Here is a 69,323-nt window from a genome sequence, read left to right as displayed (position 1 = left end):
CTCTCCTCCGACCCCACAACTTGCACATGACACTCCTCCTAATATTTCCAGGAACAAGATTTCTTTGTAAAGGAGCATCACTCCGACTCACTTAGCTGTGATTCACTATGAACCCAAATCCTTTCCCGCAGTACTGCTTGCCTAGGCAGTCATTTCTCTTTTTTTTTTTTTAATCAAATGTTTCCTCCCTAAAGGTAATGTTTGTATGAATTTCATTTTATTGATTTCTAACCGTTCCTTCGGTCTAGATCATTTTGAACTCAAAGCCTGCTCTACAGACTGCTTGTAAACTCGCCCCCAATGGCATCGTCCTCAGGCGCTGTAAGATATCTTTTCCTGTACGAGCCAAGGTATTAATGGAGAACTGTACCACCCAGTGCGGAGAGCTTGTAGGATTAAGGGGGGGGGGGCTAAAAAAAAAAAATAAAAATCACTCTTTGACAGTAAGCCAAGGACAACTATTCTTTGATAAAGGTTCTTCCAATAAGTGTGATCCCACTTTCAAAGCAAATTCAGTTTGTGCTGCTGTTACAGTGGTGTCCTCAAGGATAACACCAACAACTGCAGTCAACGTGCATGGCACTGACTGCGCCATCACACACCCACCCAGCAGCAACCCAGCCCAGAAAGAAGATTCCCCTCGCATGATCCACACCCAAAAGGAACCAGCTCAGAGCGCTTTCTTGTCCCATCCAAATCATCATAGCTTGATCCTTCCTATCTGGCAGTTCAAAAGTCTTCAGAATCCCAATGGCACGGACCTTTCCACGCCCAAAGCCCCACATACGAACCCAGACAAAACTCTGCTTTTTTTTTTTTTTTTTTTTAAATTTCAAAACCATCTGATAGCAACGCCGGAGTGCCAACACAGCAACCACTGACCAGCTGACACATCTCTACGATACAGGGCAGGACAGCTCAGACGGAGCTAACACGTGCTCCGCAATATGTTCACTGCTGTTTTAAAACAGGAGATTACACCAATGCCCTATTCAGAAGATGTCAGGCTGCGTCGGCACATGGTCACAATGTGCTGTTACATGGTAATTTTCCCCTCAGCCCAAATATCACTAGCTAAGGTTCTGGCCGGCCCCTGCAAGGTAATCCCAGGCAGAAAGAAAATCCAAAATTCTTTCCCTATCAAGTCTGTGTACAACATAAGACAGGTATTTTCCCCCTTGAGTTTCAGCTTTTTACTTGGCTGTAAGGAGACAGGGGTTTAAGAAGAATACATTAAAAAAAAATGCTTTCTTAACACTAGCTGCAAATTCACCTGTCTCCTTGATGTCGATACATTTTCCTTCAGAAGTTTGCATCCTTTGGCATCTTTGCAGTCCCTCCATGTTCCTGCTGCTGTTTCTCAGCAATAGATAAGAAAACTTCAAAACCTTGCTCTGCACTGGCAATAACGAGATTCAAAAGAAAAGATTTTTTTTCCAATCTTTCTACATTAAAAAAAAAAAGGCCTGAATCAGAGCCCAGCAGTGCACAAATATTACTCATGTCATTGACACTAAGAAAAGGGGAGCTGTGAATAAAAAATGTTAAAAATGAACACAAGGAGCATTGTTTGCATATCAGAAAAATTAATCTACATAGAGAAGTGTAAGAGCCTGCAATTCAGAAAGCAAAGAATTAGGACAGCCCAGCTGAGAATAATTTTCTAGCCAGTTAATTTAATTGCATAAATCATTCCTTTGTTAGCAATAAAGAGATATAATTAAAATGAGATTGCTTCTCATTTCTATTCTCTGGAAACTAAAGGAATTGATTTTGGGGAAAGCATTCTTCCAAATACGAGATCGGCAAATTACATTTACCTTTTTAGAAAGGCTAAATTATTTTGCGCTAATATCATGGAGGGTTTAATTAATTATAGATCTGCCATATGATCTTAAAGAAATAATTTACTTAATGCCTACAGAACAGAAGTTTGTAAGTGCGCGTATCCCTCTGATAGATGGTGTGCAGATTTTTACAAACAGGTCAGAAGTTGAACAGGTTGCTGTCAGGAGAAATATCAGGAAATATAATAAGTGTTTAAAGATGGGGGATGGTTCGTTGAGAGATATTAAAGTACTGCTTCCTATTTATTGGCACGTACCTGGATTACTGTTCTTTGAACCCCTCTGAACTGGTTTTCCTCTAATATTGTAATGGTGGTTCTTTGCTACCCACAAATCTTCAGGGCTCAATAAGCATTAACAGGTTAATAACAGAACAACAATCAGAGTGAAAAAAAAAACACGTGAAAGCCCACCTATTAAAACAGAATATTGCTTTTGCTGAGTATTGCAGGGGTTGGCCGCGGTCTGGCCCTTAACAAGGCCGTAACACAATACATCTAAATACAGATGTCCTATGTCATGCCGTACATCATACTCTGTAGGCTCTGCCTTCCCCTCAGAGCCACAGAGTCACTGAACCAGGGAGATCCCACAGGCTATTGGACTCCCTCTGCTGCGCCTATGGCCAGCCAGGGCAACAGAAGAAACCAAAAATAGCCTACACGACACATACCACACGCCACAGCTCTTCACCCGATGTCCTGAAGTCCTGCAGTAAAAAGAAAGGCCGTAGCACGAGACAAAGCATCACCAACACACCAACAGCTTTCACCAACACAAATGCAGGAAAGGTAAGTAGAAGTGTCCCCAGAAACAGGTACAGGTCTCCCCAGATCTTCATATGCCCTGCTAGAAAGGGGTAAAACAACAGTGTCATTGTCATCTGATGGGAACTCTGAAGTTTAGTGATCCGATTTAGTTGCGCTGAGTCTGCAAGCAGGATGTACCAAAGGTCTGTATTAATACCCTGCCTGTATCATGCTAGTTCCTGTGGGTTCTGGAAGAAGACCTCAGCAGCTTAGCTAATGGGTAAAGTCGGCAGGGTGGAAAGGGACTCTTTTCTACCTGCAAGGAATGACCAGGAGAAAACCTCCATCACAGAACTCATGGTATGAGCAGCAGCACAAGTTCCTTCTAAGCCTCTCCTCCCCGGGCTGAGTTTCCTTTTAGAAGAGTCTCCTCTTCAGCTGTAATATTCTTTCCATGGTTTATCCAAGTGCCTTCACCAGGCAGCTTGCAAGCTGGTTTCCAAATTTCTCTCCTTTGAAGGTTAAGAACTTTTCCATCCCAAACGCATTTATAAAAGTATATACACAGTGTACATACAGCATCATTCTGGAGGACCTGTCTTCTCTCACCGTGCTCTCCTGACCAGTTACCATGCAGCAGACCTCAGATGCAATAGGGAGATGGTGGGGAGAAAAAAAACCAAAACCACCCAACACACACACACACTTTTCCATCTTCCACTAACAGCCAAAGAGGCTGAAAAGCAGGAGGAACACAAGGAAAAGAGCTAAATGACCTGAACAGTTAAATCAGCTGCACTTGGCTTCTGCTGATGCAGCCCCAGGCACTCTCCCTGGCCAGGCAAGCATCACAGCATCGTGAATATTCCAGAGGGAGTTACAAACACCCCATCGGAGGGGGGCAAAGCAGACGGTTCCAAAGACAGCGGTCAGTCGTTGCAGGACATCCCCAGAGCCATCAGGATTGTGACCGTGGCAAGGAGCCGCGACCTCCAGGACACCCACCCTCCTCCAACAGAAGCCCATCTTGCAAAGCTCGCTCTGCCCTGCCTGCCAGGGGCTGCACCACGGGCAAGAAGGAGGATGGAGCAAAGGGTGTTACTGCTACGGGCAGAAAGCTGGGCACAGAATCCATTTCCTCAATGTTGTACCAGAAGTGGGTCTTTCACACCCACTCAGGGTTTCTCTCCACAAGAGAGGAAGAGCAGACCCTCCCTTCTATACTTTTGAGACCATCAGTAATTTCGTGTGCTTTTTTCATGCTGTTCACTCTCAGTTGTCCTTTTTAGCAGGTAAAAACCACCACCCTTCCACCTCCCTCCACAAGAAGCTTCCCCTGCCACCAAGGATTCCCAAATCTGAGGTTCTCCACACAAAATATATACTGCCAGGTACAAATTTAAGTCAAGCTACTGTGATGAACTCCCTAGACGTCCACAGGAAGTATTCCACAAGTCTCAGGCACTAAGCTGCATCATTTCCAAGGAGGACACATGCTCATACAGTAAACCCTGCAGGCTATGGAACATCTCAGCAACGTACTTGTCCGGCAACGCTGCTCTCGGTACCAGCTTAGCCCACCCTCGTTGGGACCTGCAGGAAACAGAAGCTTCTCAAGATCAGCGCAGACGGTAATTCCTCCGTACAGCCCCTCGTACATGCACTGCCCCGGCTTCATAGGCTTTTCCTTTTCTACGTGCTTTGGAACAGGGGGAACAGAAAAGGAACAGCCTGTCCCAGGAACACCACCTCCCACACAGACCACCACTGCATACTGCCAGTACACCCCTCCCCGGAGAGGATGCTGTGAAGGACGGCAGGTAAGTTGAGAAAGGAGGCGGCTTTGCATGCAAGAGTTAAGTAGCAGATAGATTAGATCTCATCATTTGAGATTTCCAGGAAAAGTATTGTGTTGCTATGGAAACCTCAACATAACCCAGGTTTTCCCTCCTTTTGTTTGTTCATTTTCTACAAACACTGGCCTCTCCCAACCCCCTCCAGCAGGGCTTGCAGCTTGCAAAACCAATTCTTTTTTTTTTTCCTTTTTTAATTTATTTTCCTAATGTCCACTTCTCTTTGCGAATATATTTTTCGGTACGTAGCCTTTCACAGTATCACTGCCACAGCTTCTAAACTCTTCTTTTGCAATAAGTGCTGTATAATTTGTTACCCATTAGGAAACTCAGCTTCTAGACACCTTGCTCTCTGCTTGGGGGGCTGGGAGGGAAGGGAGAAAAGCCTCATAGTAATAAAACTGAGCCTTCTCCGGCTTCATTCAGGGAGAAGCCACATCTGCAACCTCCCTTCTCCTGGAGTCAGCAACATGCACCTCTAGTGATCGTGTTTTAGTACTTGTAAGGACCTGTCTCGCTCTATGCATTGCAGGTGTTTACTCCCAAATTGCCCACGACTTCCCATGCAGAAAATGAGACCAAACCAAAAAGCAACCTGAAACCCCTAGAAGTGAACTTTGTATTTGCCGTAGGGTCAGACAGCCACGTTCAAACAAGGAACGTATCGAGGAACAAAGCAAGGTCCTGTGGATTCTTCTGCCTCAGATAGCCCAGGCCTCATCGGTAACTATCCGCGTACAACTTAACGAGAATGAGAAACTAGCAGTACTACTACAACGGGCAAAGAATCACATATAGGCAGTGACATTGGTGACACCCTGGAAGGGTTGTTTCAGTTTACCTGTCACACTGTCTCTTTGAGATTGTCAGCACCGTAGGACAGAGACCATCGGGGAGTGCTACACAATACACGGCCCAGCAAGAGCCAAACCTGATTCTGGCCCCTTGGCGCCACAAAAGCCAGAAATGACACAAGGCGAGAAAGAACGAGAGGAACAAATCCGATCCAATCCCCATCAAATCATGCCCGCACACAAAATAAGAGCTTGGTCTCTACCCTGCAAGACACCAGTGCAGTTTTTAAGAACTGCTACTGAGTTTTGCCACTCTAGAGTCCCCCTGCTGTTACTGAGCAATGGGCTGCAAAACAGCACTTTTTAGGGTGAAGAAACAGAAGCGTATTGCAGTAGTGCCAATACATACCCACTATTTATTTTCTTGCATCCGCTGCCATCAAGAAAAGCCAGCACGATCAACATTCTGCAAACGTTTTCATAGAAGCATTAGCACTAAAAATACCACAAATAAATAGGGTCCCTTGAATGCCATGGAAGGGACCACCTGAGGGTTAAATACTACGGAATTTCATCATGTCGCTTACAGATCTGTCCCCATTTAGAAGGTCTCCCCATTTAGAAGATCTCAACAGATCACTACCTTTTTAGCTTTGGAAAACAAAGCATTTCACAGGCAAGGAGAATCCGCATATTTGGCGGCTCAAAGTTTTCCTTGTTTTTATTCCCAGGTATCTAGCCATTTATTTCACTCTCTCTGTAAGCTTTGGAGAATCAGTGGCAGCTAAAGGCGGCTTCAGTGCCTGAGCAAGTTTCACTAAAGGTGAAAGGGCACTTCACAGCTGAGTCCCACTACTGTATGATGCAACGTGATTTCATAGCTACCAGCAGCCTCAAACACCCTGCACATCCTCCAGTCAGAAGACACCACCAGCAAGGACACAGCAGCGTTCTGCAGTTGTTTGGACAGTCTTCACACAAAACTGACCGTCAATCGTCTGAAATACTTATATATAAAAGAAGTTTTAATTTTTAGTTTACCTGGTCTTGGCTGATCCTAGAATATACGAGCGTCAAGCTGCAAAGTTGTCATTCTGGGGCTGCGGATTCAGCAAGTTTCCTTTGGCTTCCTCAGCAAAGCCGTGGCAGACACGAAAAGTGAATTCAGCGGCACTATCTGTGCCAACAGCCCCACCAAGTGGCCAAACGCACCTGCATCTCCTCTCCCAGCTCATCCTACATCAAAGCAGAACGGTCTCGCTGTTGAAAAACGCAAAACTTGCTCACCTAACCCAGCCCTATTCACTTCGCCCAACGCCTAACAGAAAAAGGGCTTCCAAACCAAACTTCTGAAGATCTTCTTTCTGGCAATACTTTTTGAGTAAAAGAGAGGAGTGAAGAGTCTGCCTTCCTTCACAAGGAAAGAAGCAGCAAGACACACCAGCAGGGGAAGAGCTATCATGGAGCCTCTTAAAGTTTCGTTCATGCTCACATACTGTGCCAAGCCATATTTTAAGTCTGCTACCCGTTTCTCATCTTACCCATTACTATTTTTTCTACTTGCAAAGATACCAAAGTTGGTTTAAATTCTTCAAATTGCACTAATGTCCTCCCTCTGAGACAACACGTCCTCACGGGCAGGAGACACTTACCTTCCTTTTTAGTAGTTTATGGCATGGAGTCTGTGCAAAGGAAGGACACTCACAAATACCAGGAAGTTCAAGCTGTGCTGTCCATACATATATTCTGGATGTTCGTGTGTCTGAGCTTGTAAGAGGAAGTATTTTCATCTCGCTGTTAACGTACAGCACTCTCTCAGCTCTAAAGGAAGGAGGTTTGGGGACAGGCCATGGACAAGCTGAGGGACAATCCATCTTAAACTTCCTGCTCCTGGAAAGCGACCTTCTGAATGATAACCTATATTCATACCGACCTGGGTGATCTAAGCTATTGCCTCATCTGTGCAGGTTTCCCGAAGAAAAGCTCTAGTAAGACCCAGACCGTGCTAAATGAGAGCGCAAAGCAAGTGCCTGGGCTCTGCTCTATATCAATCTGAACTGGCATCCGAGTTACCCGGTTACTCAAGCACACAAGCAGAGGTGTAGAGCCAAGTTTACAGGATATTTATACAAAGACGGAGCAGACATTAAACCTCCCACATATGTTAGCATGCCCAGATCAGGGCTAAGTCCTGCCCTGTTTCCCCAAAGATCACCTAACTTAAATGCAGCCCACGCAGTACAAAGCAAATTTGCTACAAGCATTATGTAGTACATGAAATACTGAGGTACACGCACAAAAAAAAAAAAAAAGAAAAAATCAAACACATTTAAACAGTGTTATGCTAAGCCACATAGCAGCTACTGATACTCAATTATTCTCCCAGGGAAAGCTGTGAAGGTCTCATTCCACGAAGTCTAGCCTGGCCATTCCCTTCTATCAGCTTCATGACAGATGCCCGTCTATAACTTGCTATTTCACACCAGTGGCTCAAAATAAAAGAGTTCTGCAGTTTTCTTTGATTTAGGCCTTGGCAGAAGGCTCTCCGCATCTAGAGGGGGGCCCTAATAAAAAACCCAAACAATACAGTTTTGAGTAACACTGCCCTCTTGAGGGAAATGGAGCTGTACCGCCTTAGCAAAGCCATCCTGCCTTCACTGCTATTCAGATAACACTAAAATTGCCACCCACTGCCTTGCCGTACGGTTCAAGATCAGTAGAAGTTCTTGAAAAGCAGCAGTGGACTCACACCTAGGAATCAATTATCTCTAGATAAAAATATAGTTTTGGTTATGTATTATTTTATAAGTGTTTTAGGTGCAAACAAATAAGACAGGCCACACTGAAGGCACAAGAGCCTTCAGGTAAATACATAAACCTGTCCCTGGAAATCAGAAGTTTTGTTTCTTCATGAATTGCAGCCTTTTATTTTACCCAACAGCTGGTATTGCAAAACCCAAGAGCAGAACCCAGAATCTAGCATTTTCTTTGTCCTGCTAATTCCTTATCACTGGGCTACATAAGCGCCATCTCTCTAGCCTAAGAATCTTGATCTTTATATGCAGTTTCCTGAAGGACAGTAAGCTTATCACATCAAAATCATCTGCTGGCTGGAGTAATGCCTTGCAGTATTTATTGGAAGCTCTTGGGAATCTTTTCTGAGAGCTGCTGTAACACCCAGGCTGTAGAACACAGCCTCCAACCAGTCTTTATGAGAAAGCAGATACTACTGTTATAGAATACCAAGTCACATAATTTTACTTTGAATATCTATAGCATCACCAAAAAAAAAAATAAGCCACACCCCAAAATTCTCAGAGAAGTTAAAAGAAGGAACCCTTGGCTTCCTGTGTTTTGTCAGGATGGGAGATAAGCTAGTCAGACATGAGGAGTGGGGATATCTCAAGAAAGCTCAGGGAAAACTCTACACAAGCCTTGCCATCTCTCCCAGAATTTCATAGTATTTTAAGTCTGAGAATACCTAAAAACTATCACATAGTTTTGCACCAACATCAATTTCATTAGCAAGTACTGCCAATGAGAAGCAACATCTTCCCATAGGTAGTATCTGTTCACACTAGAATCCATGTTATGGCAAAGGGAGCGGAACACACCTGCACGTGAACACCACAGTGCTTTAATACAAAGCACAAAAGGAGAGACTCATTAGAAAACTCACTTCCAAAGCACAATATCCAAAACATCACTAATTATTACACCTGTGGCCTAGCACATGAAATCCATAAAGAGTTTTTCTGTGCCTTACATGTACTTTAGCTCTTAGGGGAAGGAAAAAAAAAATCCACCACTTTAGCGGTTAGACTTTTGCTAGTCTCTACACCAGGTGCTGCTGCACGACATTGCAGGACTGATGGGATGGAGTACACTCACCTGAAAACACAAAGTTACACACACCCATCACAGACTATTTGGTAGAAATTGGAAAACTGTATGAGCAGCTTTGTACTAGGTTAAGATTTGCAGATTAACCAAGACTTTCACTGAAGTGTCTCACATGCTACAATTCAAGAAAAAAAAAAAAACCTCAAAGGAAAATATTAGAAGGGTCTGATGCCTCAGTAAGAGCTTTAGAAGCAATGATCACCGGCTGTTCCCAACTGACTTGCTAGCACCATGGCTAATAAGAGAAGCTGAGGAATTAAAAAAAAAAAACACACACAGAAATACATTATTTATACAGTCTTGAGTCCTCCTCCCTTCATTATAAAAAACTTCTAGTAGTACATATTTCTACAAATGTACAAACCAAAATTTTTTAAATTGGAATGTTATGCGCCAGGTCAGTTGGGAGAGTGGGGAGGGAAAAAGACATAAGAGAAATAGGGTTAAATATCCTTATATCAAGGCTTTTAAAAGTTAACATTTTATTTCTGGAAGTTATTAAAAACGCTGTGGCAAACTGAGTGCCATCACAAGTTAAGGTACAAAATACTCATCTATATAATGTTTTTATAGGACTAAGCACCCAAACGTAGACTGTCTAATAAACACAGATGAGGGTTCAATACCCCACAGAGCAGAAACAAGGAGTTCAAGCATCTACAAGTACTGCACTGTTAACTAAAATGATACTCTTGAGTGTTTACAGTCACCAATATTCGTGATGAGAGTAAGTTGGCATTTACACGGATGCTACTGCTCCATCAGGATTTATTCTTAATTGAATAATGGTGGTGGAATATCACCTATTACTGACTTATCTTGAACAGCGTGTCCATTCAGGCCAGACCAACGTGCCAGGTCTTCCCAGATCAAAAGTTCGCAGAACGGTTTCTACAAAAAGCAGGTTTCTGTCTAAACGTCAAGCAATTTGGTGTTAGCAAGCCTTGCGTTATTACCACTAAAATCAGATGCTGACTGCAACAAAACAAACAGGCTAGACCAAGTGTTTTCTTATCCACATTAGCGAGCTCACAACGTCAGGATCTGTCTAGAAAGCTGAATGTGTTCTGACATGGTTTTTGAGAAAGCTGGCTTTTGCCTGGAATACATCCCCCATCCAAAGCAAAAGTTCTTCAATTCAGGTATGAGGATAAACATAACGAAGCTGAATACAAGTGAAGACAGGTCTAAGAACTACTTCCAGGAGTCTGAACTTTAAGCAGCCCCTTCTTCAGTTCAGCAATTTTATCTTCTCTTGAGGCGGCATAACTCTTCGCCATCTTAATGAGAGAATCATGACGCTTCTCCAACCCAGCCTTCAGATTTAGGTATATTTCCTACAAAGAGGAGATAAAGAGGGTGGGGGGAAGGGGAACCCATCAGCACAGTTAGCATTTATGCTTTATAAGGATAAACTTAAAGAGTGGTCTGGTGGTCTCAACTTCTATCAAAGGCGCATAGTCCCTTGCTTAAGGGGCAGCATTCACAGAACAGAAGAAACATCAGAAGAATAGGAACAGCCACACAAAATCCCAATATTATGATTCTGTGTAGTTACTAAGATGGTCAAACACCAGCACTAGCCCAGTATTCACACTACTGCTGCCCCATTCTGTGTTAACCTGTGTCACCAAGATCTCTGCCACTGCGACTTCTACCATTATCATTCCAGCACGAACAGTACTTTGGTAACGAACAGATAGGACAAGATGCTAGCGGCAGACTGTGATCCCCTGCTCCCAATCCATCAGGATTTCTGCCTCTTTCCAAAGCTGAGATAGACAGTCACCTTCCTGAAGCCCCGGGAAGAGAGGGTTTGTGACATGCAAGTGGTCCTGTATTTGCGGGAGACTGTTGAGAAGATTACAGTACTGTTCATCATTACAACACAAGTTTTAAGCGTCACAGGTCAGGTCACAGGGGCCAAACAAAAAAAGACCAAAAAAATTTACTGCTTAGAGCTGGAAGTGCCATGATACACAAACAGACATCATGGAACTAGCATAATATCTGCTACAGACACAGAAGGGAAGACAAGTTTAATTTCACCTCCCAAAATACTGGGCAACCACACCATTCCAGAGTCTTTTCCCTCGGGTCTACAAAGCCCCCTTTTCCCGCAGGCCCACCTATACAGCCTGCAGAGATGAGCACAACGCCTAGCAAACCAGCGGAACCACAAGTAAGAAGTGCTCTCCCTCCCACCAGCCACCAAACCACGACCTGCGCAGCCTACGCATTTTTAGGGCCAATAAGCGTCCCTTTATCCACACAACCCAAGTTAAAAATCAGTTTTGAGAATACCAAACTGAATTCCTTTAGGAAAACCCCTCACCTTGGCTTTCATTTCTTCTTTTTCAGCATTCTCATTCAGCTGCTGAATTTTGAACCTTGTCTGTTGGATTTCCTTGTGAATGGCCGTCACTTTATCATACACAGCACCCCTCTTCTCCTGAACTCTGTTACAATGTCTAAATATGGGAGAGAAAAAAAAATTAGTACTGAGCCACTTGACTAATTCCAGATTAAACTTAACCACAAGAAAAGCTTGCATTTTATGAGCATGAAACTGACAGCTTCTAGAAGCAACGCAGTATAGAATTTACTTGCTTGGAAGATTCGTCAAATTCTGAAATTAGAACAACTTAGGTACAAGAAGTGAAATTCAAAGTGCAGTTAGGGGACTATGTTGAAGATCCTCAGCTGCTGCCAATCAAGGCAACTCAAATGACTCCAGTGGAACCAACCCAACAGACAGGTGGACGCTGCATCTTCCTGCCTAACACAGCACAGGGCATCAGCAGAGAGCCCTCCTTAAAGGCCAGCCACTGGACCAGGTGAAAAGACACATAGCTGCACTTGATGTTTCAGCATAACTGAGTGTCACACTTTTTCCTGAGCCTCAGATCCCCTTCCAACACATCAGGGCTCTAATTCCATACATCTATGTATGTTATCTGCAACTTCCAGTCCATCATTTGGCTGTATCCCAAAGGCCAAATAGCGCTTCCCCAGCTCACAGGTGGATTCGGATAGCTCCAGCTGTGCGCTGCCATGTAACCAGCAAAGGGTTGGTGGGGTAACTGGAGATCTACTCTGACTTGAAGTGCAAAAAACACCTAACAGTTTATATTAAGCATTTTATAATAATTACAGTTGGAACTGTAGCCGCTGTTTTCTCTAAAGAATGGTTGAAATCACCCATACTTAGCTATAGCCTACTTACATCTTCCTACCACAAGGGAGGAGTCAGGACACATTCTCTTATTCACCAGCAAAACCTCTTGTTTTCAAACCAAGGTTACCTCCCTTCCCCTCTTGCTTATCAAAGCGTCTAGTTTTATCACTCAAGGAAGACATCTAACACATTAAAAACAGATAAATAGGCAGCAAGTTCTAATACAAAGGAGCATTAGATTATATTATTTTCATTCTCATTTGGAAGGAAAAGTAGCTTTTAATTAATCTCCTTTAGCTGGTACAATACACTAAACGAGGAGCAAAGGAAGCCTGCCAATCTTGCTGCCATTCTACACAGCACACAAGCCTTTCGGCATGACTAAATCTTAGCCGAGTCCCTCAGCAATGTAGAAAAAGCTCTCTCCCGTCTTAGTTAATCTACCCAGCCAATAATTTTCCATATTGCCTTTCCTATCCACATACAAAAAAAAAAATCGTATATAAGCTTTCTCTATAACAGTTCAGCACTTCTAATTCTCAGTGAAGCCGCGACCTCACAATGCTGCAGTTTGCTGCTGCAGAAGTGACGCCTGCTGTGCTGTAAACACTGCCTTGCAACTTGCCATTGGCATACCGTAGGAAGGAAGATGGGCTAAGAGGCTTTGATCAAATGACACTTTTCCTTTTGTTTTAGAAGCATCATGTCAGGATAATACTCCTCTGAGATACAAGCCCCATTTCCCCATGGGTCTTGAACATCTTTGATAATGAGCAAAAGTGGCAAGGGAAATTATGAAAAATTCATGAAAGGCAAATGGGGCTTTGTTGAAGTCTGATAAGTTGGAAAATTATCCCAATGTGACATTCTCTTTAAGAAGATAAAAGAATCAAGAATAAGCATTATAAATTAAATTAGTGCTCCAATAAAAGAATTGCTGTCAAGTCACATTGCAATTATTGATTTGAGACCCCAAGTCCCTGCCTGCAGCATTACTGGTCTTCATACAAAGCTATCCCACATCGCTCATTTTCTTCTTACTGCTAAGCTACGTGTTTGTACCAGATGCAAACTTTGGTAGCGCATAACGAAGACATAAAGTAGCATCAGGCAGAAATGTCAACTCATTCATACTCAAATACAGTGTGCTTATATTGCTCAACATCTTCACGCTTCTTTTTTATCCTTATTTCAGCTGTAGACAGCTTCTCGTGTTTTGCAGTGACCAGTCTCTTTAAGGACATTTCATCTGTCTTCCCCTTTTTCAGCTCTATCTGAGCACTCTCAAGCTGGTCCTCCAGATTTCTGACCTAGAGTACATAAGTATGGAAGTGAGTTAAACGGGAAAAAAACCACCCGCACGCCCTCTCTCTCTATATATATACATAAAAATAAATAATCAAAACAACATACCCTGTGAGTTTATTAAGATTAGAACCAGCTTCACACTTTTTGAAGATCTGATTGCCAACTAATTCTCCCAGTTCCCTAGTCTTTATCGATTTTAAATACATCCAAGTGGACAAGATCCCACCACTTAGAAGGATTTTTAAAGAGTTACTATGAGCGCTGCTGGAGCTCTTAACCAAGGGTAACTTGAACATACACTGTATAAATACCCCAAAAGACTGCATAGCATTTTTTCAAACGCTCCTAACAATTGCATTCTCCCAAAACTGAGTAGCAAGTATTAAGGTACTGTATTGTGACAAACATTTCATCAGGGAAAAGCTGGCTTAGTAATATCAGTAGTTAAAGGCACTTAAGACACTACTCTTCTTGAGGCAGTAATTTTTGCTCTTAGTTTCTGCTCTCTAGGCAGAAGAAACCAGATCTCACTTTTCTTCTTCCATCATTTCCTACCAACAATCCCAGACAGTTCACACTATTTTAGGTCAGGTTTCTATGGCAACAAAGGCTTTGACTATTGGAAGTGGTCAATAGTACATTAGCTAGTGGCATGCAGCAAAGCAGCAGCTACGCTTTACTGGTGTTTTTAAGAATGAGTTTTACCCAAATTCTTTCTTTCTGGGACAGAGGAGAGATGGGAACTTTCAAAATACAGATATTTACTGATGATCACCTATATTGCTTAGACATTAAGTTCTCCTTAACCAGATTTAACTTGGATAATACAAACCTCTGATAATACACTGGCCAGTCTCTCCACATTTGCTCCCTGTCTTTCCATCTTCTTTTGATACAACTGCACCTCCAGTTGGCATGATGGCAGAACCTCCACTAGGTCTCTATAACTTTCATATTTCTCAATAACTTCTTGCTTTAGGAAGAAAAAGACTATTAATAAAACAGCTTTGGAGTTCAGCAGTTATTTTCTATAGTATTAACGCTTATTGACTTTTGTACTTGTTCCCCCATTGGTTAACATACACCGGGATTAATATTTAGTAGTTACCAAAATGAGAACTTGAGTTTACAAAAAAAAAAAAGCATCGTTTTGGAAAGCACAGGAAGAGTGACATGCAAGTGTTTTACATTGAACTAACTAGCTTGTCACAAAAGCTTTCAGGACAGAATAGCATTATGCATTGAAGAAATTCTATACTGATAAAACAGGCATTATGTAAAGCATCATAAAAACAGATGTCTGGAATTAAAGCGATAAAGTTTACCTCTTTGGAACAAAAATACCCAGGGAGATAAAGTTACTTCATTAATGTATGAGCGATCATGAACTACAAACATTTAAGGACTGGACGTTGCAGAAAAAAAAAAGCTAGGAAGGGAACTCAGTGTTCAAGCTACTAGTGGAGACAGCCATCAGTTCCAGAAACAGTGAACGATAACACAGATGCTATGAAGCATGTGTTCTAAATCCAAGGACATTTGTGAGCTGCCAAAATATTGTCATCTCGAGAGCAAACAGCCAGACAGGTATAGTATAGATTCAAGAGTTCTACACCTAGTTTCACAAATAAACAGTTACTCATCAAGGACAAAGCAGCAGTGACCGCAATCCTGCTTTTCAAAAAAAAAAAAAAAGCCACTAACACAAACAAAAAAACCCCCCCCACAACCAATCTTCAGTTTTCTCTGAAGCTGTGATTTCATTTCAGACTAAGCACTGTTCTGTTGATTTTTTTACCAGAAGCACAAGCCATTCAAGGAGCAGTTGCAGATGATGACAGTTCAGTAAGACGTGCTGTTTCTAATAGAATACCTGCTTGTGCAGACAGAAGAAAACCTCACCTTAGATTTCTTAAGTTTCTTAACAGTCTCTTTCATCAGTTCTTTGTAATTTTTCAGTTCCTCTGGACTTTCCACAATTTTTGATTTCAGCTGCTCTTGTTCTTCTTTCAAAGTAGCCATTGTCACTTTAAGCTCATTCTAGTAACGAGACAAACACACTTTCAATATTAGCAATTAGGTGAACAAAGAGGAATTGTGATGCATGGTTTGCCAGGATCTTACTAGACAGGTTCTTTTCTCTGTTGCAAGTCATTCCTCGTTAGGAAGTTTGTTTTTAAAATAAATTCCTCTGAACAGCATTAACATTCCCAATCAAAGCAGTTAACAGTCCATTTTGCTCCCTGAACACGCGTACAGAGGTGCAATACCAAGTCACAAGAACAACATTTAACTAGTACTCCACAAAAAATCCTGCCAGTTAATACACATTTCTAGCAACTCGCTCCTTCAGAACCCCTCACCCTAGGGCAGCCCAGGCCATCACTGCAGGGTTTCAGAGCCAGCTGTATCCACCTGGTAGAAGAGCCACAAGCTTCCTGCGTAACCTCTCAAAAACCTCCTGTTTTGTCCCCACCAGGTCTGTGGCTACCTCAACCATTCTATGCACTTAAGGTAAGCCCAAGTCCAGATGTCTTGCCCTTTAACAGATCAGCTTCCTAAACACAGACAGAATTTTACATTGCAGAGATGGGTATTTAAAGTTAACAACAAAACAAGCTACAGCAGTAAAGCTTCCACGGAGGGGAAAAAAAATTAAGCCAAATCATTTTTATTTTTTAAAACTAATAATCACCACCTGAACATTACCTAGATTCAAGAATAATTTGGTCCTAGAAAGGAGCATGATCTGTTAGTTGATTTGATATGTAAGCTATAGCCTATACCTACACAGGGTTATACTTACCAGTTTTCGGGTACTCTCTGCAATATCTGACTTCTTTTGTGAAATCACTTCTTGCAAAGCTGTCTAAAAAAAAAAAAGCAACAAACTTTAAATAAGCATCTCTACAACTGCTACCGCCTTTCCCCTTCTATCACAGATCTGTCTACAAGAGAAATCCCATTTGTGGTTTCTCTGGAGTGCCAGAACTAGCAGACAGAATTGCAATCTGTAAGATTTAAAAGACAGGGAAGGAGAACGTTGTCACAAAAGCCACTGAGAGCACCAGCCAGCAGGAGCTAACTGGGAACAGGGATAAGAGACAGACTACCACTATTCTTACTGACCCTGGCAGCGTTATACACACACACACAACCTTCTTCACCAGAGGCAGCGTTCTTCAGAAAAAAAGTTAATACAAGGTCCCAAATAACACAGAAGTCAAGCATATGGTAATAATAGTACAGACAGGACTTCACGTAACAAAAAAAAAAGCCCACAGATTTTTTTATTTTTATTTTTTTTAATTCCCAAAACAGCTGAGAAGGTTACCTATGACAACTTCGATGCAAGTTGCCATTGCTGGAAAGTTATCTCTGCATCAACCCTACTCTTTTTGACAGGCATTCCCTTGAATGACCTTTCTAAGACCTTATTTCCTGCCATGGCTCACCTCCAGTTCCAATTCTTTGAATTCAGGCAGAAAACCAAGCCAAAAAAAAAAGAAAAATCAGAAAAATACGCTCACAATTCTGAACAATAACACGGGCATCTCTCAAGTCATTGCAGTAATGCATTTCAAAAAGAAAGAGCCAAATATATAAGTCCGATTTCAAGTACGTTTCACACTCCTTGTATTGAAATGAAGAGTTGATGCTAGGGGTTAGACATTTTGTTGCAAAGACCTTTGTTTTAAATCAGAAAAGTCCCCTTTATCCTTTGTAGGGTTAGGAGGAGGGGAACAAAGTCAACAGAAACAAGGAACACCCATGATCAGAAGCCATAGCAGCATTTCAGAGAAATATAACACGAGATCATACTTGTTTCCGACGATAGTCCTGCCTTAGTAGTTGCTCCAGCTCCCGAATGTTTTCTGTCAGTTGCCTGACCTCTGCCTGATGTTCAACTGGAATGGTGCTAAGCAAAAAAAAAAAAAAAAAAAAGATATATTGGACAGTTTCAGGATCATCATAGGTCAGAGTACAGTAGATAAAACAATCACTCTCTCCAAAGAGTTTACAACCAGTAACTTTAGTAATCAGGACAAGACAGTCTTAAATTAAAACGTCTTATTTTCCTTTGCTTGTGAGGTTTTGTAGTTGAAGGATAACCTAAAGAGCTATTTTAACAAGTGGGAGAAGCATAACAGATGACTAAGTTTAAAAATCATGTTAAGGAAAGTACAAAAGAACAACACTTCCACCCATTTTTGTGGTGATTTTTCATTTATGAAGTTTGCATACTATTACATGCCATAGAAACAGCTTGCATTAGGGGAGACCTATAGCTAGCTAGAGAACCTCCTGTCTAGCACATACCAAGAGTAGCTATCAGAGAAAAAAACCTCTCTGTTTTGAAAGCTATCTTGGAAACTAGCCATCTCTTCATCCTATTATCCACTAGCAAAAACAAAACTTAATGGTGCAAAGACGCAGGCAGTAGGACTAAATGGCCCGAAACGGAGAATGGGGCAAACATGTCAAATAACTAAGGAAGACAACTTTACCCATCTATTAAGTTAAAGATGGGCTTCCTGCAGCTATTGAAGAGATAAAGAGATATCACTAAAAAACAACTATAACAGCAAAAAGTTTCACCACAGTCCCCAACACACAAAATACAGTATCCTCTCAAAGCAATCATATGCTCCCAGTCACGTTTTTATCTTCTGCCAGAAACTCATCTAGCCTAACGCCAATAGAGCTACTTCTGTAACTCCGAGCACAACTCGACAGCAACATCTCTGTATTTTCCAGCTTATTTCCCAGGGAGGCTAACCAGCAACAGAATCAGACAAGGAGTAAAGGAGAATTCAAGTCCACCCAAATGAAAAGTTCCTCCAGTATTTAACAAACCATTCTGTCAAATCACACAGCTTAACTACCCAGTTCCTGTTTAGACACCCCATATAGAATCATAGAATTATTGGCTGGAAGAGCCCTTTACCATCAAGTCCAACCCTTAACCTAACGCTACCAAGTCCACCACTAAACAGTGTCCCTAAGTGCCGCATCTGCACATTTTTTAAGTACCACCAGGTATGGTGACTCCACCGCTTCCCTGGGCAGCCTCTACCAGTGCTTGAAAACCCTTTCACTGAAGAAATTTTTCCTACTATCCGGTCTAAACCTCCCCTGGTGTAACTTGAGGCCATTTCCTCTTGTCCTAGCACTTGTTACTTGGTAGAAGAGACTGACACGCACTGCACTACAACCTCCTTTCATGTAGTTGTGGGGAGCGATGAGGACTCCCCTCAGCCTCCTTTTATCCAGATTAAACAACCCTAGTTCCTTCAGCCGCTCCTCATAAGACTTGTGCTCTAGACCCTTCACCAGCTTCGTCGCTCCTCTTTGGACCTGCTCCAGCACCTCAATGTCCTTCTTGTAGTGAGGGGCCCAAAACTGCACACAATATTCAAGGCATGGCCTCACCAGTACCAACTGCAGGGGGATGATCACTTCCTTAGTCCTGCTGGCCACACCATTTCTAATCCAAACCAGGATGCTGTTGGCCACCTTGGCTACCTGTGCACACTGCTGACTCATACTCAACAGCCGTTAAACAACATACCCTGGTCCTTCTCTGCTGGACAGCTTTCCAGCCACTCTTCCCCAAGCCTATATAGCACCCCATGGGGTTGTTATGACCCAAGCGATGGACTCAGCACTTGGCCTTGTTGAATCTCATACAATTAGCCTCGGGCCATTGATCCAGCCTGTCCAGATTGTATGCACTGAACAGGAAAGTCAGCCAAGTCAAGTCGCACACCTCACAGTGCTTACTCCTCATACTCACTTCAGTTTCTCCAGCTTCACTGCTGCCTCCCGATTTGCGGTCTCCAGTTGTTGGTGTTTCTCCATAGCCAGTTTCTGGAAATTAAATGTTGAGATGATTTTTTTTTATTTTAGAAGAATATCATTTCTCTCTGGGCTTTTATTAGAGCCCTGCTCATTATTATTTTATATTACTTCATATGTGGCGAAATGCACCATCTCTGAACTACTGATAATATTCAGAAGAGAAGCCACCGGCAATTCTAGCTTCAGCCCACTGACTGTTACATCTATCTTTTCTCAAAACAAGACGTCAAACCTTCACTTAGGCTAAACTATCAAATAAGTTACTGGAAAAAGCTTAAGATAATAGTATAAGTAATAACTTCGTCATGGTCATACAGAACCCTTTACGATACCAACAAGCTCATCCACCCTTATAAATTTACATGTTTCTTAAGGGCTTTACAAAGGTCAAGGCTACATTTAAGATTCCAGTGTGTTATTTAAACATGCAGTTAAACCGCAACTTTTATGCTCCCAGTTCTAGGTTAACCTTAATTATACTGAAGTAGGTATCTGGAGTACCCAATCTTACATAGTTCAGTTGTAACTCCAAGTAGACCTCACGCCGTAACTCTCTGAAATTCACAAAGTTGAGAATGCCACTCAAGAAACGAGCTGTCCTCTTTGTTTCTGAAATAGGAATGGCAAGTCATCACTATTCTGCTTTCCACATGCATTGCAATCGCATAGAAAAAGTTGGGTAAAACATAATTCAGAGACGAGACAGAAATTACAAAACAACAGAATCTCAATTAGTTCTTCCCCTGCTCACCTTGCAAAGATCTCACTGACTACACAGAAACTAGCACCGAGCTACAAATTTACAATGTCTTAGCAATTCTGTGCTATTTAACAAGTTAAAATGGCACCTAGGAGAAAGACTATTAAAATACAGCCTCCCATTAAAACAGAAGTCAGGGAGAAAGAGTGTCAATCTTCAACTACAACTCTGAAGACAGAGCCTCATTGTAACTACCAGGCTAACCAGAGATAGCAGTTTGAACTACAGGGACTTTTTGGCTCTATTTCAAGCAGACTTTGTGAAATATGATTACAAAGGCCTCAAATGTCTTAGACAAGTCAGAGCCAGAAGTGAAAAAATTCTTCAGAACATCGTTTTTGAAGTAGTTCGTGTTATACAAATCACCACAGCTGGGTATTGAAAAGGGTGACGCAAAAATTCAATTGCTTCCTATACAGGCATTAGCATAATAAGTCCTATAGCATTGCAGAATTGCCAGGATAATTTTTATTACCATCTATTCTTACGCTACTTCAAGTACGTCACAGTCCACTCTCCAGACCAGCAGTTCAACAGACTCACAGCATTCAAAACTCCCCTCAGTTATTTAACTAGATAGCCTACATAAGGAATAAGGAGAACTGCTCATTAGAACCACCTTGTCTAAGGGTCACAGCAAGGGTCAGAAGAGTAGCTGGAAGCCAGGGACAGTTCTCCATACTAGATGCCCATCTGTCTCTGCCAAATGAGAAAAGACACCTGGATATCAAATGACACCCACCACCCCAGGAAACAAAGATTACAATGCACTTGCTTACTTGGGTTTAAAACATCAGCAATTTGAAAATCATTAATCCGGCACACTGGAAGTAAGCGCTCCCTGCAAGGAAAACAAAACACAACCTTGTCTGCAGTGACTATTACTCAGTTTTTGAATTATATCTGTTTACCAAAAAACAGATCTTGTCCTCTCATCCCAGAGCATATGCACAGCAAGCACATAACAATGGTAAGTCTCAGGAGAATAACACAGTAGAACTCCACACACAGATCAGCATTAAAAATTTGTATTCTCACAGCATCTCACAAAGATTTCTATAGAGAAAATACTTGCCTGTAGAACAATTTTTCAGCTTAATTAGGGAACTTCTACACTTAACTGTTAGCCAATTCTCCCCTTACAACTGAAACGAAGCTTAAAGTCTAACACTGACCTCATTCCAACAGATATCTACCTAGAATTCAGACAGCAAATTTATACAACAGGTACTTAAGATCCCTTTTCTAGATATAATGATGACCCTCTAGTGATTCAAAGTATAGATTTGTGCTCCATCTTGGTGAGGCTGTATTATTTAGTCAATACGTTCATTTTGACAGGATAGCTGCCTGCTGAGAATTTTAGTCTATTAAAGATTGTTGTCCCCTGTATCTGCAAATTTCACTTTGCTCAGAGCCGACAGGCAGCGGAAGCACCATCAACGAAAAGGCATAAAGTCCCACTACTTCTAATAAACTGGACCTTTACAAGGAATAGCAACTGAACATACACAGCATCTTCTACTTACATATGAATATACAAATTACAAACAGGTAGAAAGCCTTCAAATATCTGTGGATACATGATGTCAACGTTGACTGGCATCTAAAGAATAAAGAGAGTCAATGCATAAGTAGAGAATACTTAAAAATACACAGGTTTGTTTCCACAGCATAAGATAATTTAAATAGATTAAACACACTGAGGATTGTCTCCCCACCCACAGGGAATACATGTTAGAGGTTGAAGAATGTCATCAAGTTAATCAGCAGACTATTTTAAGAGTCAGTTCTGGCTGGTCAAAATATAAAGAGACAATAATAACTAAAGCAGCAACATTACAAACTCCGGAATTCAGTCGAAACCCTCTGTTTTAATTTGTTCAAAACTGGTGCAGAAGGACAGTCTTGAATTACACACCTAACAACAAAAAGCTTTCTTTAAACACCCTGAAATTCACACACTAAACTATTTTATGAAGAAGTCAGAAGGAGACGGTAGTGGTGCACTGTCACCTTTTTTGATATCTTAAACCTCATAGATGTGATCAAACATTAAAAGCAACATCTAAATTTCCTTCTAGACCAGCCTGACATCTAAGCAGTGACCCTCCTCCAGCCATGGCCAGAGACAGATGCCCAAGAAGAAAATAACGTATGTTCAAGGCCAGAGATAGTGTCCCTTCATAAACTTGTCCAATCCCTCCCAGACGTTACAGACATTTCTGGTACCTGCAGTATCTCAAAGAAAGGAATTCACAGCTTAACCACAGAAGGAGAGAGCTCTGCACAGAGCATTCCCTTACAGCCTACAGTGGTAAGTGACTCCTCTTCATGCCCGCTAGTTCCTGTAGCGGAGAAGGGAGTCTCATCTCCACATTAAAAAAAAAAAAAAAAAAAAAAAAAGAAAGAAAACCAGAGGCAGCACACCCACAAAACCACTGTTTCTTCAAGTATCTTGAGCTGAAGCTGCCTAAGTGAACAGACTACTTGCCTCCCTGAACGCAAATGCCCATGGGTATAGAGCGTCTCACACACAAGTCTTCTGCAATAGAGGCAGCATTTCTAAGCTCCTATTCATGCAATTACAACATACAAAACAGTAAGCTACTTGCCATTTACTAGTGAGAAGATAAGAGAGAGATACTTCAACGTTTAATTTGTTAAATACAATTTTTTTTCATTTCACATTTCATTACACCTGCCACTACAGACGTACCATGTAGAAATGCTCCAGGCGGATTCCATATACCTTCTGCAGGATTCTCATGTAAATCATGTGTAAAACTTCAGGCTGCAATAAGAAAGGACATGAACCAGTATTCCATACAATTGATTATTCAGGGCTCCCAGACTACGCCATAAAAGTAGTTCTGCCTTTAACACATGAAGACCAGTTTCACTGAGCCACCAAGACTGACAAGTTTTACTTTCCACTAGTTTGCAGTTCAAGCATTACTATCTCATAATACAGTTATAAGAGAAAGCAGTGAGGTCTGACAGCCTTACAGCTATATGTTTTTCATTATGTTGCTGCTCACTGAGCAGTTTCCAAACCAAGCGAAACCAAAATCTAAAAGTGGTCACAGAAATTATAATCCCATAGCAAAGAGTGCCCTTCATCATGTTATTAAAATAGAGGGGCAAAAAATACCTACAAACCAAACAGTTACTCATTTGCAGCATTAATCCTTGATGAATTCAAATCAATCTTGCTTCCTAAAAACGATCATCCCATCGTTCCCTACATGAGCAGGGCCAGCCTCCTCCTTCAGCAGGCACACGGACTTGCATAGCAGCACAAGACATCACACTGAGGCATCAAATCAGCTTTAAAGCCACTTCTCTTTTGTTGGGGACACTGCAAATTTGCATTAACATTAATGGTCAGAGGGATACAAGAAAAAAAGGGGGTGAAGCAGGGAGGGGTTGCTTTTTACAGGATCGCTTTAAAGGCATTAGTTGATCAACTAAGCTGTTGAAACTATGACACTATGCCAAACACAGCAGCTATTTTAACCTAGTTCCCACAGAACTGAGAAGGACAGACTCCGATTTCATGTTTGTCTGTTTATGAACCCACCCCCCTTCCTGGTGAGGCTTCAGCAAGCTTCTCTCAAGCTGGAGAGAGGAGAAGCTCTAGGTTTAACCCTGTAACTCCTATGAGACTAATCTGCCACATTGGAAAACCCTGATCACCTCACTGCCGTGGTCTGAGAAACCCACAACTTACTGCTGTTTAGACAATTATTCTATCATCCAATGACCCCTCCCCACCCAGGAAGGGGAATCAGGAAAAAAAAAAGGAAACACAAGGATTGAAATATAAATAGATTTAATAGAATAACACTAAGTAATTAATATTAATAATACTAAAGAACCAATATTGATCCTGATACCAATATAAAATACACAAGGACTATACTCAGCCCATTCTGTCAGCAGGAAGCCGTGCACTCCCAGCAGGGGACGGCAAGTGTGGGACACTGCGAGCGCTGGGGCTTCAGGAGGAAAGGAAGGGCTCAGGGCTCCAGCACTGGGGCAAGTAGTTCTTTGGATCACAGCCATCAAGGGACAGAGAGCACTACACAGCAAGCTTTCTAATTTATATAGAATGCGATGGTCATGGTATGAAATAATCCTGTTGGCCAGCTTGGGTCAAGGGCCTGGGTCTTGCTTCTCCTCATCCCCGCACCTGGCAAGGCTCGCAAACACTGAGGCCTTGAATCCCACATACCGTAGCTGGCTATAAAGTAAACATTTTCACAAATTCAGACACCAGAGTCTTCTAAAGGTGTCATTTTCTCAAGCATTAGAGAAGAAATAGCCCTGTATCACTCAAACCAGGACAGTCACTTAGAAGGCGCTGCTGACCGCCAGAGAGGGTGTAAGCCGAGGAGGGAGAGATCACCCCAGAAACCAGCCGACGTGTAAGAAAACGCCTGGCGCTAGGGCACGCAAAGGCCTTCCTCCACGACGGGCAGGGAGCTGCCCGAGAGCGGCGGGGCCCCGAGAACGGCTCCGCGGGCCACGCCCTCCCCCTCACCCACCTTGGGGTTGCCGAACACGTCGCCCTTGACCAGGTTCCGGGCCTCGGCGCCCCCCAGGACGTGGCTGCGGAGGTAGCTGACGATGTCGTCGGGGCTGTAGCGGGGGAACGTCATGGCCTCCATGGCGGCGCCAAACAACAGCCGCGCCGCCAACCACCCCGCGCCAGGCCGGGCCGCGGCTTGAATCTGGCGGGCACCGCCCCCGCCCCCGCCCTACGTCACGCGCAGCCCGGCCGAGGGCCTATCCGCGACCGCGCCGGCGGCGGAGGGGGCGGGGCTTGCGCAGGCTCCGCCCCGCCCCCGGGCGCGCGGCGGCCGTTGGCCGTTAGGGGCGGGGCCGCCTGAGGCGCTGGGAGCGGGGCGAGGGAGGAGTGGCGGGGCCCGGCTGGTGCCGGCGGGGAGCGGGGGCTGCCGGGCTTCCCCTCGCTGCCCGCACCGCGGCTCTCAGGGCTGTCGCAGCCGAGGGAGCGGCGCCGGCCTTGCCCCTGTCAGGCTGTGGGATGCCGCGGCTCCCGCCGCCATGTCAGGCGTCGCCTGGGCTTTGGGAGGCCGCCAGCAGGCCGGCGGCTCGCGGTGCTGCAGGGGCTGGGGGCAAGCATGTCTGTCAGCGGCAGGGCAGGGCAGGCCTCCTGCAGAGGGGTGGGCAGGGGGAGGAACACCGCGGCGAGTCGGCAGAGGGAGCTGATGCAGCTTTGGAAAAGCTTGTCCTCGGTAAAAATGCCTCTGGAAGAACCTCCTCAGCCGCCGCCTCCTGCCTCCTGAAAGGAGACAAAGCCAATCCAGCGCTGCATTGCACAGGGCTCTTGTGCTTAATCAGTACAGATTACCATCTCCTGGATGCAGACACCATTTGTGGCCAAAATTGCACTGTTCACACCCGCCCTGCACAGTTTTGATGCTCGCATCCGATGCACATCTCCTTGCACCCTATGTGTGCCTCCTTGCACCTCCACTCAGCTGAATGCAGTGCCCGCTCGGCCAGCGAGGTCACAGCACTTTTCTAAGCCCTTGCCATCACAGAGGTGTCATCTGGCACCGAGCGCGACATGGAGACGCTCCAGCCACCGTTCCGCACTTGCTGATGTAGAAACTGGGCTCAGTTTCCAGACAGGCACTCTGCCAAGGAGTCAGGTGAGTCACGGACACAAAGTGCTTCCCAACAGCCTTGCAGCCGGACACCTCGGCATGGCCGTGACGGTAACGCAGCTTGCGTAGGGCTGCTCACAGTCCCCAAAGGGCTGAACGGCCTGGAAGGTGTTAGACCATGTCTCCTCCAGGTAGACCACGGCCCCTGACCCTCATGTTTCTTTTGGGGATGGGGATGGCATCAGAGAGGATCAACTGCCCGAGCAGGTGTAGCTGTCAGTACCTGGAAGTGAACTGCACAGGGCAGCAGTTGCAAGAGTTCCCTGTGGCTATCCCGCTTGACACCAGGCAGCTGATTCTGGCGGCAAACAACGTCTCATACCTGCCAGCGGTGGAATTGAGCTTCTTGGCTGATTTGGTCTATCTGGACTGCAGCAAGAACCTCTTGGGGGATGACCTGGATTTCACTTTCATTGGTGTGGCCAAGCTTGTCTATCTGGACCTCAGCTTCAACAACATCACACAGGTGACCTTCAGCACCTTCTCACACCTCCTCAGCCTGGTGGTGCTGAAGATCTCAGACAATCCCAACCTTGTGGCCATCGAGAAGGATGCCTTTGCCAACAATACCTGGCTGAGGCACCTGGATGTGAGCCGGACGGGCTTAACATTCCTGGACACCAGCACTGTCCAGGACCTGCCCAACCTGAGGTTTCTGGGGCTCAGTGACAACCTGTGGCACTGCAACTGTTCCTTTTTGGACTTCATCACCTGGATGACAGAGAGCAACGTTCATTTTCCAGGTGAGGGCTGTGTGAGCAGCACTTGTCTCCTCCCTGCTCCTGCAGATCTGTGTGGAACAGAGGGGGCCTTCTGTTCTCTTTCCCAAAACTTCAACTCATGGCGCTGTGCCGCTGCATGTCAACTTTGTGTCCCACCTTCTGGTGTTGTACAAAACACGGATCGGTGCAGTTGGGTTACACACACTCCACCCATAGACTCAGGACAGTCAGGGAAGCATAGCCTGTAGCTAGGACATTGCTGCTGCTGCTCTGAAACCCCTGGCTCCAGCCTCAGGAGGTGTCCCTGTGCCTGTGAGTCACAGCACCCCGTGGCTCCAGTGCCAAGGTCGAGGAGCCCAACACAGCCCTGGGGAGATCTGCACTGGGAAAGCTACTGCTCTGAATTTCCTGCCTTGCCTCCATCTGCTTTGATCGTTTGGTGCTGCTGCAGTACCAGCATGTCCGCAACGGTCAGTTAACCCCCCTCTCTCTGTGGAAATGGTCTCCTGCCTCCGTTCTGACCTGCTTGGGGCACATTCTCCAGCCCTGAGCTCTCCACTGTTTGGCCAGCGTCCCCTTCACCTTGAACACCTCCCGCTAGCTTCTTACTGCATAACGTGCCTGGCAGGCAGCCCTCACTTGTGCAACCTCTACAGCAATTCTGCTCAATGCTGAAAACGAAGCAGGGTTGAAAGCCAGGCAGCTCCTCTTCTGCTCTCGTCTCTCACTGATGGGGTATCCAGGAATAATGCGGGTAATGTGGAAGCCAGCAAGAGTTTAGCTGCTGACTTCCACGAGGCTGCAATCACAGCCTGCTCCCCATTGACCCATTTCGGTCCATGAAGAGTGAACGCAATGTCCCTTGCCTTAAGACCACAGCAGCTTTTGTGCTAGGACAGATAAAAATTACAAATCCTGCAACCTCCAGTTCTCACAGTGCTCCTCAGCCCTCAGAGCAGGTACATTTGCCTGATCCTCTCTATCAGGCTGTGACTGAATGCTCAGAAGTCAGAAAAAGACATTTTGCTGTTCCCATGGGAGCTCTGGTTTGGGTCCCAGCTGACATTTGATCGTCAGAGCGAAACAGAACACAAGTCACGCTCAGAAAAGCGTCTGTATCCATAGGACTGGGAGATTCCATATGTTCCCACTCTTCCTCCGGCACCCCAGAGCAAATTGGCTCTCTTTTATTTTAAGTTTCCTAAAATAAGAAAGGTATGTGCAGTGGAGGTGAGCACTGAGTCCCATGGGCTGCAGCAGCATGGTGCAAATTGCTTCTGAGTAAAAGCCATTTCTTGAAACCAGGGTCTCCACGACTTCTTTCCTTACATCATCTGGGATCCCAAAATCAGCTGCTTCCCATCATATTGAGAGATTTGACAACTGGGCCGTGGACACCGAGTGTTCATGAGGCAGGGTAATCACCAGTTCCCTTTCCCAGAAAAACACTGGTCCCAAGGGCAAACGTTTGTTCTGCAGCTGCAGCACATTAACTCGATTTTTCCGAACTGAAAAGGAACACAGCAGAGCACATACTAACGAAGAAAGCTTGGGTTTCAGTAATGCAGGACACAATGGTGAGAGCGAGCTGCAAAAGAGAAATTGTTTGAGAAAGCCTGTTCATTGAATAAAAAAGGGCCCCAAAAGAACCCGAGGGGAGAAAAGGGAAGGGCAAGTGGAAGCTGGTGTTAGGACAGAACCAAATTAAGGACATCTGTGTCATCTTAGATGTAGTAAGCTCCCTATAGGCAGTAAAGTTTTTTATTTTCCATATACAAGTTACAGGCAGTTATGGAACAGTGTAAAATTAGTGCTGTTCTTAGTAAGATTGGAGGTAACACACTGAACCCTGGAACAGGAGAATAAAGTTCATTGCAGGCAATTTGGGAGGCTAGAAGTAGGAAAGGCAGTGGCAGCAAAGACTGGGGGAACAAGTATGGATCCCTGCACCATGCTCTGGAAAACGGGAAAGCCAAAGAAACCAGGGAGCCTGCGGAGGCGGCTCCACTTCCCTGCTGTGCTGGGCTTTCCTGTGTCCTGGTGAGATGCTGTGGGCGAGTCCGCAGGAGGCCGTGTGGCTCTCGGGACTGGTGTGAGGGCTGCGCAAAGCTTTCACGCTGCCGGTAAACGTACATGGGCTGGACACCCTGTATCACAAACACCCGGCTGCCTCTAGGCATCTTCATTGGGACGAGGCAGCCCCAAACCGAGGGTTGTTACAGGAGACGACAGCTCCTGTGTGAAGGGATGTTGGGACAGAGCCCTAAAATCTGCAGCAAGCAGATCACCATCCTGGCCTTTAAAAAGCTGCTGCTGCTTCACAGAAGACCTTGGCACCGGTGTTTTGTGCTCAGCTGGATCATGACATCTAGGTGCTGCCATAAAGTTGCCCAGGTCTAGATAGATTTGGGTAATGGCGAGATAAAACCTCTCCGGTTATACTCAGGACAATGAGACATATCAGCATGAACAACCACTGCAGCTATATCACTCAGTAATATATGATATAATGTGATGTAATATAATATAAATCCCCTGTAGCTTCCTTTCCGCTGCTCCCTTTTCCTCAGATCCATCCAGCCGGTGCATCAAGCAGTGACCAGCCCGTGTCTAGCACAGTAACTCTTTCTGGTCCAGGGAGTTCAAAACCTGCAGGGGAAGGAGAGGGCCATGGCGGCGAGCATGCTGCGCAGAACTCTACGGACACCAAAAGGAGTCAGTGCTTTTACCACACTCCGCCTTCGCTGACTTCAGAGGGAAAAGCCAGCATCTGTTTCATCCCCATGTATATTACAATACCACAGGGTATAGTTGTTATTTTAGTGGAACTGAATCATTGATGAGTTTCCTCTTCCTCTCTCACAGAGCAGGTTAAGGCTATGCCTAACTGCAAACCAGCAGTTTGTCAAATGCACGCAAGCCTCATTATTCCAGCATAATTTAGGCTGTATCACTTCAGAAGGTATTTGAGATTAAAAAAAAACCCCACACATGCGCTTTTATACTAAAATAAAAGTACTCAATCAGCAGAGATGAACAGTGCAGGGACAGCAGTTTGCTGCAGTGGCATAATCTGACAGGCAATATTTTCCTATGGAGGCAAGACCACAGAAATCTTTCTGGCACCCTGGCAACTGTGATTTGGCAAGGGTTTGCCTGTCTGATTTTACTTAAGCCACGGAGGGAGAGGTGTGAAGCCCATAGATGCTTTTCAGGAGTTTAGCAAACTCCTCCGTCATTTTTCTGGCAGGACTCCTGTTCATTAAGGCTTAAGACACAGGCAAGAGAGTTTTGCTTCTGCTTTTCCCCCTGCAGATGCTGACAACATCACCTGCTACACCCCAGAAGGCCTGCGTGCCCTAAAAATGCCTGCAGCGGAGGCACAGCTCCACTTCACCTGCCTGACCCAGCTGTACAAACGAGACTACGTCTTTCTGTGTCTCGTTGGCTTCTGCATATTCTTTGCCGGCACCACGGCAGCCTGGCTGGCTGGCATCTGTGCCGTCATCTACGAACTCCACACTTCAAAGGGGGAGGAAGAGGAGGAGGAGGAAGAAGACACAGTCACTTAGGATCAGCCCTACAAATCTTTCTGAACGCCCGTCATGGGAACTGAAGGCAGGCCTTTCCTGCCCAATTTCCCACATTATGTCCCATTCTAGATGCTGGGTTTTTTTGAAGTGAAATAAAACTGCAAAAGAAAAGTCTCTGTGCTCCAGTTTCACTCACTGTGCTACCTCCACTTGTCTTCTTCCACCGGGACTTGGGACATTGGTTAAAAATATTAACTTGCTGGGGATGAGGGGTGTGCGCAGTGCCAGGCATTTACACTCCTGCTTTACCGTGAGACCACAGAAAAACAGGGTCAGCCTGGGGCCAGTCCTGTCACAGAGACAGGCTGGAAGAGGTACGACCCGGGATATGGGACAGGCCCCGGCATTCTGCTGTAGCCAGGGAAGTCACCAAGCCCTCTCCGGCCAGAAAGCCCAGCAGAGCTTATTGGGACCAGCCTAGATAGCTTACTGGAGCCCCAGGGAATCCAAGAGCTTTCTGCTGTGGAAGGGCAGGTACGCGAGCAAAGGGATTAAACCCAGGACTTCAGGGGCCTGGGACCCCACGGGATCTTGCTTTCATCCCTGTTACACTGGTGACAACAAAAGACACCATCTGTCACCAAAAGACACCTGCAGCCAGACACCCTGTACCTCCACTGGTTTATAAACATTTAGAGAACTGGAAAGCCCAGCTCCAGTTTCGTATCACATAACAAAAAAACTGTTTGTGGGGTTTTTTTTAATGTAAAAAATATTGCTTACACACTCCAAGTGTTCTTTGAAATGGCTTGTGTTTCGATGCCAAAGTCCCAGGGCTGCACACACAGGCCGGAATAAAGGGAGATGTAAATAAGATCCTTCATATCCCTAACGCTGGTAATTGCCCAGAAAAGTATCTGCTTACATGACTGAGTACAGCAACTCCACGTGTGAAACACTGGCTTCTTCACCCGATACTGGTGGGATCTGGTGAAATAAACAGGAAAAGCAGAAGATTTTAGCAAGCGTGGTGCAAATTACCATTCTGCCTTACAGCCAGTAAACCGTAGGCTGTGAATCAAAGCTGAAATCCTTGTTTGGGGCATAATCGGCGTGATGAGAACGGTTAAGCGTGGACATGGGGACACACGTGTAGAGCTTCCCCCTTAGCAACCCCCCTGGCGAGCTGGAAGACACTGTGACGGCAACCCCCCCCCCCCCCGCGGAGCCACACGAACCGGTGACACACCCGCCCGCCCATCGCCCGAAACGCCACTAGCTCCTCCCCGAGGCTGGTCCCCAACTCGCCGGCAGCGCGGGGGCGGCCGCCGCCGGACCCCGCCTGCGGGCGGTGCCGCGGGCAGACCCGGCCCCGCTCCTCCCCGTCCCGCAGCGAACTGGGCTGGCTCGGCGCCGCGCCGGAGGGTGAGTGCGGGCCGGGGAACCCCCGGGGGCGGGGGGCACGGGCGGCGAGAACGCGTTTTTTACGCCGATTATCCTGGTAGAGGGTAAAGAAAATATAGCAAGCGCGGGGACGGCTGCTCCCCCCAACTTCCCCTTTGTCCCCGCGGGAGGAGCGGGGCGCGGCGGGGCCCTGCCCGCACCCCGCCGGGCTCGGGCCGAGGTTGAGCCCGCAGGGATTCCCCCGGGAACGGAGGGGGGGCTCTCTTAGCTCTCAGAGGAAGCCCGAGCTCGCATCTGGTAGCCAGAATCCAGGCGTGGGTCTACTCGAGGAGACTTAATCGGCTCTGCTGACTCATAATTATAGTGTTAGGGCAAGCTTGATAAGAACCCTAATTCTGGAGTAAAAGCACCCCCGGCGAGCTCTTCTGCTACAGCTGCGCTGTGTCACGCTCCAGAATCTCGTGGTTGTGTGGCTCCGGCCTGAAACGTGACTGCGTGGAAGACAAATTCAGGCTTCTGCACCACACCAGCGCTTGTCAGCAAAGTCCTTGCGGTGGCGGACAAAGGTTGCCGAAAGGCACCTGGATCCGGGAACAGTGGCGAGGCGTGCGATTGGAGAGGGGCCCAAAGTCCCGCATGCTTCAAAGTGCTTTATATGGCTCCAGATTACTGGAGCAAAGGCTCGCAGTAGAGTTTTAGACGAGCAGCATAAAGAGTAGCAGCTTTATAATACACCTGGCTTATTGCTTTGCTGCGGCTGAATCTCTTTGCTGCCAAGATAAAACCCCACATTATGACTTTTAGCTCTTTGCTGCTAAGATAAAACCAGCTGTAAAGATAAAATGCCTGGTCCTTGCGGGCAGGCGTGGGTTCTCCACTAGCCTTGTAATTTGAAGGGCGAAACGTGATCATCAACCTGCCCTACTGGCTGGGAACCTATTATATTTTCAGCGTGTCATCTGGCAGGTGCTAACCTCTATTAGATGTGGTTGCAGCTGACTCTTCTTCCTTACATTAGGTTTTCAGTGTTAGTTTCAGTGATAATTGTTTACCAAACTTCATGTGGACAAGGCCAGCTGTTGTCTTCACCTTGCTCCATGGATAATAATCCCTTTGCAAATGAGAAATAAAACCTTTTAGTCCCTGAAGGTCTCTCGTGAGGGGTGCTGTCGCTGCAGCAATAGAAGGATGTTTGCACTGGTTCCATGTGGTGGCCCATTTTCCCCCACGCTGACAGATTGTGCTGGTGGGACAGTGCAGGAGACACCAAAAGCTCGCTACGTGGTGGAGGCAACCAGGTGGAGACAGGCTTCAGCCAGGGTTTGGTTTGGAGAGGAAATTGTCTCAGTGCTGGAGAGAGGTCTCTGCTGTCTTCTGCTGTGCTGCATCACACAGCACCATCTTGGGTCACTGGTATGGTTTGAGAAACCCACAACAATTTATTGTCATTTAGACAATTATTCTCTCACCCGATGACTCCTCCCCACCCAGGAAGGGGAATTAGGAAAATATAAAGAAACCCGAGGGCTGAAATAGACACAGATTTAGTAGAATAAGACTAAATAATTAACATTAATACTACTAAAGAACCAATACTGATCCCAATACCAGTATCAAATACACAGGGACTATACTCAGGAAGCCGTGCACTCCCAGCAGGGGACAACAAATGTGGGACACTGCAAGTGCTGGGGCTTCAGGAGGAAGGGAAGGGCTCAGGGGTCCGGCACCGGCAAGAGGTTCTCTGGATCGCAGCCATTAGGAGAGAGAGAACTTCACAGAAAACTTTCTAATTTGTATTGAATGTGATGTTCGTGGTATGAAATAATCCTGTTGGCCAGCTTGTCAAGTGACCAGGTCTCGCTCCTCCTCATCCCTGCAACCTGGTGAGCTCGACAACACCGAGACCTTGAAACCCGCATACCATAGCTGGCTATAAAGTAAATGTTTTCATAAATTGAGACACCGGAGTCTTCTAAAAGTGCATTTTTCCCAAGCAGTAGGAGAGAAATGAGTCCCATGTCGCTCAAACCAGGACAGTCACGCAGATGGACAACATCTGAGGTTTGGGATTGTGCAAGAAGGACCCGTGCCAGATGATTGTGGGGAAGGGCCCTTGCACTCACTTGCAGGCGGGGATGGTTCTGGAGCGCTTGGTGTTGAGCATCTCCCAGCACCATAAGCTGGTGGCAGGTCCGGCAGATGGGGAGCAGGAAGGAGGGAGAAACATGCAACGCAGCCTTGCTGCAGGGCAGCGTGGTGGAGGCTGCTGGATGCACCTTCTGCTCCATGTTTCCATCTCAGGCCAGCGCGAGGAAGCACAGGAGCATTAAATGCCAATCACACGGGCCCTGGTGTCTCCTGGCCAGCAGACTTGCTGGTGCAGATGTTGGCAAGTGCCAGCAGTTGCGTGTTGCTGGGGGCTGCTCACTGACTTGTGGCTCTGAGAAGCTGCAGGGGTGTGGATCACTCATCTGGCCAGTGCCTCTACCAAAAAGGTTCAGTTATTATTGCCATTGTGGTGGTTTTTATTATTATTTTATATAAGTATGACCGTAGCGGTACAAACTAGCTGTTCATGTAGCCCAACTCCTTTCACGTCCAGGGATTTCTGAGCCAGTTTGTGTTTGTATTGTAATTCTCCATTTACCCGGTATGCCCAGAGCTTGGGTTTTTGAGTTTGAAAACTGCCTGCACTCACCCCATCTGACAGTAGGGAGTTCCTCAGGTCTGCTTCCCACTGTATGAAAAACACACCTCTTTTGGTTTGCTTTGAATCTGTTTCCTGACCTCTTTGGTGGCCCCTGGCTCTGGTGTTGGAAGTGGCTGTGAACAATTGGTTTCTGTCCACCTCTCCAGAGCATCCCTGCAGGCACAGCACCGTGTCCATGAGTTCGTGGGACTTAGCCAGTCACAGCCAGAGCTGGTGGGACCTTCTGTTGGCTGTAGTCCTGCTCCAAGCCGGAGGCTGGACTAGGGTCCTCCAGATGCTACCTCCCACCAACACTTCAGTGATTTTTAAGGCTTGCTTGACAGGAACTGGGCAGGGAGCCCTTGGTTTGTGCTGCTCCATACCCAGCAGGCACCAAGAGGTGAAAATTCCCCACGTTTCTCCCTTCTTTCAGCCACTCCCTGTGCTCGGAGGGCTTGGGTTCATGCTCAGCAACACTTCCACACACGCATATCTGCATGTTGTGAGCTGTTGCTCCTCCAGTCACACCCCGAAGTAGTAACGGGCTCTCTTTCTGTGACAGCACCAAGATGGCTGTTCTCTCAAAGGAGTACGGCTATGTCATCCTGACGGGGGCTGCCAGCTTCGTCTTGGTCACCCATCTGGCGGTGAAAGTGGCCAAGGCCCGCAAGAAGTACAACGTGGAGGTGAGTGCTCAGGCTGAGGGAATGGGAAGGTCAGGGCTGGTCTGCAGGGGATGCTGCAGACAAGCAAAGTAACACCTTGCTTATTTTTGGGTGGCTTGATGACATTTTCTGCCCCACCAAATGGATGCAGAGGGGATGGAGCTGCCATTCTGGCTCTCCAGACAAGAGCAGACGGCACGACAGAGCTTGGGGTTTGGCACATCAGGTGCTTGGCACCAAGCTGAGATGGCTGAAAGCACAAGGCTTTGAGCTCGGAAACACTGATGAGCAAGAAACTACACAGCCCTTTTTCCCTGTAAAGAAGGTTGATGCAGCACTGGGGGCAAAGGGTGGTGGAACAAAAGTGACAGGAGGGTTTTCTCAAGCTCAGAGGGAGCACCTGAGCCCTATCGCAAGCAGTCTTTCAAAGTGACCTTCCCTCTGCATCCATGGGGGAGCCTGCAAGCCAGGCAGGGCTGTGGGCTGGGTGGGGACAGCTGCTCCTGCCCGTGAGTCAGGGCGATGGCATGTGGAGGCTGCTGTGCCACTTGTCTCTGAGCGAAAACACTCCTTTTGTTCTTCCCCCCCCCCCCGGGTCACTCGGGGAAGTGGCAAGAAGGTGTGGGAGCGAGGACAGCCCCGGGTGCTTGTTGGGGTGACACCATTCCTACTGCATGAAGTCAAGGTTATAGAAAATGTGCCCAGAGCACTGGATTTCACGCTGGGAGAAGCCTCTGCAGCCAAGTGGCAGCTCCGGCTGGCTGCTCAGCTCTGCAGCAGTGAGGACGGCAGCATCCTTCCAGCCTGTTCTGGGTGATGTCCACCACCCCAGAGGAGTCACGGGGGCATGCCCTCAGTTAGGGTGCTTTGCTCTTCCCTCCAGAGAGATGGGATTTAAACAAGGGGGTCACCCAGTACCTGGCTAGCTCCTGTTCAAAGCAGGGCCACCTCCAGGGTAGTCAGGTTGCTGAGGGAGGTCAGGAACCAGCCTGGGACAAGCAGCAATTTCAACAAAACATTTGTGGGCCACGGGGCAGAAGACAGGCTCTAACTGGCCAATGCAAGTCAATCTCTCGAGCACTCATGCAGCACTGGGCTCCCTGAGGAGATGCTGCAGGGCACACTCCTTTCTGCTGGAGAACACCACGTTCCCGAGCCCAGACTGCGCTTGCTGATGTTTTGCTGCTGGGTGGTTTTTTTTGGCAGTATCCAACCATGTACAGCACAGACCCTGAACACGGGCGTGTATTCAACTGCATCCAGCGTGCGCACCAGAACACGTGAGTACCATGCACGAATGCCGACTTTGAAAATACACAGGGCTGTGGAGCAGGGCCTACAGCTAGAGACTTGTTGCTGCCAAGGGCTTGGGTTCAGGCTCAAAGCTTGAGGAAAAACACACAGCCAGGAGACACTTAGTAGTAATGCTGTGCTGGCTCCTTACCATGCCTTAAACCATGCGATGGGGCTGTGAAGCAGCTTCCTCTTCCCCAGTGCTCAGCTCTTTGCCTCCATGCGTGGACCTTAAGACACTAGAAGTCTTGTTTCCAGAAGAGCCTGCTGATCTGTTGTGCAGCCCAGATCTCCCTGGGGAGAGGCCTAAGTCCACCCAGCTACTGTGGGCCAGGCTGCAACAGCACATCGGTGGAGTGCTGGGAGGAACAACTCCTCCTGGATTAGGAGGTGGTAAGCAGTATTTAGCAGTGGCTTAGGGCACAAAATGGAAAGAGTGGGTGTCCCTGGGGAGAGACACAGATGGGAAGAAGTCCCTAAAAGATGCTCAGATTCCCTCTTATCTGTGGCCATAGCATCAAGCACAGCTCTCCTCAGCACAGAGACTCCCAACAGTCAGGCCCAACAGAGACCTTGGCAGGTGCTGGCAGCTTCTGTATTTCTAGAGCTTGCTCTTTGTAAGCAACTTGAGCACAAATATAACCGCCTCGCTTTAATTTTCAGATTGGAAGTTTACCCTGCCTTCCTGTTCTTCTTAGGCACCAGTGGAATCTATCACCCGGTAAGTGATGCTACGTTGCAGGTTTGCAGGACTGCACTCTGCTCTTGCTCCCGGACTTGGGGAGGGTAGGGGGCAGTAAGCCAAGCTAGCCCCTCTGGAGGCAGCAGGCTGCTTCACGAGCCCCATTGCACTTCACAGCTGTGCCCCTTCTGAAAACGTGGTTGTAGAAGGTCTTGTGCAGGGGAACCACATAATAAACTCATTATTCCTGCTTCAGCTTTAGTCCCCTTTCCTTCCCTTCCCTTCCCGTAAGGGTGCCTTGTTGCACAAACCAACGCATTCACGGCCTCCAGTCCGTAAGTGGGAAGGGTCCCTCCAACCCTACCTGGTTCTTGCAAGCCCTGTGGCATCCTGCTGGGCTTACAGCAGTGCTACTCAGCAGCTGGTTGTGTGGCCCTTTCCCCCTCTCCTAAGCACACTTTGATGAAGAGTTTATCTGATAAGAATAGAACGGGAACATGGTGATCTTCCCACTCACTTCCACCACCAAAGGAGGTGTGCAAAGGATCACAAAAAAAGCCTAGATTATTTTTAATTGAAAGATGTAGACAACTCGTGAGGAGGCGGGCATATAGGAGAGATCAAAAGCAGTAGCTCTTTCTTTGCCACCAGTAGACAAATCTGGTCTTCTCAAATATTCCTTTTCGGAGAGGGAAGGAAGCCGCATAGGCAAATCTGGCAAACTGGAGGCTTGCTGCAGCAAGCTCTAAATTAAGAGGCAAGGTGGAAGTTTGTAACACCTGCAACAGGAAATCCTGTACAGTTGCTGGAGACAGTGGAGTGGGGCTTGGGGCAACAGCAGCCTCCAAGATCATGGCACATGGCTTAGCTCACTAACTGGGCAATGGTGGAATGAGATTCAGCACCTGCTGCCTGCATGATTTAACCATTTCTTGCTTGGGAAGAGCTGTGCTGCAAAACAGCAAGGCTCTTGCAGCACATCCCATGCTCCTTCCCTAGAGGTGTCATGAAAGTGACTCCTCCTGTAGAAAACTCACCCCAACAAGCTGCATCAGTCACCCACGTCCACCGGGTTGTCCTAGCAAGGTCAGGACCCATACTGTAGTTGGTGGTCACTTCTTTGAAGCAAAGCTGCTATAACAGGTAAGCACACGCAAATGGCAAGTCTCCAAAACCTTTAATGCTTCTCCTTTCTCTCTAGCGGACTGCCACAGGGCTTGGCATCACTTGGATTATTGGGAGAATCCTTTATGCCTATGGCTACTACACAGGAGGTAGGTCTTTACCCTGTAGCACAGAAGGTGCTTGGAAACTCAAGTCTGTAGTGGCCTCAGGGCTCTTTTCTCCAGCTCATTTTGAGAAGCGTCATGGTTTGGGCCGAACTGGCCAGAGATGAACAACAGATACTACACTTGATCACCTGAAGCAGCATAAAGCTTCCAGTCAGGGTGTGGAGAAAAAGGGTGCAGGTCCACAGGCTGCTAACTCTCCAGTATGCTTTTCCTACCGATGGGAAGAGCACTAATCTAATAACAACACAGAGTGAGGGTAGGTACATGGCCCAAGCTGGTGCCTGCTGTTTTGCCTCAAGATTTATCACTAGGTTCCTGCTCCCTCTTTAATTTTCAGGATGGGCTAGTCTTTCAGGCTGCTGAACTGAGAAAACATGTCTTTTTTTCCAGATCCAAAAAACCGAAGGAGAGGAGCCATTGGTTCAGTTGCGCTCATTGGGCTGGTGGGCACAGGAGTGTATTCGGCTTGCCAGCACCTTGGCTGGATCTGCCAGGGCTAACTGACCATCATGATGGCTGGCTAGGAAACTAAAGGAACTTTTGTTGTCTTTTCTGTTAGAACATTTCATTTCCTGTTTGTTTTTTTTTTTTTCCTTCTCATTCAATAAAATGAAGTTGTCAATCCTGTATTTTCATTCTAAAGTTATAGAGGGTTTTCTTAAGAAGTTTTGCAGAATGCTAGAACGACTCTGGTTTTGTAAGGACTACAGAAATCTGCTCATCAGACAGAGATCTCCTAGCTTTTATGATTTTAGTGACAAAAAAGCCTTCTCACAACCTGTTAAAACATACAGCAGCCGCCTTATTTCTGGACCCCTCAATTCACGTCACTCTGCAATAACGTGTTCCAGAGTTAGTATTTATTTGATTGCTAAAAAAAAAAGATGTAGGCAAACATTTAAAGTTGTTGCTTCATCATGTTTAGAAAGAACAGTAGACCTGTAAGTAGGGAGACAAATAGCTGTTGCTTAAGAGAGGCAGCACTCTATCCTATGCTGGAGTTTGCTACCACTGTGGTTCTGCTCCATACTCTCTGTGTGGACATGATTCTCAGGGCCATGCCTGTCCCAGGCTGCATCAGCTCACCATCCCCACAATATTTTGTCCCACCTTGGAAGTGAGGTACGGATAGAAAAAACAAAACTAGCATTTACAAGAGGGCTAGAGGGAATAACCCTTAAGGCTTTTATGTAGTCAGAGAACAGACAGAGCCTATAGCTACAGGATATCAACGTATCCAAGAGCTTTTATGTGCACTGTGTAGGGTCATACCTGTTAAGAAGCCAAACCAAAGTTGACTGAGGGTGGAAGGCAATGGGGTTCAAGGCATGCAGCAGAGGAAGCAGCCTGGGCCAGGCCTCTGGTAGCACCTACACAGCTGCACAAGCTGCTGCTGAAAGTCATATTGCCGCCTCCTACTCTGAGGTTCCCGTCTTCCACCAGACAGGACAGAGCAGGCCCACAGGCTGAGCCCCTGTGTGTACATTCCCCCTTGCAGGAGCAGGGTGGCTAAATGCTGCTCCAGCAATGTTTCCCCCCAGGCACTTACAATTTTAGAGCACTTTATTGCTGGGTACATGATCCACATCTCTGGCTGACAGGCAACTGGCTGATGCTCCCTTGAGCAGGCCCCAGAGCCACTAAAACACAGATTCCACGTCACCCATCTCCACACAGACAGTCTTCAGCTGCGAGTAGTACTCGATGGCTGCCCGCCCGTTCTCTCTGCCAAATCCTGCGGGGACAAGGCAGAAGTGTGAACACAGCTCCAGGCAGTGCCAGGTACCACTCATACCCCCTGGAACCAGCACGTAGTCATATCAGGGAGAACATAAGCCACACACTCCAGTGCAAGTGCCACCTCACAGTGGCACTTCTGATCAAGCCCAGAGTAATAACTGGATGAGCTCAGCTGCAAAGCAAGGCCATGAATATTAAAGCTCGCCTCCTTGCTTTCTCAGTACAAAGTTGCAATCCATTCCCCAGCTTCCCTTTCAGTTCCCAGTGTGGCATTCACTTCTTAGAGGCACAGCTGACCCAGCAAGGGAGCACTCGCATCTGCCATCACAGAAACAGGCTCATCCTCACCCGTGTGCAGGAGGGCTGAGCCCAGGGGAAGCCAAACAGAGCTCACCTGATGCCTTGTATCCTCCAAAAGGCAGCTCCACAGGGCTGATGTTGTAGTTGTTAATGAAGCACATCCCAGCCTTGAGAGCAGCCACTACCCTGTGAGCCTTCTGGATATCCCTGCAGGAGAAGGGCAATTCAGCTGGATCCCTTCCCATTCATCCCCTCCTTCCCTGCCAGCTGACATCCCACTAGAGAAAGGCCAGCAGGGTGCAGTGGTTTTTGCAGCCCAACCTGCCCTACGCTGTCTTTGCCTGCACTTACTCCCAAGGACACTCAAAACTGGATTTGATTTGAGAGGGCACAACAAGGACACCAGCAACACAGAATGCGGCACGCAGCCAAGAGCCATCTATGCATCCTTTCAGCAGCATGGCAGGCTCCTGGTACACATCTCCCAGAGATGTAGGAAGGCAGGCAGTAGGCCAAGCCCAGCCTGGAAGGAGTCTGAAGGACAGCTGGGCCCACCTAACCCCTCAGGAAAAATCAGGAGGAGATGCGCAGTCATGTACAAAGTCCCCTTTTGGCAATCCCTCGCTCCAGCTTTTCTGGAAGAGGATATCCACGTCCATGCCAGGCGCCACAAGAGGAGCATCAAGTTGCTGCAGTATTTCCCTTCTCCTCTCCTCCCTTCCCTAGACTGCTTCCACACCAGCCAAAATACCCAGTCATATACCTGGTGAAGACACCACCTGCCAGTCCGAATTTGGTGTTGTTGGCTCTCTCCACAACCTCCTCCTCTGTGTCAAATGGCAGAATGGACATGACAGGCCCGAAGATCTCTTCCTTCACACATGTCATGTCATCCGTGCAGTTCCCTGGAAGCATGGCAGAGCACATGTGCTTCAGAAAGAAAGAGTTCGCAAAACAGCCTGTGCATTCAGCAACCCACACAGCCTTCATGACAGCACTCAGCATGGCACGGCTCCCCGACTCCGGCTTGGCTAGCAGAGGAGCAAGTCCCACCCTGCATCTCAAGGCAACAAAGGCACTAACTGTACATGTCCTGTCAGACCCTCCAACAGCAGAGATTTCTCTGGACACAGTTCCTAGGTGTCTCAGCTCTCTCTGGTACACTCATCCCAGTGCCTGTCCACACTGTGAATGTGCACAGAGACAGGTTATGCTGAACAGAGCTTTCTCTAGAAGAAACTCAGCAACATCCATGTAGAAGGCTGCAGCACCATGAACAGGAAGGCTCATACCTAGCACGCAGGGTCGCATGTAGTAGCCGTTCTTCAGCTTCGGGTCATCTGGCACGTACAAGTCCCCACCACATAGCACTTGTGCTCCCTGAAAGAGAGCCAAGCAGAAGGTAGGCAGACATGTCCAGCAGCATCCTGCCCAGCTGCCGAAGCTCTGGCTGGTCAATAGGTTTACAGCCCTATCAGAGAAACCGTGCCTGTGCCCCTCCCTGGTGTCTCTCCAGGTCAGGACCGCTCACTGATAGATCAGGATCAGGCAGTGAGACCCATCCTAAAAGTCCAAACAATGCTGATCTGGGGTGCAAGTGCCACAGGAGCCAGTGCAAGTTGGAGGGAAGCAACTACAACTAGAAACAGATCCTCAGCTGGCATCACATTAGCTTCCACATCTTCACATGGTGTGAATTCCCTTGTTAGTGAGTCAACCTTAGCACTCCACCTGGCAAGAAACACCTACCTCCATCAAATGCCCCACTTCAGAGATGGGGATTTCTCCCCTCCTTCCCCATCCCTCTTCCTGTTTCCAAATCCTTATCTAGCTCTCCTGGCTTTCACTCACAGTTCCCCTTCTCCAGCACATCCCCAAATTGGCTACACCTAGTCATATACCTAAGCACTGACATTTAAAACATCTTTACACTTAAAATAAAACCTGGAGAAAAAACAAAACTCCTGGATAAATCTTATTGCTATTACAAAGACTGTTTCCAGCAGCTGCAACTTTGGCCTTTGATCCTTAGTAAGCTCTTTCTCCAACCAACAAAATTGGAACCCAAATGAGATAATAGACAAGTGTACAAGGTGTCACCACAACTTAGAACCAGCCCAGACATCACGGATTATACCGTTTTACACACTGCCATGCTGGGTATCTCACAATCTCTAAAATTTGGCAATACCAGGATATTAAAACCCATGTAACCTTCAATGCTGATTCAGAGACATACACGGGGTCACTCTTAATCTAGCAGCCAAAGACACCTATCAAGTAATTCAACCACAACAAAAAAACAGCTTAACTGGGAAGGCATAGGGCAGGAAAGGAGCTGCCTGCCTGTTTGCCTAACAAGAGAGAGACACATTTCAGGGCAGTCACAAGGCAGCATCACAATCTCACCTGCTCCTTTGCCTGCTTAATAAAGCCCTGGACACGATCCAGGTGGGGCCGGTTGATGAGAGCTCCCATCCGTGTGTCTTCCAGAAGAGGGTCTCCAACTTTGATTTTCTGGGTGCGTTTCACCACCTCCTTTGTGAAGACATCCAGTATCTTCTTCTCCACAAACACTCGTGTGCCATTGCAGCATACCTGGGATACAGGACAGGCTGCTCAGAACAAGACACACAGCACTCTGCAGGCCTTCCCTCCACAGCTGGTAAAAACAGTTAACATCCCCAGGGACAGATTACTAGATTACCCTGCTGCTCCTGACAGCAATGAACAGTTCATGCTGAACATAGTGGTACTGATGCCACCACGTGGCAAAAACGCATCAAGTCACAAGCAGGAGAGAACTTGAGATGACCTCAGTAAGACAATTTGCCAGCAGGATTACACAAAGCCAGCAGCATGTGTGGAGATCTCAAATTTCGGATGGACAGACCCCCCACAGGGCCGTGGCTCAGGACACCAGACTGGAACATGCTGCCCCTCCGGAGGAAACCAGCACAGCTTCTTCTCACCTCTGTGCACCGGATTGGAGCCCAGGGCACAAGAGCAGCTGCACTGAGCTGGGTATCAGGTGCTAAAGAGGCTCCACTTCTGGGAAGAACAGGGCATCGGCTAAGGCATGCTTTGTTGGGATGCCCTGCACTGGATTCTGCAAGGGCATCCCTTCTGATCCCTTGTGACACTGCACAGGGAAATAGGTGGCAAGATGGGAGCGTCGGGGCATCCCTGATCATGCAAGGTCACAGGCTGGCTCTGCCACCTGGTTCTCAAACCGCCCTGCCACAGCAAGGATGACTGCTCCTGCCCTGTAGACACACACCTCGCCCTGCGTAAGGAAGTTGGCCATGAGGGCTCCATTCACAGCATTCTCCAAGGCACAGTCCGAAAAGATGATAAGGGGGGATTTGCCCCCCAGTTCCAGGGTGATTGGTTTAATCCCTTTAGCTGCCATCTCCATGATCTGAGGGAAACAAGAGACAAGTGACCCACTAGTAAATGGGAAGCTGGTGGAAGGAGGTAAGAGACGCCCAAGAGGAGAGTCCCCACATGGCCCTTTAAGAATAACAGAAGCAGCACAAAGAGCAAGCTGGGTTTCCTAGACGTCCTGGGGACAGTCTCAGAAGGTTTGAGGTTTGTTTTTTTTAAAAGATAAAATCAACAAAACCTGAGGAGTCATTTGCAGGAAGTCTCGTGCTCAGCAAAAGCTGAGGACAGCTGTAACTGCATCTGTGTCACTGCACCCCACAGGTACACACACATAAGCAGAATTCAAGGGGCAATATTTCTCCTTTTTCAAATCAGAATTTATTTTTAGAAGTCTTTTCAGGAACTTTTAATTTTTTGAAGAATAAATTGAGGGTAAGAAATTCACAGAAACTAACCTCTTGCTTAAAAATGGTAGGTTATATGCAGCTAAACTGAACTATTACTGCCAGAAATGCTCACACATTTTCACAGTGCTACTCTGTTTTACGTACCCTCCTCCCCACATAGACACCCACATCCCACATTTTAGCAGCTCAGAGACTTCATTGCAACAAGGGGCCAGACAAGTAACGACCAAGGGGCTCCTCTGAAAGAACTGAGCGCCCAAACCCATGCCCAGTGGGCTAACTGGAGCCCCAGAGTAACCTTGTATGTGTAAGCTCCTTGCTCAGACCCCAAAATGCCAACTTGCACCCCATCTTTACAAGCCCCATGCACAAAAGCTCAAGGAGGTATCGACATCCACAGCACACCAGGAAGGCTGGCACAACAGATCTCTTGTGTCCCTGAGTGAGAAGGTGCCTTTACCTTGATGCCAGTTGGAACACTGCCAGTGAAAGAGATTTTGGCCACATCTGGGTGATGACAGAGGAACTGGCCTGTGGCTGCTCCACCCTGCACCACGTTGAAGAGCCCCTTGGGCACACCGGCCTCTGTGAAGATCTCTGCCAACCTCACCACCGAAACAGGGGTGAAGGGAGAGGGCTTGAAGACCATCGCATTGCCTAGGGGAACCCAGACAGAGGCAAGGTGGGGTTAACAGCCAAACTGCTTTAGGGAAAAGAACAACAAACAAACAAACCACAAACACAAACAGTTTGTCTCAACAGATCCCAGAAGATCCCATCGAGAGAGGGGGACACAGTTTCAGCTGAACACTGCACCAGTGAAAGGGAGGAACTGCACCTTCCTGCTGGAAGGACTAGGGAAGATGGGGCTGCTGGTCCTGCACTGCAGCCATTTCCAAAGACATTCCTTGCCCGGTACAAAGCCAAGCGATCTGCCTTTTTCCTGATGTACTCCTGCCCTCTTAGCATCTACGGTGTTCCCACTTCCATTTCCTTTCCCTTTCTGCAAAGTAACAGCCTAAAGGTTCTGCTAATCCTTCAACACCTCCTTCAAGGTAATCCTAGACTTTATCCCCCAAATTACTCTCCCCCACAGGATCATTTGGCTTCGAAAGAAGCTTGCACAGGCAGAGTGTCTCCATTACCGCAAGCCAAGGCTGGGGCAGACTTCCAGCAGGCAATCTGGAAAGGGTAATTCCAGGCTCCAATCCCAACACACACCCCAAGGGGTTCTCTCCGAGTGTACCCAAAGGATCCCCCGGGAAGCTGGATGTGTTCACCTGCAAAGAAGAAAAACATCCAGAAGGTAGAAAAGAGCAAACCCCCTTCCTGTCTTACCAGAGCCTGAGGGGCCAGATCTTGCTTTGATTGAGAAGAGTCACACAGCTTTTACCCCAGCAAGCTCACAGAAGGTGCGTAAGTGCCCACAGAGCATGGCAGTACTAGGCAGAGATCTCTGAAAATCCTTCCAAGATCTTCAGAAAAAAGAACAGTCCATCTTTTAAAGAAATAAACAGCAAAGACAGTCTTGTGCCATGGAAATTAGCAGAGAATGAGAATGGCAGGACAGAGAGTAAAGGGCAAACTCCAGTAACGTTCTCACCGGCTAGAGATCCTGCCAGTCCTGCATAATACTCCAGGCACTGCCAGGATATGTCGATGTCCACTCTGGCTTCAAAGATGGATTTCCCATTGTTGATGGTTTCCAAGGTGGCAATTTCTTCTCTTTGCTCCTGTGAGAGGCATGGGACAGTGGCAACACATTAGAGAAGCCTGTAGTAGAACTCCACAAGGAGACAGACGCTTCTCAAGCATGCAACTCCCAAACAAGGCAGGGTCTGCCATCAGTAAGCCAGGCTCTGCTGTGAGAAATTGTCATCTCCAACAGTTACAGTCCCAATTGCTATTTATCAGTTTCCCAGTGGCAACCGATCACAGGGGAATGTCAAACAGCCAGCCACTGGGGTTCACTGCTAGTCCAGTCTTGCGTAACACCTTTGTTTATCTAAAAGATGAGCAAAGCTGAACTTAGAAGGCAGCTGGCAAACAACGGTTAAGATTCACAGAACTAAAGCGGGAGGAACAGCAAACAGCAAGTTCAAAATGGATCCAGAGGATTTAGTGAAGGATGGACAAAGCAACACAGCTGGGAAGCACCCCATCTCCCAGGCAGAAGTATTACCCTGCTGCAGAAGTCTGGCAAAAGCAGAAGTTTCGCAGAAAGAAAAGGTTTCTCATCACATATGTGCACTGGGGAAAGAAGGTCTGGTTTCTTACAGATCCGTGCCTTGATGGGAATTAACTTTAGTGTCCAAGAACATCTTATCTCCCAAAGCAATTTGTGATAAAGCTTATTTGTATCCTCTCTCCCCCATGTGTATTATCTGGTGTCTAAGATAAAAACCAACATTCCTGCAATTTTTTATTGCTAAAACAAGACACACTCCAGCCATGTGACAACATCGTCTGACAAGCTGGAAGTTCAACAGTGTTACAGTTATGCAATTTCAGCTTTGAAATCATGTGCAGTGAAGCTTAATGTTTGGAGTTGTGAAAAGAAGCACGAGCCCTGCAAGACTTTGACTGGATGGCTTCAGTTTTATGTCTTCTAACAGTATTAAGCAGAGAAGGTACGCACTGGCCTTGAATAGAGCGATAAGACTAAAGCCCTGCCCATGGTAACCTACTGTCTCTTCTGGTCAAAGGTAGATTTAACTCCTGAACTCCTCCTGGCGCTCTGTAAGTCCTCCTGGAAGCCCCCAACAGCCACATTAACCCACAAGAAAGCTCAGAGACAGAACCATCCCTCTCCAAAAGAGGAGGCGAGCTCCCACAACATACCCGAATAATTCTGGCAGCCTCCAACAGCACCCTGCTCCGCTCCATGCCAGACATTTGACTCCATATTTTAAAGGCAGCCTTTGCACTTTGCACAGCCAGATCAACCTCCTTCTCCCCAGAGCAGAGCAGCTTGCATATCACACGACCTGGACACATTTTAAACAGACAGTAAATAAGATGGAAACCTCAGAAAAGGAGCACAAAAAAGTACTCTTTTATCTCGCATCAAACCCCAAAGACTTCAGTCCAGCCACCTATATCAAGCTACAAAACTTCATGGTATGGTTTCCACTGATTTGTAACTGGCTACAGAAGACGCGCTGCAGTTCAGCTGGTCTGAATTAAAAGAGATGCCATTCTCCGCAGTTGTTCTAGTTACTAATTAGCTCGAATTGCTACAAAATTCCTCTGTTTCCCACTGGAGTTTGTTATACTTCTACCAATAGCTTCAGGACTCTGTTATACATTCCTCAGAACAATTAAACTCTCTCTTTCTTAAAGTGATTCTACTGAAACCTTGGTATCTCTAATTAAAATGATAAAAATAATTTGGAAATGTTTAAATCGTGTCTTTCGCCAAGATCGGGCACCGCTCTTTTGTTTTGTTTGACTGAGAGTCAGGAGATGATTTCCGCTAAGAATTCAGACGATGGACCTGCACTCCGGGAGGCAAAACGCAGCCACCCAAACACCACGGCGTTCGGGTGGCCTGCCCGGGCGGCACCCGATGCGGGTGGGCAGAAAGAAGCCGAAGGCACCCGGCCCTCGAAGACAAGAAACAGGGAGGCGACAGCCGGGGAACCGTCCCCGCAGCGCGGGTCGAGCCCCCCCACACCCATCAGGCGGCGGGTCGGTACCTGTGGCCGGCTCATACACCTCTTCGGCCTGCCCGCCATCGGCGGGCTGAACGCGGGCCCCCGCCCGGTAGTTGAGCGGCTGCTGGACCGTGACGGTGCCGGTAACGCTGCTCATGGCGCGGCTGAGAGGGAAGGCGCACAGCCGGGGCAGGAAGTTCGGCAACAGCGACCGCGCTAGCATCCGGCGAGGGGGCGGGTGGGGGCAAGCGGTGGGCTGAGGAAGATCCCACGGGAAAAGAGCCGGTTTTTTTCCCCCGTGGATCCACCTCCGGGAGACGCCGCCTCCAGCGGTGCCTTTTTACCTCAGGGCCCCGGGCCCCGCCCCACCCCGGCGCGCACGCGCATGCGTGCGCGCCGGGGTGGGCGGGGCGCGGGGCCCCGCCCAAGGTTCGAGCGCCCCCTAGCGGCTCGGAGGTAGCACCGGCAGCATCATTCTGCTTCCCGATAACCGGTATCTATCGCAAAAGGGTTTTTATGGAACACGGACGGAAGTTTTGCGAAGGGAGAGCTAAGCACATCTACTCGCCCAGCTCCCTACTACAGAAGGCTAGAGGCAGGACGTCTAAGACACAAAAGTCACTTCACAGCGTGATTGTTCTGAATTTTCCAAATTATCTACTTCACAGATCCTACTCTTGCCACCCAAGTCGATATCCATGCCGTGGACTAAATCAACCGCACCACATCAAGGTATTTCTGCTTGTCCTACAGCACAATTAAGAGACATCTAAATCAACATGCCCATGCCATTTATTTCTCAGAAACAAAAGGTCAAGTTATCTTCTGAGAACTTTCTTGGTTTGATGAGCAAACAACTGCTGGTAGAATACTCCGTATGGAAGATGTTTCAAGACTGTGGCCAATACTGCATAGGCTGGTTTTGGACATGTGAAGCCTGGTGCAGAATCCCATCTTGTTACCTCCCAAAGGCAGTCTTGTGCACTGGTCAGACCTTCAGTGAAGGCTGTAACTGTGCTTTAGGAGAACTTCCCTGCCTGAGGTGGTGGGCCAAGAAAGCCCCCTGCTTGCTTGGTGGCAGCCCGGGAAGGAGCAAGACCGAGCATCTTCTGGATATTCTGCAAAAACAAGAACAGAAGAGCAGGATAGTGTCAGACCACGACAAGGGAAACACCAAAAGAGGAAAAGAAAAATAAATCTCCATTGTCCTTACAAGTACAACCTTCCAAGTAGTTCCAACAGATTCAAGTTCTCACCCACGTAGCCTTACCAGTTTGGCTACTATATATTGGCCCTCTATCCCTATACATTCAAAAAAAGCTTAGCACAGAGCCAGACAATCATCCACAATGGCTACAGTTAGAGCTGGGCCACTCTCCCCCACCTCAGCAAAAGCCTTCGGATCATTTTGGTTGAGGGTTCTTTTCCACCTCCAGCTACACACTATAGAGCCAGCTGGCAAGTACCTCGTTAATGTCTACACACATGAGTTGGTTTAAAAAAAAAGAAAAATCAACCTACAATAGTCATCTTTGCAATCTAACTGCAGTGCACACACAGCAGCAGGTTCCTAACATCTGCTCACAGGCAGAAACAAAGAAGCTCTCGTTTTTCACAAGTTCCAGAAACCCTCGTTGATGGTGGCCGTAAGAGCCTGAGGGTCTGCAAACTGGCGAGGAAGGCTCTCTCCTAATGCAGACGGAATTTGGGTCAGCAACATGGCAACCGGAGCGTGTGCCAAGTTCAACTCAGGAGCTTAGGCACAGAATTAACATGAATGCTAGTCATGCAGACAGAACAATGGTTCAGTGGAGACACGCAGTATAACACGACACACGTAGCAAAACCCAAAACCTGACTACTGAGATGACCTCATCTGCATCTAAGCAGGGTGTTTCAGTGGAAAACAACAAACAAGGAAAGAATTAAGTACCAGAGCCAGGCATTAGCTAAAAATCTCACAGCAGAATATTTAGAAGTTTGATGTTTCTCTTGATTTTTGTGAAATTCCTTTTAAGTTTTGCAACAACGCAACTACAAAGGGCTACCAGTTCTTTCAGTTTCATCCTTCAGTGTAAGTAACTACAGCTTAAGATGCTGCTCGTGCAATGCTGGCAAAATAGGGACATCTGACACAAAGGAAAGAAGAAAACAAATGTCATGTCACCAGCTGACTCCTGGCTATCAAGACAACAAAAGGAGGAAGGAGGATTCTCTTCAAATTTGAATGTCCTCTCCAAAATAACTGTCAGGATAGGTCAGATAGCAAGGTCATAGAATTCTTGAACTTTTTGATCATGGAAGGAGAACAAATAAACAAAAAAAAAAAAAGGTACACAAAGCTTCAAAATTCCAGAGTAGCTAAGTTAAAAGAAACTGGAAAACATTTCCTATGGAAAGGAAGGTTTCAGCCCACACAAAAGCATGAAAGTAGTGTACAGGAACACTTGAAAAGGAATTACATCAGCTTTAGTTCATGGCCTACATAGATCACTCACTGGCTGATACACAGGAACTGAATATACAGGAGAGCATTTCACTGTGGGAGACTCCTTCGTGTAGTTCCTCTTCTCAGAGCTTCGTTAGTCAAGAAGCAGACAGAAGCGAGAAGAGAAAACAAGCTAACAGACAGATTCAGCAACACCAGAGGGTGCTGCAGAGTCAGCAGCGGGCAGGATGGCGATCCTACCGGCTTTGTAGTGGCTCACCCATGGAACACAGCATCCATGGAGGCAAAGAAGTGTGCAGTGCCTCCACACTGTTCCTTTAAGTATCAAAAGGAGAACTGTGGTGCTAAAGTTTACTCCATCTGTTTGAACAGTTCCAAGAGGAAGAGAGATGACAGCTTGTCTGTATGTGGATTCAAGAGTACAGTCACTCTCCAGCATTATCCTTTCACTGGAGTCCCCTCCTTGCTGTGGAAGGCAGCTGGCCTCCTGCACTAGCTGCAAATCAAGTTCTGATGGACAGCAATCCTGAAATCCACACAGCTGGAAACACTGGGGCTTGGGCAAGGTCCAGCAGAAACCTGACCTGTCTGCTGTCCACCACACTGCACAAGGAAGCCTGCAGAGTCTACTTCCGACGTAAGAGACCATCACCTTCAGGAGCAGGGAGGGAAGACTGGAAGACTTAAGGATTCAAATTCCTCATCTGAGCTCTTCTGAGCTCTCCTCAAATGACTGCAGGAAGGACAGGAATTGCTTCTGCTTTTATCTCCAAACCCAGAAGGGACCTCAAAGACAAGGCAGCGAGTGGTTCCTTGCGCCAAGATCAGGCCATGTGGGAAAGTGCATTCCTGGTAGTAGGAATAATTGCTGGCTCCCCTTCCCACTGGGAACACATTTCAGAGAGAAGCAGCCCAATCTGCAGTTCAGGCGTGTGTGAAAAGGAAATGAAGGCCAGCAAACGCCTGAGGAACAGCAGCATATTCCTTTTCACAAAGAGCCCAGGTGAAGGCTGGGAGCTCAGAAACAGGAGTGGGGACAGAGGATGTAACCCTGACACTCTGCCTCCTGCCCAACCCAGCAGCAGACTTTCCCAGCTGAAACCTAACAGCTCAAGGACCCTTGGAAGGCCTCTCCCAGCAACACTCCCCTCTCCAAACAGGAAGGCAGGAGGAACTAGGGGACAGGATTTACGTGCCAGGGAGAGCTGGGAACAGCGCAAAGGAAGTTACTCACTGCAAGTTGACTATTTCGGGAGATGCTGGCCAGGTCACAGGCAGCGAGCTTCCCAGTGTTTGAAGAGTTTATCACCCCCACATACCTGAGGACCACATGAAGAGACTGCCTGATGCTGCTACTGGCCATCCCACTAATGTCAGTTCAATCACTGTGCAGTTAAGTCTCCCCACCCTCACGTACTCCCCTGCACTTCCCTCCAGGTCACCTTCCTCCCCCCCGCCCCCCCCCACCCCCAAGTTCCTCTACTTTTAGGCTCCACAGGGACATCTCTCTTCCCTCCCTTTGATCCTTTCACAGGCAGCTCCAGGATTTAAGGGAAAGCTGCGGGATGTAGAGTCTCCTGAGTTTGTTCACAACCTGTTCCCCAACTTTTGGTAGACCTCCGCTCCTCCTCCTCTTGTGTTGGCAGCATCAAGCCAGACGCTAACTCCCACATCAGCTCTCCTCCCTTGGGCAAACAGCTGTTTTGAAGCAGACCTGTCAAGATTTCCCCTTTTGCACACAGTGAAACACAAAGGGTCACAAAGCTTTCACCTCCAAGGTCATTGAAAAGCATGGAAGGCAAGACTTTGGCACCATTTTAAGCCCTTAACTACTTTCTTCCCCTCTCCCTGGCCTCTCACAGCCCTTCAAAGTTCTCTCCCCAATGCTGTTATCACCTAAGTTCCTTCAAATAGTAATAAAGCCAAGAGCAGGATGCCAGCAATCACAGCTTTGGTTCCTAGCTGTTGCACAAACTAATGTGGCCGGTATCTGCCCTTCCCTCCATGTAGCAAGGAGGAAAAAACTGAGCTGCCTAACAGCTGGAGAACTGCAGGTCTAGTTAAGCACCACCATGTAGATAAGGCAGTACCGTGAAGACTGCAATCTAACACTTGAGACAAAAACACCCTTCTCCAAAGCAGTAAAGTAACTTCAGTCCTCCACAGGGCCATCAGCATGAACTCTCAAGCGCAAGGGCAACTTTTTCCCGGAATGTCTCCTGAAAGCCCAACCCACTGCAAACAGCTCGGCATTTCTGCCCAGAGACAGACTGGACCACCACTCAGTTCATGCCATCTACTGATTTCACAATAAGAAACATCAGGAAATGACCAGGACTAGAACTAACCACAGGAATTATATTTTTGGACAAAAAAAAAAAAAAATCCATGGAGGATTTTTCAGCAAGGGAGTTCCCCAATCAACCCAATGGGTGCAGAAAAGGCTAGCTGACTTTATTTAGTTTCAGATAATAATCCGCAGCATTAGAAAGAAGGGATTTTCCATGTTATAAGTGAGTAACACAGAACAGCACCAGACAAGATTGTCTGAAGGAACAGGTTGCCCAGAGAAGCTGTGGCTGCCCCATCCCCGGAGGTGTTCAAGGCCAGGCTGGATGGGGCTTTGAGCAGCCTGGTCTAGTGGGAGGTGTCCCTGCCCAGGGCAGGGGGGTTGGAACTAGGTGATCTTTAAGGTGCCTTCCAACCTAAACCATTCTATGATCCCAGGAATTCAGGAAGGCGATCCAAAGAGCTAAAAAGGTCTCATTTCCTTCAAAGCAGCAAACACTGCGCCAGTTACTGGGAAGCAAAACAAGATTTGCCTTGCAGCAAACAGAATGAGGAAGCCTCTGGACTTTGGTCCTCTGAAGCTGGCCCTGCTTGGAGCGAGGGGTGGGCCTGATGACCTCCAGGTGACCCTTTCAACATAGAACTTATTCTACAACTCACTATCTGTTTTCACATAGGTCAAGACACAGATCCATTTCAATACAAGCACCCAATACAGAGGGCTATGGAGAATTCAATTCACTCGCATGCACTTTGTGACTAAAGGAACTCTCTATTATTAAGCTCCTCCATCAAGCTCATCCAAACTTCTGACAGCAGCTGGCATAACACGCCACTTCCCTTTGCTGATCTACTTTAAGTCTTTCTAAGTCCCTTGACACCCTTTGAGGAAAAGCAACAAGTCGGTCAAGGAGAAAAGCTGCAAGAATTCAGGAAGTGAATCAAAGAAAAAGGAAATATAAATACATTAGAGAAGATCATTTGCAGCTAGTTGCACCAGCATTCATCCAGCCCCCAGAGACTATTAACTTATCCCCAGCACTCTCTGGGGAAATCTGGAAAACAAAGTAGACTTCTGGTTGCACTGAGAAGGCCCACTTGTCCCCACCGGCCATTCTGCCACTTAAGCTGCTAGTGAACCTTCCTGAACAGGAACTTCCCTTATCCTCACTGATGCTTCTCTTTTGAAAAGATAGGACTAAGTAGCTTTGCCGCAGAGCTACGCGTAGCCTACTCTTGGCTTATTATACCAGACCCCTCTGTGTCGCGTCCCTAACGCTAGGGGAGACTTTACATCAAAAGGTAAAATTCTTAAGACTCTGGAAAAAAAAAAGTAAAAATCGGGCAGTTAGCAAAAACAGGAAGGACAAATCCAAACCCAATAGGTTTAACTCATTCCTCACTTTTCTAGCAAATGCATGGACTGATTGAACCTTTATAGAACCTCAAGCCACCAAGAGAGTTCCCCCGAAGATGCTACACTTCCCTTTTCTCATATTACTGTAAGTCATAATTACTAAGAAGCAGTACTTAGATTGGCTTCTGATGGAGACAATTTCTTGGTATGGCAATCCACAAAGTTATCAGACACACAAACACAAGGAAGGAACCCGTTTCTGCCACCTCTGTCCTAGCACCCTGGTGCAAGTCTCCAGTCAAGTCTTCCACACCAGTCCAGGATAGTGGGCATTTTTATGATCCCAACGTAGAATTGCTTTCAACATGAAGCACAGGAATGAAGGCAAACACAGAAATCACAAACAGATTAAAGTTTATACATGCAAAACTGGACAGGAGTAATAAACTCCTCTTTACGGATGGAGAGGTGCTTTCCCTGCTCCAGGCATGCAAGGGACACAGCAATGTACTCACCTGCCTGATCGACATCGTGCAGAGAATGTAGAGGAAGATGAAGGAGCAGTCGGTATAATCCTCACCCAGAAGGTTGCGGTGGGAGAGACCTTGGATGTACGAGAGGGGGATAAACGGAAGCTTTGCCACCACACGGCCATCAAATCTAGAAAAGAGCGCACTGGGTTACAACTGGGGACAGTAAAAGAGTCTTCAGCTATAGAAAGAAAATGCAAGCATCTTCGACAGGCCACACGGAAGGCTAAAAGGCCATGCTGCCTTCTCCAGCCCATCTCTATATACACTACACCAAGGAGGCTAAATCCACTTCTGCCACAAAGCCCTCCACACCCAGTCATCCACAAGGCAAGTAGGCTTCCCTCAATAACAGTTTTGCCACAGTCAGAGCCAAAGTGTTTCATAGTGATTTAAGTGATCAGCTGGACAAACTGTTGGTTCATAAAGCCTTGGTTGGTGTTTTGCAGTTTACTGGTGCATTTTATTTAACAGCCAATTTAGCAGATAACTTCCCAGAACACAGTAACACAGTCAGCACTTGAATAAAAGATGGATGACTCTCACCCACTGTATTGCAGTTCATGCAAGAAGATGGGCTCTTTTGCTTTAAGCAAAAGAGCATTTTATTTTTTTTTTTAAGCTGAGCATAAACCAAAGACGCCTTTTCTTTTCCTAGAGCAACTAAACTTCTCAGCACAAGAAAGATGCTTACGAGAGACATCAAAAGAATGCTTTTTAATACCAACAGTCTTCCTTGCATTAGCTCTGAAGATGAAGGCAGTGCAGCGGCATGATGCTACCACATATTCCAAAAGGCCTGTCCTGCTCCTGGAACTCCTCCAGGTCCACATTCCAGGGTATCAGGCAGAGTGTGAATTCTGGCCAGTTCGCAAAGATTTTTCCCAACCTAGACAGTTGGCCCAGTCTTTTGAAGTAAGCGTGTACGATGCCTCATCAGCGTGTGCACATTTGGATGTTATTTTCTCTGCATGTGCTGATTTTCTAACAGGTGTTTCTTGTTTCAAGAGATCCTAAATGAGCGTTCTTTCCTGTGGAGATGCATTCACACAGCTACAGCTCAAACACACGCCAACTTTGTTTACATCTCACAGGCAGTTTGGCAAAAGAGCTAGGAACGGATGTTTATCTCCCCGTAACATCCCCCAGTGGCTTAAAATTCTGCGTTATTCCTGCTGTGAGAGTGACAAGTACTTCAGCAGTAGCACCCTGAGGTACCTGCTTTTAATTCCAGCAGGTTTTCACAGTTATCATTATGGGGTTTTGAAATGCACAACTCCCAGAGTAAGACAGAGAACTGATTGCATTAAAAAGTTTCTGACAAGAGAAAACTGAGACACACAGAAGCTAATTCGTCTCCCAGGACAAATCCCATCTGCTTGGAGGCCACAACTGCTACAGATCTCGCTGCCCTAGCATACCTTTTAAGCCACTACAGTCATTCAGCTGCTCATCTTCAGCACAGCATTCTGCTCTTTGGGTTTAAACCAGCCTTCTTGACACTTACATATCCTTCCAGCTGCCCCATTACTACTGACACTCTAAGGAAGAGAGACAGTCATCACTGTCATTTCCATTTCGGCTAAGCTGGCACTTGGCAAAGGTGAGGCGCCCAGCCACAGAGCAGCAGTGTCTGCATAGTACTTGTCCAAAGGGCAGCACATCATGCTACTTCCATGCAATTCCTGCTCCTTTTGTCCCCCGAGAGCGATGAACTCATTCAAGAACAGGAAAGGCAAGCAAGTAAGGCTACAGCCGTCGCAGGTGTCAGCCACCCTTTTCCTCTTTTTCGTACCACACCCACAAGAGCCTCCATGGATGACCTGGCAGTAGCAGCTTCCCAGAGGGAGTCTAAGAGCCTCCTGAGTTCATAACTGAAGCACTCTCCTCCCGAGACAAACAGCTGGTCTTTATGCTATATCAAGAGAATGACAATACGTAAGTGAGAACCAGCTCCATCAAACCATTCTATCAGCTTCCAACAGTGCAAGTATAACCCACCAAAGCTGTCGTATAAATGCACTACCTACCTTGTAGTGAAACCAAGAGCAAAAATTTAACTATCTAGCCCCAAAGGCAAGACAGCCAAATCTTTAGATTTTAATTCAATAGCCTAAGCTATTAGCAAGAAAGCTATTTCTGTTCAAACAATCAGTGAGCTCTATGGATGCTCCTGCTGTTCACATTCAGATTCCCTCTGAAGAAAAAGATGGCTAAAGGAAAGATATGCCCAAAAGCTTCATGTCAATTCTGTGGCTTATAGTATGGTCTCTGTGGGCAGGAATCCTCAAAAGAGGAACAAGACAAGTGAACTTGGTGGTCTTAAAGGAGAAGAAACCAATGAACTGATTTTTTAGGTTAATATCTACGGAAGGAGGAGCCACGCAGGATTTAACCAAAATCAATTCCTTCCTAGAGCTCTTCATGAACTTACAGTCCTGTAACACTTTTCAGTCACAGCACACTCTGAACTGCCTCTTCCCACTCTAGGAAAGTGGGCAGAGTAGGGCGTTTTTTTAAGTTTGTTTTTCAGTCTGTTTTAGGGGCAGGGGTAGTGGCAGTGTTCGTATTGCACCCAAATAGCTAGGCAAGCAGCTGAAGACCTCAGGTGCAGCACTCCAAGTCCCCCACAGGCACTATGCTGCTGGGCACATGACTCACAACACAACTCCATCCCCACACAGGGCTGCAGTTAAATGAGACACCAATGACTCAAGATTGTACCCAAATTTTAAAGTCCTTTAGTGCTGTATTCCTCTGCTCAGTTTCACAGCATTCCAGACAATGCTAGATGCTGAAGTCTGACTAAGCTGAACAAGTGAGTCCACACAGTGGCACTTCTGTTTTTATGTTACCCCCTGTTTGCAATTTATCCGCCCACAGATCTGCAGTAAAATAACAATTTACTATATCCTTGGGATTGCCATCACAGAGGCCAAAGGTTTTGGTTCACAAGAAACTTCCTGTCTGCGGGACAAGTATATTGCCCAGATATTAAGCAGCCTCCTGAAGGTTATACTAACCACATTCACGTTACCTTCAGTTTTAACAGCCAATGAGTTCACATTTCAAGACCAAATCAAGTCTTAAAAGTCAAGCACAGTCTTGCTATTTTGCATGTCTGAAACAAAGCTGTCTAACCATGCAAAACAGTTACACAGTTCCATCTTTTTTTTGTTGGGTATTTTTTTTTTTTAAATTCACTTATCCCAGGTCATTTCTAAAGCAAAGGAAGATTACAGCCCATGCCTCGACCTGTTAGTGTCTTGACTCTGATCACCCTCAGTAAGGCAAGAACAAACTCTGCAAGTACAGCTCACTTCTAACAGCAAGGGAGCTGACCCAGTTTTGCTTGCAAGAGCATCCTTTGGTCATGCTATTATAGCAAAACCAGGGAAGCCGAAGACCATAGCTGCTTGCCTGACATCTACCAAACTTGCCCTTATCAAGATGTTCCCAGCAGAAGGATATTAGAGTTGAGTCTAGATTGTATGCAATTTGCTCAATTTGATTGCATTCAGCATGCAGTGCTCCCTCTTGAGCAGAACATACACGTGGTGGACAAACCACCACATCTTCATATGAAATATTGATCCATTTTATATAGATTAGTTAGGATGGACTCTGTCACAGTGACACTTCAGGTAATAGAGGGAAGGTAGAGAATGTATTCACCATGAAAATCTAAGAAAAATACAGAAAGTTGATACTTACATGGAGTTAAACATTCCCATCAAGGCAGTGAAGCAGAAGCCAATGGCAAACATGGATTTCATCCGAACCTGCAAGCAGAAAGATCAGAGATAATCAAAACAGGCCTACACTGAGGGACTATGGGCTCACACCCTTAAGAACAGACATTGTACAGCATCACTGGAGTCTAGAAAGAAAAAAGACAACCCAGAAGGCCAAAGAGATTGTAAAAGTGACTGTAGAACTCTAAAAGAGAAGTTTGGTCAACAGCTGGGTACAAAGGCAGCTACAGAGTGGATCACTGACGTGAAGAACTCCTTTGGGGGGCGGCGGGGAAGCGCTCAAGAACTGTCCTGTTACTTTCCACAAGTTGGTGTGTTGTTTTCCTTAAGCCTATACAATCAATCAGCATGGGATCATTATGAAGACAGAACATACAAAAGGAAGTCAGACAAATTAATTCTACTTTGAAAACATCATGGAGACCTACAAAGATGAAAATAGCTAAGGTTGGACATGAGATGAGGGAGTAATTGGTGGAGAACTCCATGGTTCATAGTAAAATCTGTAGCTATTAGAGATAATCCAGAAGGGCCTTTCAGGAGAAAAAGACACTATATCTGCCAATTGACGAAAGTCTTTCTGTTGGAAAGCCGACTGAAATCTTCAGCAGTTGGGAACTGGCTTTAATTTTCTTACCATTGACAAGTCTCTGTTGTTATTCTTCAGTTTCTCTTCTTGTCTCTCTGGAAAGACAAAAACAACAACAGCTATAATCAGTTATACCAACCTAGAAACCAGAGTGTTTTCATTTCCAGGAAGACTTAACCTTCTTGGCTCTCCAAACAAATAACACTTCCAAAACCAACTCCAGCTCTCTATGCCAGACAGTAGAAAGTGAAAAACCGTACATAGCCAACTGCTTCTCCATCACAGCAACATGCAGCAAAGCAGGCACAAAAGAGGAGGAGGCTAGAATCACACATTCAGCACTTTTGAAAGAAATGCACAGAATGTCAAATTTGCTAACTCAACCAACTAACACAGCAGCACGAACAATGTTGCCAGAAAACAGAGACAGTGCCTCTGTATCACACTTCCAAAAGACAGCAGTCTCAATTTGCTGCATCCCAGGGTCACCATTATATATACTTTATATAAGAAAGGATTTCATTCTGGAGGTATCAGAAGGGACTCTGAAACCATACACAGAACCGGGAGCTGCACCTCAGCAAGACTAACATCCTGCTGGTCTTAGTGATGAATTTTGGACCCTTGTCACACCTAAAAGATTCTCCAAAGAGGAAAGATATTTTTCTACATGAATTTCAGTAAGCCGTGTATTAGCATGCTTTGCAGAGAATAGTATAAAATACTACTTTGGAAGTTTAGTCTGTCCTGAAGTCACCACAAATTTCAAAAGATGCCCAGCTTCCTGGGAGGGCATTTTCCATGCCCCTCATTGGCTGCTCTGGCCTCCAGTATTATCCATCACTTCTCACATTTCTTGTCCCACATTCCCATCATCCCTTGCCCACTGTGCTCATCTCAGACTGAGGAACCAGAGGGGCAGCAGCCAGGGTTCAGAAGCAACACCCAGCTGAAGTAAAGATGTGGAGGATGAAGAAATATCCAAAGTGTGAGGGAAGAGAGGGGGGGATGCAGAAGAACTGTCAAGGGCTATGCAAGATGCGAGGTGTCCAATGGACCCCTGATGAAGTTTCAGTACAGGAAGCCCACAGCACTGAACCTCAACGGTTACCTTTCAAGCCCAAATTGAAAGCCACTCAATACAGGGACTCTCAGTAAGTGTTATGCAAAGAAATAGCAACACCCCTATCCAATTAATTAGAATATTCATGGATATTTTCAACTGCTCCTAACTACAAACCATCCCCTCTGGCAGGAACTTTCCAGACACCTGCTTCCTGACCCAGGTGGAGAGTTTTGTTCTGGGACATTTCAGCAACCACAGGCCAACTCTTTAGGAATCACATTTGGCACAAATACTTGTTTTTTCCCTCCGATACATAACTAACCATCTATTTACATGGGCTAAAGGTTACATAGGGATAAAGAATACAGCCTCGATCCCCTGATACACCTAACCTGTTTCTCACCTATTTCTACAAATTCAAGACAAACAGGCTCTGGGTGTCCTACCACCTCACGTAAATGGTCTATTCCTGCCCAAGTCATACAAAAGCAGCATTTAAGTACTTTGCTACACAGCTGAGTAGAGGCACAGAGAAAGAGGACCGCGTCAACAAGCAGCACCCTGGAGTCCAAAGTCATCTCATTCTACTCACTGGAACACAAACCACGACAATACAGTGATACAGCAATAATATTATTTGCCAGCATTAGGGTTTTTTTGTTTGGTTTTGTTGTCTACCCAGCACCTGCGTGGACTCCTAGGAACATCACTGTCTTTTCTTCTAGGGCCAAATGGATGCAGAAAGCAGTAGCAAAGTTTAAGCTAACAAATGCACTCTAAGTTGAAACGACAGAAGGCTGTAGCATGATGTTAAAGGTGTCCTGTTCCAGCAGTGTGAAAGGTGATTTAGACACAACGTGACTGAAGTTGGTTCGTTTTACACTTAAAAATAAGAAGTTTGATAAGTAGGAAACACCAAATTAAGCCTTCCCATGCAACTTTCACCTTACCACCTTGTGCGTGTGCATGATTCATCCCTTACGTAACCAAGTAATATCATACACCTCCTGCCTTATTCTGTGCACAAAACAGATGGCAACTGAGGCAGGTCTGTACCATGACTGTGACTTATCTGTAAAGACTAAGCTGCTTTTTTTTTTTTTTAAACTAGAATGGTAGAATTTAAAGGCACTCCAGCACAAGTAAATTTGCTGCTACTACAATGCTACATCTTGCAGAATGATCTGACATCCAGTAAGTTACTTGGATCGGAGATTTCAAAAGCAGTTAACAGCTGTGAGTCATTTACTGGATGTCCAGCTTGACATTTAGGGACGAATTTTTCAAAAACACTAAGAATTCAGCTTCGCCTGAAAACAAATGAGACACTGAAGTTATGCAGCACTTGCAAAAAAAAAAGTCTCGGTATCTCAGGCTTGGCCAGCAAGCATCACAGCAAACAAAATCAGTGGTCATTTCCTAAGTTCTGTTCTTAGTCCCTTTGTGCTTTGTTTTTCATTTGCAAAACAAGATTATTTCAGCATTAAAAAAAAATTGGTGGAGCATCTGAATTCCTCAGATTCTACTGTTTATTAGTTTAGTCCAAGCACAAGTAAAATATTCTCCGCTAGGAACATCGCATGGATAGCACCCTGCAAAAAAGTCATTGCTACACATTTAAAAGTGACCATATGTAACAGCACACAACATTAAAAAGTTGCCTTATGCACTAAGCAATATTCATCCCATGAGTGGATTATTCAAGACTAAGAACAGAAAATGCACAAGAGGAAGAATTTTAGCTCCTGTCCCTTCAAGAGTCTAGCGATAACAGGTTTTATACCTAGGAAGAACTGTTTGAAGATATGTTTATAATTATTCCCAAGCTTTGTACAGATCAAATGACTAATCCAGCTACCTGGTGTTACAGAGGAATGAGGAAACCAACTCCCAGGAGCTCTCAGAAGTGTTCCTGCCACAATTTCTGTAATAATTTAACTGAGCTTTGCTGCACGTTTTAGAGTCCTGCAGAAAATAGAACTTTCTAAAGCTCATGTCCATTAAACATCTACCACATTGCTCTTGCGTAGTTCAGTACTTAAAAGAGTACTCTACTCCGAGACTTAAGTTCATTGACAATGAAAAAGAATGGAAAAATAAATCACTACCTAAAATTATGCAAAACTAATTTATCAAACTTGAAATAAATCTAAGCATAGTTACAGTTAACATGCAAACACCTTCAGCTCTGAAGTGTTTAAATGAGGAAGAAAATAAAAAAAAGTCACAATCATACAGTCATCTAGCTATTGCAAGCTGACAGTGCACTGCAACAAAGAGCTTTGACAACAGAAGTTAATAAGTCATGCATATAAAGGCTCAAATCAGAGATAAAAGAAACCAGTTCAGCAAGAAGTGCTGCTCAGCTCAGTGATGCTGCCCTTCTCTGCATTTGACTAAAGCCAACAGGAGGCTAGGTGTCTCCCGACTTGGAAGAGAAAGGCAAAAGTGTTCATATTCCAATCTTCAGGCCAAGAACCAGCTCTAGTACCACTTTAAATAAATAGTTTTGAAAGGAAGGAAAGGATAATTGCTTCCATGAGTGACTTCTCAAGTTTCCCCCCCGTTCTTGGGGCACCGCACTCCTCTCCCATGCTTACCTATTTTCTTTTTCTGCTGTCGGCCTGCTGATTCGGTTATTGTTTCCTTCTTCTTTTCCACTGCCAAGTAAAAAAAAAGATGTTCTATCATTTCTGCATACCACCACCCCTTTTTCATACACCAAACCAACCACTTTATTCCTTTAGAGAACAGGGTCACAGAAGGAAGCTAGAACATACTGAGAATCAACAGCTTTTAAACCACCAAGGCTGGCTCCCAAACACTTAGAAATAATTTTAAAAGTTCAAAACCCTGGATGAGACATCAGAAAACAGTTAATTTTCAACTCTGACAAGAGCCCATTACATTGTTAACTGAGCAGTCTGGGGTCAATTTTGGCTCAAGTGACCCTTGCTGATTTGTCATTAGTACTTTTGATTCAGCAAGTGTGATGAAAAGAGCTTTGTGGCAAGCTCTGCTCCCGATTATCTGCAGTGGGAAGCAGAATACAGGAAAGCCTGTGTTCTCGTACATCCCTTCTTCACAGGCAGGCATTCTCAGGGGAAATGCTGTCCAAGCAGTCGGTCACAGCCTCTCCATTCTTCAATTAATTAGTACTGAAGCATTTCCAATATTTTAAAGTGGGAGCCTAAGCAAAAAGTTCCTAAAACCCCAAATCAGACACTCACCAAGCATCTGCAAGCAACTAGCAAAAAAGGCTACCATAAAGCCAGCATAGTGAACTTATAACACGATAAGTGGGCTGCTCATCTGCTGACAGCAAGAAGGGCTTTTCCAGGAACTAAGAGACATTTTAAATTAAGATCTATAAGAAGAGTACTACAAGAAGTGAGGATGAGAAGGCATGGCTATGGTCTAACAACAGAGAGCAGCCCTTTCTAACTCTAAAGCCTATGTATCTGCAACACATCTACTCTACCAATGAACAGACTTGGCTCCTTGTTAGCTCACAGAATCAGCTTAGAGACCTGAGCATTAGGATTTTTCTCCCATATGAAGTATTAACTCAGCACAGACCTTCTAGCCTTGATTTCATAGCACAGGAAAACTAAAGACAGACAGCCTTCCAAGTCAGGCAAGGATTTGTAGTGCTGCCTTCCAAAATGCCTGTGATACGCGAGTCAGTCACAACTTCCAAGAAAACTACAGTAGCCCAGACAAAATACCTAAACATCACTTCTTCTGTGGTAAAACATAGTAAGACACAATTGGTTCTTTCCAAAGAACAAGCATATCTGTGATGGGCAGGCTAGCACAAGGCGGATAAAACAGGGAAGTCTACTCAGAGGGAATGCCCGAGAGGTGCCAGATGACTCAACACACCCAATGCTCACAGAATACTCTCTCCATAATCTTCCTTATGCCAAATCCAGCTGGGGCATCCCAATCAGTCCATCCCAAACCTAGTCCTCATAATTCCATGGCCCCCAACTCTAAACCCAAGTGGAGAACACTGACTCTTTTCAGGCCTACCTATTGCTCTCAGCCCTAACATGTGGGCTCCTGTAGACCCCACTTTCACTCTAGACAGTGCTATTGAGCCTTATGCCAACCCTGAGGAATTCTACAGCCCTAATTCACTTATGTTTCAAACAGAACAAGTAAAACTGCCAGGCAGTCCCGCAGCAAGCCTGTCCATGGGAACATACACGACACAACACAGAAGGAATTCTAGAGATAGTCTTCAGCCTTGCAAATTTAACACTACATTTACCTTAGAACGCTTACTATAATCTCTGTAGCAGTGTTAGACAATGCTGTGCCTCTCAACAGAAAGGAGAGGACAGGAAGAGATGAAACTAAGGACTGAGAGGAACAATGTCTGCTCAAGCACACTACTTGGACCGTTTGTTTTTGCAAATCCTAAGGACTGCTAGGACTCATGGGAGAGCTTAAAGATCTCAAATGTGTTTTTTCCTGTTTCAGATGTGCTAGATAACAGTTGAAAGGTGTGGCTCAAGTGGTCTACTTTGCAAGTTGTCTGTAAGCCAGCCATCAGGTCAGCCAGCTGGCTTTAGCACAGGAGGGGGGAAAAAAAACCACACAAAAAGCAGAGCTGAATTTTTAGTGACTCCTTATTCTGTTTTACTTTTTTTTTTGTTGGGGATTGGGGAATCAAACAAGGAGGTTAGAAACTAATTGAGATGCATGAACCTCACATCTTTTCCTTCACAGATTATAGCCTAGATATCAGGAGAGCTATAAAAAAAAAAGAAAGAGCATTGAACTCATAAAGCAATCATTAAGCCCCAGAGATTAAGCCCTGCTAACTGCTTTCAGAGCTCCACAGCACAAACACACTAGAACATTAACTCTAACTTTTCAGCTGGGTTTCAACTACTTCTCTAACTTGGTCTTCTGGGGCTAATTCTACCTTACACATTTTTGTCAACCAAGTGGGATTAAAGTGAGGCAGGCAGAGATGCAATCCCCATCTGATACTGCTCTGATGACAAAAGCCCCTAATTTAGGAGCTATGACACAAGCATGACTATACTTCAGTTCTTCAGTTTATTTTGCCCAGGGGAAGGCTGGAATAAACTAGACTGGAAACTGCATGCTTTGACAATATTGTTCTCTCACACACTAAGAGCACTGACATCATGGTGAAATATTTTTAAGGTAAAACCAGTTCAGGTTTGGCTCCAGTTGCTGTGTGCTGTCTCTTACTGCTGCAACTTGGGTAGGGTACATACAATTGTCAGCTGAATTTCTCCTCTGCTCCTTGTCTTCTAATACAGACAGGTCCATCGAAACACTCCACCTCAGAACCCCTGTTTACCATTCCTCTTAATATCCGATGCATACCTTCTGACTGCTCACCTCTTCTCCCTTTTCCCTTCCTCCCTCCTTTGTTTAACCCCTCCCAGACCTCTCAGATCTCCTCTCTATGAAGTAACCTGGGTGGGTTTTTTTTTTTTTTTTTTTACAGTCAATTCTATTTGTTTCTGGTTTACACTAGTCTAATTTATTTTCATATCAGCTGATAGCTCAGACCTTTCTATCATGTCTTTATTCATCCCCCACCATTAATCATCACTTACTCTTTACATATTATGCTTTCCTCTCAAGGTATTCACTACTCAACCCTAGTTCTTTCTTACTGCAGATCTTAAATTCTCAATTGCACTTGAAAAGCAGAAACTGCATCTTTGAACTTATTTCAGGCATCTAAAGGAATCTACATATACAGACACTGCCTACTTATGTTCAGAAAAAAAGATGCCAGTACTGATCTCTTACTCCCTCCTGTCCTCCATCAAGAGGAGGGCCAATTCGCAATTCAGACAATGCAACAGGTTTCTGTACTAACCTTCCCTGCAGCAAAAGACAAGAATTAAGGACAGAAGTAAGTCCTGTCAGTATGAATTCGTATAACTTGTAAAATTAGGCTCCTATGAAATCCAAGCTGAAGAAAGTTCTCCCCCTTAGCAGAAGTAGTAGCAGGAATTTCCCAGAGCATTGACTGTATTCCACTTGACATCTGCTAAAGCAGGATGTAACAGGAGCAGCAAGACACATTCTCTAATGCCTGAAAGGTACTTACATTTTTTGCTCTGTTTTTCCACTTCAGCCTTTAATCTCTTGTATTTGTCTGTTCGGTATACCAGCACCCAAGTTATACCTGAAACAAATATTCAGCAAGTAACTAGCTAGATATGTCAAGACCTCTTGCAATAACAGGGATACAAGTTAGCAAATACATATGCAAAATACACACATCGTGCCTACAAAACCACATTATAATACAGCAAAAGTACCACAAATTACCAGAAAGCTGTATCATCACTTTCTTTCAATTCCCTTCTCAAGTTCCATGTACCAATAGGGCCTATAAAATGAGCGTCTTCAGAAGTTACTGGCTATCTTACTAAGCATTGCTGTTTTGTGGGACTCATTCAGATCCTTCATGCTCATATTGACCAGCTGTTGCTCACCTTAAAACCAGGAGTTCATTAAGGCAATCAACATCTTTGTGTTCTGCATTTTCATAGCACCTAATTAAGGCCTGAGGAATAATTCCTGCTCCTACCAGGACCTGCCCATTAGTAGAAGGACATTTTGAAAAGGCAAATAGAGATATTAGGCTAGAAGAGACATCAAGAAATTCTCCAGTCTAAGTCCTTGCACTCAAGCATGATCAAAACAAGTTGTGCAGAACCAGCTGTTTGCGAACAGTTTATTCTGAGCTCCTACACAAAGCTTTTGGTCTTTTTCTTGTCTTTGGTTTGACAACAGATTCTGAGACCCAGGGATCACCAGCTGCAGAGAAGGAAATCCTGTAGATGCTTCTGAGGTCAACACAGCTTTGCGCTGTGAAAGGCAACAGGTGTGTACACCATCTAACCCCAAATGCAATGCAGTAGGGGCTCCTAAAAAGCAAATATATTCTACCTGGGACCCTTCCTGCCCTTGTATGCCCAAAGACAGTGTCTTGGGGCTCTGGTACAAAGGAGACTTTGGGTTATAGCTCAGTACCAGGAGAGAAGTCTGGCAACTACTCCAAAAGGTATCTATCCAACCTGTCTTTAAAAGTTACACCTATTTCAACACCTTACCATTTAAAAAGCCTTTTCAGGCAACCAATCTAAGTCACCATCATTGCAAGCTCAGGATATTTCTTCACATCCTTCCCACAAGAGCTACAGAAACCACCAGTGTTCGCTTTCAGGCACACTGAAAGCCACCAGCCCATCCTCCCGTAGCCTTCCGCCTTCTAGCTCAAACAAACCCAGTTCCCACCACTTCACACCAGAGCTCAGTTTTGCTCGAGAGTTATTCACTGCTGTCCTCCAGGGTGCCTACACCGGCCTTCCGAGAGCCAGGCCTCAGGTGGCCTCGTGTAACTGAACCCTCACTGTCCTGCTCTTCCTCCGCCCACCCTCCCCAATGACCCCAATCCCACCCTTTAACCCGCTCCCTCCCGGCCCTCAGGGGCGGCGCGGTACAGGCGAGGAGCAGCCTCCTACCAGCCCCATCCCGGCCGGTCCTGACCCGGGGGTGCCCTCCGCGGGAAGCACAGGGAGGGCCCTCCCCGTGCCTCCCGCGAAGAACACCCCCAGCCCAGGACCGACTCCAAGGCCTCTCCGCTCCACCAGAGCCCAGCCGGGACAGGCCCCACTGACCTGCTGAGGGTGCGGGGGAACGCCGCAACCCGCCCGCGGCAGCCCGACACTCACCCTCGGCCAGCAGCGCGGTGCAGACAGAGATGAAGACGATGAGGAGGGTATCAGCGAACATAGTGCTCATGGTGATGACACCCCCACCCACCCCCTCCTTACCCCAGTAACGCCGCCGCGCTCCCGGAAATAGACCCCGCTACCCGGAAGCTACCTGGGGGGCCTCGTCGCCTAGCAACGGCCGGAAGTGAGGGCCCGCGCTTCCGGGGCACGTCGCCGGCCAATCGACGCGGCGCTGGGAGAGAAGCCGCGGGAACAGGGAGGGGCGGGGAAAGCGCGAGCAGGCGGTGCTCTGATTGGACGAGGCGGCTGTCAATGCTGCCGGCGGGGCCCCGCCTTCTCCCGCTGGGGTCGGGGAGCGCGGCCTGCTGCCGCCGCGCAGCTTGTCATGGCGGCGATGAAGGGGGTCGCCGTGAATGGCGCTCCTTGAGGGGAGCAGCCGGGACCAGACGCCATCCCTGCGTCCGGAGGGGGCCCGTGCTCCTGCTGCAGCACCCCCCGAGCCCCGCACACCTGGGGCTGGTGGTGCCCGGGGCTTGCGGTGGCGTCCCTGTTGCCAGCACTGTGTCTTGCCAGGCTGTGGTGCCCCACACGGCTCCCTCAGAGCCGCTCACAGGCTGCTTCCAGGAGAAGACGCACGAGGTGCTTGCTTTTGTTGAACGTAGCCCTCGCAGTCACAAAGAGGTTGGCTTGGAGCAGTCTTCCTGGATTCTAAAACTGTGCCCTGGGTTAATTTGCCAATGGCACGAACAGCCTGTTGGCGCGTAGCAGCAGGAAGAGTTTTCTGGGATCAAATATTTACAAATAACTGCATTCGTTGTTGGCGTGCGCGCTCCTCGTACAGCCAGTAGCTGAGTACTGCCTTCAGTGATTCAAAGGGCTGGAAGCAAGGAAGTGAATCTCACGTTGCTCTGTGTGTGTAACACATTCACGGATGGGATGCGACTAAGAGCACTAACGAGGACAGTGAAATAATGGCAAGGATTTAGCAGACACTAATTGACTTTTATTGGGGCTCTGGCAGTTACACCTGGAGCAAGAGAACTAGACTAAATCTACAAGTTGTAATGGGGTAGGGAGACCTAGAAAGCAGAAATACAGAAAAGGAAGCAGGGCAGGCAGGGGAGGGCAGTTTGTGCCTGTCCTTACGTAACGGAGGAGTTTGCCGTCAGTGAAGAGCGATGCACTGCGGGATTACATGTGCAGAGATGCAGGAAAAATAAGGAAGGTAAAAAACCCCACCATCGCCCTTAAATTAAACACGCCATTCAGAAAGACAGTGACAGAACTGTAGTTCAGAGAAGGCAGCGCAATACGTGAGGGTGTGAGATTAGACAGCAAACAAATCCTCTGGGGCCTGGTGACATTTGCATATAAGGAAACACGAAAGCCACATGGCAAAGAGTCAGGCATCCCCGAAAGTTGCAGCTAAGCGCCCCCTGTGCCCCGAGGAAAGTCCCGGTGCTGCCTGGGGCACAGGGACCTTTCTGCAAGATTGGGGGAGAACCGAGAGCAGAACGTGGCCGTGAGCAACGGAAATCCCACAGGAGTGAGCACCATCAGGGAGACGGGGATGAAATTAAGGCTGGATATTTCAGTGTAGGGTGAGCAGCAGGAAGATATTAACGGCTGATGATGTGGCAGGACACACGGGAATATTTTGTGCCCAGATGTGTGCCACCTCACGTGCTTGGCCGTGCTGTATGCTGTCCTCCGCTCTCTCTCCCTCTCTTTAGAGCTCCCTGGCTTTCCTGGCTGTGAGGTGTATGGGTGTCAATCAAGGCAATATTTGGAAACAGTTTCTCTTATACCGCTATGGGGAA

The 69,323-nt window shown here is 46.5% G+C and overlaps 5 protein-coding genes across 5 annotated transcripts; 2 read left to right on the top strand and 3 right to left on the bottom strand.

Annotated features, from left to right (window-relative positions):
- Positions 1-9,614: 9,614 nt before the first annotated feature.
- NUF2 (NUF2 component of NDC80 kinetochore complex) lies at positions 9,615-24,984 on the bottom strand. The gene is made up of 13 exons (XM_054212042.1): positions 24,805-24,984; positions 22,974-23,048; positions 21,784-21,860; positions 21,034-21,095; positions 20,006-20,103; positions 19,430-19,503; positions 17,455-17,551; positions 16,439-16,501; positions 15,535-15,672; positions 14,465-14,605; positions 13,459-13,634; positions 11,482-11,617; positions 9,615-10,483 (listed from the first exon to the last, which is right to left on the bottom strand). The coding sequence occupies exons 1-13, from the start codon at positions 24,925-24,927 to the stop codon at positions 10,334-10,336; spliced, it is 1,410 nt and encodes a 469-aa protein (XP_054068017.1). The 5' UTR covers positions 24,928-24,984; the 3' UTR covers positions 9,615-10,333.
- A 1,084-nt stretch (positions 24,985-26,068) lies between these two features.
- Positions 26,069-30,368, top strand: LRRC52 (leucine rich repeat containing 52). Its single transcript, XM_054211498.1, has 2 exons — positions 26,069-26,693; positions 29,988-30,368. The coding sequence occupies exons 1-2, from the start codon at positions 26,069-26,071 to the stop codon at positions 30,242-30,244; spliced, it is 882 nt and encodes a 293-aa protein (XP_054067473.1). The 3' UTR covers positions 30,245-30,368.
- A 1,135-nt stretch (positions 30,369-31,503) lies between these two features.
- Positions 31,504-38,862, top strand: MGST3 (microsomal glutathione S-transferase 3). Its single transcript, XM_054211500.1, has 6 exons — positions 31,504-31,630; positions 34,864-34,987; positions 36,173-36,246; positions 36,923-36,980; positions 38,143-38,215; positions 38,624-38,862. The coding sequence occupies exons 2-6, from the start codon at positions 34,871-34,873 to the stop codon at positions 38,731-38,733; spliced, it is 432 nt and encodes a 143-aa protein (XP_054067475.1). The 5' UTR covers positions 31,504-31,630; positions 34,864-34,870; the 3' UTR covers positions 38,734-38,862.
- A 209-nt stretch (positions 38,863-39,071) lies between these two features.
- Positions 39,072-48,083, bottom strand: ALDH9A1 (aldehyde dehydrogenase 9 family member A1). Its single transcript, XM_054211497.1, has 11 exons — positions 47,766-48,083; positions 46,909-47,054; positions 45,671-45,800; positions 45,213-45,347; positions 44,528-44,724; positions 43,554-43,694; positions 42,683-42,871; positions 41,566-41,653; positions 41,037-41,178; positions 40,368-40,480; positions 39,072-39,968 (listed from the first exon to the last, which is right to left on the bottom strand). The coding sequence occupies exons 1-11, from the start codon at positions 47,944-47,946 to the stop codon at positions 39,874-39,876; spliced, it is 1,557 nt and encodes a 518-aa protein (XP_054067472.1). The 5' UTR covers positions 47,947-48,083; the 3' UTR covers positions 39,072-39,873.
- Positions 48,084-48,497: 414 nt separating this feature from the next.
- TMCO1 (transmembrane and coiled-coil domains 1) lies at positions 48,498-67,665 on the bottom strand. The gene is made up of 7 exons (XM_054211499.1): positions 67,501-67,665; positions 65,868-65,945; positions 62,359-62,418; positions 58,741-58,787; positions 58,063-58,130; positions 54,334-54,478; positions 48,498-48,841 (listed from the first exon to the last, which is right to left on the bottom strand). The coding sequence occupies exons 1-7, from the start codon at positions 67,568-67,570 to the stop codon at positions 48,743-48,745; spliced, it is 567 nt and encodes a 188-aa protein (XP_054067474.1). The 5' UTR covers positions 67,571-67,665; the 3' UTR covers positions 48,498-48,742.
- Positions 67,666-69,323: the final 1,658 nt, after the last annotated feature.

The sequence above is a fragment of the Rissa tridactyla genome, chromosome 8 (assembly GCF_028500815.1).
Source record: "Rissa tridactyla isolate bRisTri1 chromosome 8, bRisTri1.patW.cur.20221130, whole genome shotgun sequence".
NCBI classification, from domain to species: Eukaryota; Metazoa; Chordata; class Aves; order Charadriiformes; family Laridae; genus Rissa; species Rissa tridactyla.
The sequence above is the reverse complement of the archived record's forward strand: the minus strand, read 5'-3'. Positions and strand labels throughout refer to the sequence as shown.

What these genes read in the sequence shown, in the direction of transcription:
- NUF2 (XM_054212042.1), bottom strand. Translation starts at nt 24,927, where the DNA reads ATGGAGGCCATGACGTTCCCCCGCTACAGCCCCGACGACATCGTCAGC. An exon ending in TGGAGTTACAACTGAACTAT is followed by an intron (nt 19,504 to 20,005) that starts GTAAGATTGGGT and finishes TTTAATTTCCAG; the next exon opens with AAACTGGCTATGGAGAAACA. An exon ending in CAGAGAGTACCCGAAAACTG is followed by an intron (nt 15,673 to 16,438) that starts GTAAGTATAACC and finishes TCTCGTTACTAG; the next exon opens with AATGAGCTTAAAGTGACAAT.
- TMCO1 (XM_054211499.1), bottom strand. Translation starts at nt 67,570, where the DNA reads ATGAGCACTATGTTCGCTGATACCCTCCTCATCGTCTTCATCTCTGTC. An exon ending in GGAAAAACAGAGCAAAAAAT is followed by an intron (nt 62,419 to 65,867) that starts GTAAGTACCTTT and finishes TTTACTTGGCAG; the next exon opens with TGGAAAAGAAGAAGGAAACA. An exon ending in ACAGCAGAAAAAGAAAATAG is followed by an intron (nt 58,788 to 62,358) that starts GTAAGCATGGGA and finishes TTGTCTTTCCAG; the next exon opens with AGAGACAAGAAGAGAAACTG.
- MGST3 (XM_054211500.1), top strand. Translation starts at nt 34,871, where the DNA reads ATGGCTGTTCTCTCAAAGGAGTACGGCTATGTCATCCTGACGGGGGCT. An exon ending in GCAAGAAGTACAACGTGGAG is followed by an intron (nt 34,988 to 36,172) that starts GTGAGTGCTCAG and finishes TTTTTTTGGCAG; the next exon opens with TATCCAACCATGTACAGCAC. An exon ending in CCAGTGGAATCTATCACCCG is followed by an intron (nt 36,981 to 38,142) that starts GTAAGTGATGCT and finishes CTTTCTCTCTAG; the next exon opens with CGGACTGCCACAGGGCTTGG.
- LRRC52 (XM_054211498.1), top strand. Translation starts at nt 26,069, where the DNA reads ATGTCTCCTCCAGGTAGACCACGGCCCCTGACCCTCATGTTTCTTTTG. An exon ending in GAGCAACGTTCATTTTCCAG is followed by an intron (nt 26,694 to 29,987) that starts GTGAGGGCTGTG and finishes TTCCCCCTGCAG; the next exon opens with ATGCTGACAACATCACCTGC.
- ALDH9A1 (XM_054211497.1), bottom strand. Translation starts at nt 47,946, where the DNA reads ATGCTAGCGCGGTCGCTGTTGCCGAACTTCCTGCCCCGGCTGTGCGCC. An exon ending in GGTGTATGAGCCGGCCACAG is followed by an intron (nt 47,055 to 47,765) that starts GTACCGACCCGC and finishes AAATGTGTCCAG; the next exon opens with GTCGTGTGATATGCAAGCTG. An exon ending in CATGCGACCCTGCGTGCTAG is followed by an intron (nt 41,179 to 41,565) that starts GTATGAGCCTTC and finishes CCATGCTTCCAG; the next exon opens with GGAACTGCACGGATGACATG.